General features: G+C 33.7%; 1 protein-coding gene across 2 annotated transcripts; it reads left to right on the top strand.

Annotated features, from left to right (window-relative positions):
- Positions 1 to 36,394: 36,394 nt before the first annotated feature.
- Positions 36,395 to 39,031, top strand: LOC105801094 (protein PLASTID MOVEMENT IMPAIRED 2). Of its 2 annotated transcripts, none has more exons than XM_012632430.2 (3): positions 36,395 to 36,554; positions 36,760 to 36,893; positions 37,024 to 39,031. In XM_012632430.2, exons 2-3 carry the CDS (start codon positions 36,768 to 36,770, stop codon positions 38,725 to 38,727), a joined length of 1,830 nt encoding a protein of 609 aa, XP_012487884.1. In that variant the 5' UTR covers positions 36,395 to 36,554; positions 36,760 to 36,767; the 3' UTR covers positions 38,728 to 39,031. The 2 variants fall into 2 exon arrangements, with proteins under 2 accessions (XP_012487884.1, XP_012487880.1); XM_012632426.2 differs by having other exon boundaries at positions 37,021 to 39,031.
- The last annotated feature ends 33,058 nt before the right edge of the window (positions 39,032 to 72,089 follow it).

The following is a 72,089-nucleotide window of genomic DNA, read 5'->3' as shown; positions in this document are numbered from 1 at the left end:
TTTCTCACTCAAGATCCCATCTTTTTCACTTAAAATCGTCTTTCCTCCACTAAAGATGGCAAGAACAAAAGGTTTGACCAAGAAAGCCAACAGACCTACTGAAGAACATGCGTCCTTCACCACCGCAGTTTGCGAGTCAGAATCCCGTAGGCCAGTGCAGAAAAAGGAACCAGTTTTCTTTTTGAATAAAGCGGCAAGGGAACGATTTCAAGACAATATATTGCGCCAAAATTTTCACCCCAAACAAGGAATTTCCCTTTCACAATAACAGGAGTTGGGCAAACAAATTCATCGAACCATTTCTATACTGAAATGGAGAAATTTCTGCGCACACCTTAGAAGCTATTCCTCTTCCCTGGTACGTGAATTCTATGCCAACCTCTATGACCAAGATTTAGAGTTTATTTTTGTTCGTCAAGATCTACTCCTATGGGATGCCAACACAATTAATAAGTTGTATCACCTTACTATCGATGTCGACAAACACTCTAATTTCGTTGCGGAAGTGACGGACGAAAAAAAGGACCTGATCGTGCAAGATTTTTGTATTGAACGAGCATGGTGGACAGGGTCACATCCAAAGAATTTTACAATGCATCACCGTTTCTTAACATTGCACAACAAAATGTGGTTTCACTTTTTTAACTATAGACTACTATCGTTTACCCACAGCACCACTGTCAACCTTGGCAGAATGTGTCTGATACATTCCATTATCAAGGGTAGAAAAATTGATATAGGCGTAATTCTCCACCGAGAAATTGTTGAATGTGCCGCCCGGTAGATCGAAATTTTGGTTTTACCATCATTGGTAATGTCACAATGTTCGTAGAAAGGCATTGTGCCTCGGGATGATGAAGAAATAACGGAGAATAAGGGTCCAATTAATGAAGCCTCTGTCGAGAGGATGACTCGTGGCACAAAAACACCAATACTGAAAGAGGCAGGAACTAGCAAGACAAAGAAGGGAAAAGCTAAAGCCGAAAGTAAAGGAACAACCCTACATACAAAGACATCCTTATGGCACAAGATGAAAGATGTTGAGAAAATGGTTACTTCCATCAACAACAGGCAAATAAAACTTTTCGCTACAATTGAGGACATAGAGAACTCTCAGAATCTGTTTTATTCTTATACTAAAGATTGGAACAGTTCCATTGTAGCCACATTAAGCCAATTGAGCCCATCTCCAATACCGGACTTCCCAGTGTTTCCACCAATCATTAGGAACTATGAGCATTCATCTATGACTGATGACTTCGAAGACCGAGACCGATTGGTGGCATCTCCTCCCATCGTGCAAGTCTCTAATAATGATAATGATAAAGAATCCAGGGACATTGAGGATGTCTGTACAAGATTGATAGCTTGTTCGAGGATGGTATTTTTGCTGATCAAGAGGACAGTGTTGTTGAGAAGGAAATTGACGTTGTTAAAGACGAAGTTTTTGTTGAAGCGGAGGTTGTTGCTGAAGAAGAAAAAGTTGTTGAAAATGAGAAAGAAAAAGTAGAGGAAGATTTTGTTGAGAAAGTTGTCACCACACCTTGATTTGTGGGTGCAAATATTGATAATTTAGAGCAAACTGTGTAACACCCCTTACCCGAGACCGTTGCCGGAGCGAGCACGAGGCGTTACCTAACTTAACTTACTAGTTCGTAGCATAAAAATTTTCTTTTGAAATTGATTCACTCATGTTCAATCAATATGTCCCTAAATAGGACCCTCGTGACCCTAAAACATGCAACAGGAATGGTTCGGGTCCAAACTGGGAACATTAAAAATTTTTCCGAATACTTAAATAGATCAAAGTAATTTATTTCACTATTCACAATAAAACTATCCACCTGCGTAATAGTCACTAATTTAATTATAACTCGAGTTAAGAAACTCAAAATTTATATCCATAAATTTTCCCTGAAACTAGACTCATATATCTTATTATCATAAAATTTTTGTAATTTTTGGCTCAGCCAATAAGTACATTTTATTCTTTAAAGCTTCCCCTGTTTCACTGCTTGACAGTTCTGGCCTCTCTTCACTAAAAATTAATTATATCATTGTACAAAATTCAAATAATTTTCTCATTTATTTATTTTGAAAATATACTCACTAAGAAATCTAGACATATAAGTTATGACTCATAATTATTTTTTCACAATTTTTAATGATTTCCTAAATTCAGAATAGGGGAATTCAAAAACCATTCTGACCCTATCTCATTAAAATTCAAATATCTCATGATATAAAATTTCTTTGCCTACATGGTTTCTTTCATATGAAAATAGACTCGATAATATTTAATTCTATATCTCATTCACTCTCTAGTTCCATTTATACTGTTTTTGGCGATTTTTCAAAATTACGTCGATGCTGTTGTCCAAAAACTGTTTCATTGTAAATTTTTACTCTTTTATAAGTTCTTTGTATTAACTATCATTTAGGCATACATAACACCAAAACATGTTCTTAAATTGCCATTTCAATAGCTAGTCACTATCGAATATTTACATGCTATTCATTAGCCATATCATAAGGACACACACAGAGAATGATTAAGTCCCTATACATGCAATAACTTAAAATGTTTCAAATTACAAAATACCAAGATGTCTGTTGATAGTGTGAAACGATCTCCGACACCCTTTACGATCCCTGAATTGACTTGGCGATACCATAAAAAAGAAGGAAAATAAAGGGAGTAAGTGTAAAGCTTAGTAAGTTTACAAGCAAATAAATAACAACATTTATCATAAATAATTATACTCATAAATCATCATCAAGTATCATGGTCTTTGCTTTCTTCTTTACTTACTCTCTTACTTGTTTACTTGCTTGCTTACTTAAATAACTCATGATTATAACTTCTCCTCCCTTGCTGAAATTTCTTAATCCTTATAACTCACCTGAATCTATTTATTCTGCTTTTACCTGAACTTTCATGTACCATAGTCTATTTACTAGCCCGTTGAACCACTTGGAATACTAATGATACTCGGGTCTCCTGTCTGATAATAACATGCCAAAGCCATGTCCCAGACATGGTATTACATGAGATGTTTCATGTACTGCCAATGCCATATCCTAGATATGATCTTACATGGGAGTTCTTATATCAGTGCCCATGCCATGTCCTAGATATGGTCTTACGGGGGACCTCTCATCTTGATGCCAACGCCATGTCCCAGACATGGTCTTACATGGGACCTCTCATAACCTCAATAATGCCAATGCCATGTCCCAGACATGGTCTTACATGGGATCTCATTCCTTTAATGTCATGACATTTGTATCCGATACATTCTTAATGTTTCAACGAGACTTTTTAACATTGATTCTCTATCATCTCATACTTGAGTCAACATTACATTTATTTACTGTAAATATCGCATTTATTTACATGTAAACTTATCTCGGTACAAATGTAACACCCCATAACCCGAATCCATCGCTAGATTAGAGTACCGAGGCATTACCGATCAAAACCCAACTCAGATTTTTTTTACCTAATCAACTCAAGTTAGACAGCATATAGAAAATACTTATACATATTTTATACATAAACAAAGCACCACTAAGCATATAAATTACAGACCTAATATGTACAAACTTCATAAATTTTATTACATCTAAAATCATATATCATACCAATCAGAATGAATCAAGTACAAAGCAGTATAAGTATAATTACAAACATCATATTATTCAAATTGTTAACAAAACCATAAAGATTATGTATAACTAGTATAGATGTGCCATTATTAACAATTAGAACAAAATCATGAAAATGGATTATTTTCGTATGGTTACTTAGGTTCATAACTTTTAAACTAATCAAAATTACAAGTAACCTAAAACACATTTAATTTAATAACATTAAATCCATGTACCATACACATTCGAATATAAATATAACATTTTATTTTTATAGCCTTGACATTAAACCAAATCCAGTTGTATCACATTGTATTATCTATCACAAATTCTACTATATCCGAATACACATGGCCTACAATACCAATTTAAAATCAAACATGCATTAATCAAATTTCATATACTAACTATATTTCAAAAATCCAACTATATCTTTATCATTTACCTAATCAAATCTTAATATCATAACTCAAGCATATATCCAAACATTTATTTCATTTCAATTTACTAACTATACTACATATTACAACATAGGTAATCTACCCTATTTGAATAGCTTTTATTCATCAATTAGGGCAGCATATATATACAACAATTTGGGTAGCATTTAAGCATCAAAATTGGACAGCATATATGTAACAAATTGGGCAGCATTTAGGCATCAAAATTGAACAGCATATATATAACAAATTGGGCAGCATTTAAGCATCAAAATTGGACAGCATTATGTAACAAATTGGGCAGCATTTAGACATCAAAATTGGGTAGCATTATGTAACAAATTGGGTAGCATTATGTAACAAATTGGGCAGCATTTAGGCATCAAAATTGGACAACATTATGTAACAATTTGGGCAGCATTTAAGCATCAAAATTCGACAGCATTATGTAACATATTGGGCGGCATTTAGGCATCAAAATTGGACAGCATTATGTAACAAATTGGGCAGCATTTAAGCATCAAAATTGGACAGCATTATGTAACAAATTGGGCAACATTTAGGCATCAAAATTGGACAGCATTATGCAACAAATTGGGCAGCATTTATGCATCAAATCAATCCATCATCCAATGCATAACTATTGTACATATACTAATCACTTAATCAAATTTAACATGTCCAAACTATATATATATATCACATTTATTATCATATCACAAACTTATACCATAATTCAATATGCAAAATTATAAACCTCATTTCCATGACCATTAAAACCATATGCATAAACGCCAAACTCGATCAAAATAAGATGAGCCATTTTCACATGGCCATTTATATACATGTTCAAAAACTAACCAAAAACATAAAAAAGCCTATACATGCCATAATATCGAGTTCAAAAATTTATCAAAGTACCCAAAAGATGTCGATAGTGTGATAGACTTTGCTGATGGTCCCCGAGCTCGTAACCAACTTCCAAAATCTAAAAATGAAAAGTAATATACACACAGTAAGCTATTTAAGCTTAGTAAGTCATAAGCAAACCTTATTCATTTTCATTTTACATTAATATCAACCTACTTTCTTGAGCCAACCAAATCAAATATAAGTAAACATTGAACTCTATAAAACTTAATGCACAAATACTCAATTTCTTGTATACTTAGCATTTTATAATTTAAAACTATGATAATAGGTCGATTTCCCTATACCACCAAATCACTTATAAATATGAATATGCTTACACATTATTTATATATCAATCAACTTTGAATCATCAATTCAATATACAACTTACCTTAAATTTCATAGCATGATATAAATACATACCTGAACATTACTAATTCGACTTCACATTCGGTCATCACTTAACATTGCCCGTTGAACCACTCGGAATTAAAAAGGATACACGGATACTCGGAAACTCGTACAATGCCAACGTCCCAGACGTGGTCTTACATGTAATCACATACCGATGCCACTGTCCCAGACAGGGTCTTACACGTAAACACAAGTCGATGCCAATGTCCCAGATGTGGTCTTACACGATAACACATATCGAAAATCCTATGTCATGACATAAGTATCCTATCTATTCCTAATGTTCGTACGAGACTTTAAAAATAATGTATCTCGATCGAACCGAACTCGAATATAGCTCATTTGCTCAATATACATTCGGCTATACACTAATATATTCACAAAAATTTCATCCAACATGTAACATATATATATATATATTATCAAATTTAATGACATTTATATGCTTATAGAGTTACCTCGGATATCGACGGACACAGTCGACTACTCGACTACTCGACTACTTTTGACTTCCCCCGATCCAATTCCGTTTTCTTCGTTTCTCGATCTAAACATATTAAAAATTAACTCTTTTATTCAATAAATCATTTAGTTTAGTCCAAAAACACACAAATGGGAAAATTACCAATTTACCCCTAACATTTCACACTTTTTACAATTTAGTCTCTATTTCACAAAAATACAAAAATTAACAAACTTTCATTGTACAATAGCTTAGCCGAATATTCACTAAGCTCATGTAAGTCCATGCACGTCATATATTTCACATTTTAGTCCTTCAATTTACACTTTTCTTAATTTAGTCCTTAATACACATTTTATTAAAATTATTAATTAAAACATGAAAATCTAACAACATATATTTATTTTCCATCATCTAACAACAAAAACAACAAGCTCTCTTCAATGGCATATCACAAAATACACAACCAATTCAAAAATTCAAGCATGGGCTTTAAAGATAACTTAGCAACGATATCAAAAACGTTAAAAATTATCAAAAATTAAAACAAAACTAACCTTGAAGCAAGCTTGTAAATTGGCCGAACCTAGCTTATGTTTTTCTCTTTTTGTTTTCTTTAGTTTAGGTCATAAGAGGATGAAGAATAATGAATTATATTTTGATATAATTTAACATATATTAACATATTACTAGTTTACTTATTTAACCTTTGTTCATAAATTTATATACCTTTTAATACAAGGTCATTCTTGACCAAAACCACCCACTCACTTAATAGTGGGCTAATAACCTATTAAGGACTCCATATTAAAAAGACTTTAGCAATTTAACACTTTACACATTAACTAGCCTTTTTTTATTTTTACACGATCAAGCCCTTTTTCTTTAATTAAGCACTCAAATAATAAAATTAATTCACGAAACTTTCACACATGTAAATTCACACATAATAAACACAGAATAAAATATTGAAATATTTTTTAGACTCGGATGTGTGGTCCCGAAACCACTGTTCCGATTTGGGCCAAAATTGGGCTGTTACAACTCTCCCCCCTTAGGAATTTTCGTCCCCGAAAATCTTACCGGTGAATAGGTTTGGATAATGCTCTTTCATTGTATCTTCTGACTCCCAAGTTGCTTCTTCAACTCCGTGTTTATGCCACAATACTTTGACTAACGAAATTTTCTCATTTCGTAATTCTTTGATCTCATGAGCCAGAATGCTAATCGGTTTTTCTTTATATGACATATCAGAGTTAATTTAAATCTTCGTCGGACTAATCACATACGAAGGGTAGAATCTGTACCTACGAAGCATCGAAACATGGAATACATTGTGAATCTTTTCTAACTCAGATGACAATAATAATTTATAAGCAACCGGCCCGATACGCTCTATAATCTCATTCGGTCCAATGAATCTCGGACTTAATTTGCCTTTGCGACCAAATCTGAGTATTTTCTTCCACGGTGAGACTTTCAAAAACACTTTATCCCCGATTTGAAATTCTACATCCTTTATTTTCAAGTCCGCATAAGATTTCTGACGATCCGATGCTGATTTCAGACTATCCCGAATCACTTTCACTTTTTGTTCAGTCTCTTTAATCAAATCGACCCCGTGTATCTTATTTTCATTGAGCTCAGTCCAATACAATGGTGTACGACATTTACGACCGTACAAAGCCTCATAAGGTGCCATTTTGATACTAGATTGAAAGCTATTATTATATGCAAATTCAATCAAAGGTAAGTATCGTTCCCACGTACCTTCAAACTCGAGAATGCAACATCTCAACATATCTTCAAGTATCTGAATGATTCGCTCGGATTGACCATCTGTTTGTGGATGAAAAGCTGTGCTAAAATGTAGTTTCGTACCTAAAGCATCTTGTAGTTTCTTTCAAAATCGTGATATGAATCTCGAGTCCCTGTCTGAAACAATAGAAATAGGTACCCCGTGCAATCTCACAATCTGAGAAATATATAATTCAGCAAGTTTATCAAGTGAATAATCAGTACGAACTGGAACAAAGTGAGCCGATTTTGTCAATCTATCAACAATAACCCAGATTGCATCTTTCTTGCTCGGTGTCAACGGTAAACCGGATACAAAATCCATCGTGACTCGGTCCCATTTCCATTCAGGTATCATGACTAGATGAAGCAATCCAGAAGGTACCTGATGCTCGGCTTTTACTTGCTGACAGATTAAACATTTCGAAACAAAGTCAGAAATGTCTCGTTTCATACCATGCCACCAATAGTGCTGTTTCAGATCGTTATACATTTTCGTGCTACCCGGATGAACAGAAAATCGACTATTATGAGCTTCATTCTAAATCATCAGAATTAACTCTAAATTCTTCGGAACACATAATCGATTTCTGAATCTCAAACAATCCTCAGCATCAACTAGAAACTCTGAATCAACATTTAAGTCACACTGAGCTCGTTTTGCAATTAAATCATCACCGAATTTCTGAGCTTCACAAATCTGTTGAACAAATAACAGTTTTGCTTTCAACTCAGCTACTATCGTACCATCATCAGACATAGCCATATGCGCGTTCATTGCACGTAAAGCAAACAGTGATTTTCGACTTAGGGCATCAGCAACAACATTTGCTTTTCCCGGATGATAGTCAATCACAAGCTCGTAATCTTTTAGCAATTCTAACCATCGGCACTGTCTCAAATTCAGATCTTTCTAAGTCATCAAATACTTCAAGCTTTTGTAATCGGAATAAACATGACATTTTTCGCCAAACAGATAGTGGCGCCATATTTTCAACGCAAATACAATAGCAGCCAATTCCAGATCGTGCGTCGGATAGTTCTTTTCGTGCGGCTTTAACTGTCTCGAGGCATAGGCTACAACTTTGCCTTCCTTTATCAAAACACAGCCCAAACCATTTAAAGATGCATCACTATAGATAACAAACTTTTTACCCGATTCTGGTTGAACTAAGATTGGAGCTTCGGTCAAAAGAACTTTCAACTGATCGAAACTTTTCTGGCACTTTTCTAACCACTCAAACTTAACGTCTTTTTGTAGTAGCTTTGTCGTCGGGGTCGCAATCATAGAGAACCCTTTCACGAACCGTCTATAAAACCAGCGAGCCCTAGAAAGCTTCGAACTTCAGAGACATTTCTCGGAGGTTTCCAATCAAGTATAGCGAAAATTTACTCGAATCAACCCGAATACCCGATGTTGATACAACATGACCCAAAAAACTGACTTAACGTAACCATAACTCACATTTACTGAACTTTGCATACAACTGTTTATCTCGCAAAGTTTGTAACACAAGACTCAGATGTTCGGCATGCTCGATTTCGTCACGAGAGTAGATCAATATGTCATCTATAAATACTACCACAAACCGATCCAGATACTGTCTAAAGATCCGATTCATCAAATCCATGAAAATAGCAGGTGCATTAGTAAGTCCGAAAGGCATAACCAGAAACTCATAATGTCCATACGTCGTTCGAAAAGCAGTCTTCGGCACATTAGAGTCTTTAACTCGCAACTGATAGTAGCCTGATCTCAGATCTATCTTCGAAAACATAGTAGCCCCTTTCAACTGGTCAAACAAATCATCAATCTGTGGTAACAGAAACTTATTCTTTATAGTCACCTTATTGAGCTGCCGGTAATCAATGCACATCCTCATCTTTCCGTCTTTCTTTCCCACAAATAGAACTGGTGCACCCCAAGGAGAGAAACTCGGTTGTGCTAAACCTTTATCTGTCAACTCTAGCAACTGTGCTTTCAACTCTTTTAATTCAGTCGGTGCCATACGGTACGGAGCTATCAAAATTGGAGTCGTCCTTGGTACTAACTCAATACCAAACTCTACCTCTCATATAGGTGGCAAACCCAGTAATTCTTCGGGAAACACATCTGAATACTCACACACAACTGGCGCGGATTCAATCTTCTTTTCGATCACTTTACTATCAAGAATATATGCAAGGTAAGCTTTACAACCTTTTCTCACATACTTCTGAGCCAACATCGATGATATTATTGCTGTTAAACCATTCAGATCATTAGATTTAATCTGAATAATCTCGTCGTTCTGGCACCTTAAATCGATAGTCTTTCTTTTACATTTAACCACAACATCATGTAAAGTCAACCAGTCCATACCCATAATTATATCAAATTCATCAAATGACAACAACATCAAATCAGCCGTAAAACACAAATCTCGAATCATCAATGGACAATTCTTACACACTTTGTCAACCAAAACACACCGGCCTAGGGGGTTTGATACTCTAATACAAACTTAGTAGACTCAAAAGACAAAGTCTTACTGGATACTAAAGTCTCAAACACATATGAATGAGTCGAACCAGGATCAATCAGTGCAATAACATTATTATCATAAAGAGTGAAAATACCAGTAATAACGTCTGGGGATGAAGCCTCCTCACGTGCGCGAATGGCATAGGCTCTAGCAGGTGCACGTGCCTCAGATCTAACAGCTGTATCTTTGGTCCCCCTCTGACTGCCACTCATATTACCCGTGTTTCTGGGTGGTCTACCTCTAGCTGCAGTGTTACCCGATCTCGTATTCTGTACCAGATTTTGATCTGCTAAATCTGGGCACTCACGAATGAAATGATCCCTCGATCCACATTTAAAACGGGCTCGATCATGCAATCTGCAACTGACAGAATGTCGTTTACCGTAATGTTCACACTCAGGTTGATTTGATCTGGCATTACCCACACTCGCTACTGAAGTAGCTCTCTAGCTCACAGGCGGTCTATTTCGATCCCTGCGTGAATACCCCGCAACAGTCCTTGAACGACTAGTATCATCTTGAAACTTCTTTGAGGTCGACTGAAATGACTTACTAAATGATCTTTTATGAGAATCTCTAGCTTCAAAGTCAGCTTTTCTCTTCTCTTTCCCGAGCTCCTCGGCTTTACAAGCTCGTTCAACAAGTACCACGAACTCTTTTATTTCAATTATGCCAACTAACAGTTTAATATCTTCATTCAGCCCATCTTCAAATCTTTTACACATGATAGCTTCAGTCAAAACACACTCTCAAGCATACCTACTGAGTCTCACAAATTTTCGCTTATATTCTATCATTGTCATCTGACCCTGTTTCAATTCAAGAAATTCCTTGCGTTTCTGATCAATGAATCTCTAGCTGATGTATTTCTTACGGAACTCAGTCTGAAAGAATTCCTAAGTCACTCGCTCTTTCGGAACCACCGATACTAGTGTATTCCACCAGTGATATGCAGCGTCCTGTAGCAAAGATATGGCACATTTCAAGCACTCATCAGGGGTGCAAGAGAACTCATCAAACACTCGAATAGTATTATCGAGCCAGAATTCAGCTCACTCAGCATCATCATCATCAATAGCTCTGAACTCTTCAGCCCCGTGTTTTTGAATTTTATCAATAGGAGGCTTAAGTAATCTTAACGGATCACTCACTTGAGGTATAACAGGAATTGAAGATGGATTAATCGGGGGTGGAGGTTTTTGTGCAGCCGGATTAGTTCAGAGATATTGAGTAAACCAGTCATTCATCATTTGGTAAAAGGCTTGTTTAGCCTCTCCCTCCTGGTTACTCGAGGTCGGTCTAGAATCTACCAGCTCTGTCCCTTGCGTGGGAGCAGGCGCTATACTCTCAACATCATCGGCTACAGCTCGATTGAGATCCATTTCTATACGAAAAAACATTTTCAGATGTCAGAAGTCATCACACTATCGCAGTATAAATTATGGCATGTATAGCTAGACTCACACGCGCTACATTAGTCCTAGAATCGACTAAACCGTAACTCTGATACCAATCAAATGTAACACCCTATAACCCGAATCCGTCGCTAGATTAGAGTTACGAGGCATTACCGATCAAAACCCAACTCAGATTTTTTTTACCTAATCAACTCAAGTTAGACAGCATATATAAAATACTTATACATATTTTATACATAAACAAAACACCACTTAGCATATAAATTACAGCCTAATATGTACAAACTTCATAAATTTATTACATCTAAAATCATATATCATACCAATCAGAATGAATCAAGTACAAAGTCAGTATAAGTATAATTACAAACATCATATTATTCAAATTGTTAACAAAACCATAAAGATTATGTATAACTAGTATAGATGTGCCATTATTAACAATTAGAACAAAATCATGAAAATGGATTATTTTCGTATGGTTACTTAGGTTCATAACTTTTAAACTAATCAAAATTACAAGTAACCTAAAACACATTTAATTTAATAACATTAAATCCATGTACCATACACATTCGAATATAAATATAACATTTTCTTTTTATAGCCTTGACATTAAACCAAATCCATTTGTATCACATTGCATTATCTATCACAAATTCTACTATATCCGAATACACATGGCCTACAATACCAATTTAAAATCAAACATGCATTAATCAAATTTCATATACTAACTATATTTCAAAAATCCAACTATATCTTTATCATTTACCTAATCAAATCTTAATATCATAACTCAAGCATATATCCAAACATTTATTTCATTTCAATTTACTAACTATATTACATATTACAACATAGGTAATCTACCCTATTTGAACAGCTTTTATTCATCAATTAGGGCAGCATATATATACAACAATTTGGGTAGCATTTAAGCATCAAAATTGGACAGCATATATGTAACAAATTGGGCAGCATTTAGGCATCAAAATTGAACAGCATATATATAACAAATTGGGCAGCATTTAAGCATCAAAATTGGACAGCATTATGTAACAAATTGGGCAGCATTTAGACATCAAAATTGGACAGCATTATGTAACAAATTGGGTAGCATTATGTAACATATTGGGCAGCATTTAGGCATCAAAATTGGACAGCATTATGTAACAATTTGGGCAGCATTTAAGCATCAAAATTCGACAACATTATGTAACATATTGGGCGGCATTTAGGCATCAAAATTGGACAGCATTATGTAACAAATTGGGCAGCATTTAAGCATCAAAATTGGATAGCATTATGTAACAAATTGGGCAGCGTTTAGGCATCAAAATTGGACAGCATTATGCAACAAATTGGGCAGCATTTATGCATCAAATCAATCCATCATCCAATGCATAACTATTGTACATATACTAATCACTTAATCAAATTTAACATGTCCAAACTATATATATATATATATCACATTTATTATCATATCACAAACTTATACCATAATTCAATATGCAAAATTATAAACCTCATTTCCATGACCATTAAAACCATATGCATAAACGCCAAACTCGATCAAAATAAGATGAGCCATTTTCACATGGCCATTTATATACATGTTCCAAAACTAACCAAAAACATAAAAAAGCCTATACATGCCATAATATCGAGTTCAAAAATTTATCAAAGTACCCAAAAGATGTCGATAGTGTGATAGACTTTGCTGATGGTCCCCGAGCTCGTAACCAACTTCCAAAATCTAAAAATGAAAAGTAATATACACACAGTAAGCTATTTAAGCTTAGTAAGTCATAAGCAAACCTTATTCATTTTCATTTTTACATTAATATCAACCTACTTTACCGAGCCAACCAAATCAAATATAAGTAAACATTGAACTCTATAAAACTTAATGCACAAATACTCAATTTCTTGTATACTTAGCATTTTATAATTTAAAACTATGATAATAGGCCGATTTCCTTATACCACCAAATCACTTATAAATATGAACATGCTTACACATTATTCATATATCAATCAACTTTGAATCATTAATTCAATATACAACTTACCTTAAATTTCATAGCATGATATAAATACATACCTGAACATTACTAATTCGACTTCACATTCGGTCATCACATAACATTGCCCGTTGAACCACTCGGAATTAAAAAGGATACACGGATAGTCGGAAACCCGTACAATGCCAACATCCCAGATGTGGTCTTACATGTAATCACATACCGATGCCACTGTCCCAGATAGGGTCTTACACGTAAACACAAGTCGATGCCAACGTCCCAGACGTGGTCTTACACGATAACACATATCAGAAATCCTATGTCATGACATAAGTATCCTATCTATTCCTAAGGTTCGTACGGGACTTTCGAACAATGTATCTCGATCGAATCGAACTCGAATATAGCTCATTTGTTCAATATACATTCGGCCATACACTAATATATTCACAAAAATTTCATCCAACATGTAACACATATAGTAGCAAATTTAATGACATTTATATGCTTATAGAGTTACCTCGGATATCAACGGACACAGTCGACTACTCGACTACTTTTGACTTCCCCCGATCCAATTCCGTTTTCTTTGTTTCTCGATCTAAACATATTAAAAATTAACTCTTTTATTCAATAAATCATTTAGTTTGACATTTCACACTTTTTGCAATTTAGTCTCTATTTCACAAAAATACAAAGATTAACAAACTTTCATTGTACAATAGCTTAGCCGAATATTCACTAAGCTCATGTAAGTCCATGCACGTCATATATTTCACATTTTAGTCCTTCAATTTACACTTTTCTTAATTTAGTCCTTAATACACATTTTTATTAAAAATTATTAATTAAAACATGAAAATCTAACAACATATATTTATTTTCCATCATCTAACAACAAAAACAACAAGCTCTCTTCAATGGCATATCACAAAATACACAACCAATTCAAAAGTTCAAGCATGGGCTTTAAAGATAACTTAGCAACGATATTAAAAACGTTAAAAATTATCAAAAATTAAAACAAAACTAACCTTGAATCAAGCTTGTAAATTGGTCGAACCTAGCTTATGTTTTTCTCTTTTTGTTTTCTTTAGTTTCGGTCATAAGAGGATGAAGAATAATGAATTATATTTTGATATAATTTAACATATATTAACATATTATTAGTTTACTTATTTAACCTTTGTTCATAAATTTATATACCTTTTAATACAAGGTCATTCTTGACCAATACCACCCACTCACTTAATAGTGGGCTAATAACCTATGAAGGACTCCATATTAAAAAATACATTAGCAATTTAACACTTTACACATTAACTAGCCTTTTTTTTATTTTTACACGATCAAGCCCTTTTTCTTTAATTAAGCACTCAAATAATAAAATTAATTCACGAAACTTTCACACATGTAAATTCACACATAATAAACACAGAATAAAATATTGAAATATTTTTTAGACTCGGATGTGTGGTCCCGAGACCACTGTTCCGATTTGGGCCAAAATTGGGCTGTTACAACAAAATACGATCAAATCTAGCAACTTAGTCCTCAACCTTTTTCTTTCCTTAGTTTAACCCCAGATTTTGTTCCTCTTGATCTATAATAGCAAATTTAGCTTATTTAATACTCACATTCATCAAAACAATCCTTGACTCAAACTTTGGCAAAATTATGATTTTACCCCTAAACTTTTGCATATTTACACTTTTTTCCCAAAGCTCGAAAATTAAAATTCATCCCTTATTCTTATGTTTTATGACATTTTTAACATCTTTCCCTTCTATGGAAACATCAAATTCCCACTCTAACATTTACTTATGAACATTAGGTATTTTTACCGATTATGTTGTTTTACTCGTTTTCACTTAAAATCACCTAGCAAAAGTTGTTTAACATAATTTCAAGCTTCATATTCTACCACAAAACATCAAAATAAATACATTTCACCTATGAGTATTTTTCCAAATATGAACCCTAACATGAATTAATGGTAGAATAAGCTAAATCGAGCTACGAGGACTCTAAAAACGTAAAAAAAACATTAAAAATAGGGCTTGGATGCACTTACTATGAGCTTGAGAAAGTGAAGAAACCCTAGCTAGGGTGTCCCTTGAAATTTTGGCCCTTATGGAGGAGATGAGCACATTTTTCCATCTTTTTCCCTTTTAATTTTTTATTACCAAATGACTAAAATGCCCTTCCTTAAAACTTTAGTTATTTTTATCTATGCATGTCCATTTTTGTCCATGAAAATCTAATGGTCTAATTACCATTTAAGGACCTCTACTTCAATTATGCACTTCAATTAAATCCTTTATCATCTAAATCACATATTTACCCACTTTTGCAATTAAACCCTAATATGCAATTCTGACATGCAATCGCTAAAATTCATGGGAAATAGTGGTCTACACTGGACCACTCCAAGTGGCTTCTCCTACACAAACAGTAATCGGTGATGCAGGGGCTAAGCCAAAAACTGAGGAGAAATTCGAAGGCCGTGCAAAGCCCTACGAAAAGAAAAGGAAGTGCTCCAAGGATAAAAAAATTAAAGAAGGAAGAGAAAAAAAGGAGGAGAAAGAAGCATCTTGTAGCCACATCAACTGCTGCGGATAATTGAGTTAGTTTGTTTGAGGAAGAGAAAAAAATTTGAAACATGCAAGGTTTATGCACAATTGTTTGAAATTTTTTTGTTACATTCAATGATTAATTCTTGGATCATGTGAATTGTCAATGAATGAATTTGATAAATTTGACTGAATGTTGTATCTTCAATACTTTGTCAAATGATTTAGGTTGCATCAGTAATAAATGATTAGTATCATTCCTTGAATCTTCAATGAAACTGCGTTCTACAACTGCTTATATATAGATAGTTATAAATAAGTGACACTCCAAAATGGGTGTATTGTGGAATGTTAAAAAGGGAACACTCCAATACAAGCGTTACAAAAATGAATCTGGCTAAAGGACGTTACTGCATGAGTGTGTGTCGGCGCAATTACGTACTCTGTAGTGGTTTGTTGCACCCCATCATTACTTCTTAGGAACAAAGGTACAATAATGCAATGATATCCCTTATTTTGTAAAACGAAAAGAAAAGAAAAAACTCATTCATAATTATAAATACTTAGTATTGTACAATAAATGTTATATTGGTAGATAGAATTTAGGATTTGAAGCGTGATGATGGCTTTGATGAAAGTGCAATCTTACTCATTTATGCTTATGTATTGCCAATGCAATATTCTTTCATCTAAATGCAACTCATTCAGTGGGATTTTAGGTGATTCAAGTCGCTAGAATTTTCATTTTCCTTTCCTAATAATGTTTTGTTGCCTTGCTGGCTTCTATTTTACTTAAGGAATAGTAAATATTCAAGTTTGGGGGTGTGATTGTAGTAGAAAGAAAATATGTTCAGTTTAGTAAATTGCATTTTATAACTCAATGAATCCTAACCTATTTTATCTTTAATTTTGCTATCTTTCTGCACTAATGTCGCTACATGAGTTAATTCCAGATTGCGTCTGAAATTGTCGCCACAGTTGACAGTTGTCTGGTAAAAGCCAACCATGAGTGAGTTGTCCAGTCCGGTGTAACTACCCTGTACAAACAAGGACAATAGAATCCTGAGAGAAGGAGACTTGTACTGTTGAGGAAAACATAAAAGGATAACGTGAGAAGAATAAAGGGGAGGAGGAATTTTTGGTGGACCACGATTTTCTTACCCTATTTTTGAAACTTGCGGCTATGGTAGCTTGAGCCTCCCTTAGGTGACCCAACGTGAAGACTGATGCAAATCCAATCTTGACGAGGAGATCTAAGTGTAGAACAAGGGGAAATGGATAGATTCAATTGAGTAGCCTAGGAATAGTATTCTTCAATCGATTCTTTCTCATTTCTTGAAAACACTGGTAATTACTCTATGTTTTCTATGTATGGAAGTACAATGAATGCTTTATTATATGTTATCTTATTAAATCTTATTTTTGTTGTTTAATCTTGGGGGTTTGAACGTTCTAAACACGTAAGTGTTATTGCAGTCACTAACACTAGGAGGTGCAGTGACATTTTGAGCTAATAAGCTTTTCAGCGGAAGTTGAGTAAGGATAAAGGAATTTAGTCCACTTGTTCTAATAGTGCCCTATTGCCATCATCGGAAGGTGAGGTTAATGTGCATGGTTAAGTCTCAGATTAAACCAAAGAGTGACATTTGGTAAGATATACATTAATTTTATTGCGTCGACAATCACCTATCTTTTATACTGTGTGAGTACTTAGTATACTGCTAAAGATTCATAGTGGGGATCCCAGTTTATCCATAGCATACTTTATCTTATTGTTTTTGAGTTATTGCTTCGACAACTATACTCACAATTTACCTTGTTTCTATCTAATTATTGCATCGACATTAATAGAAAAAAGACAACCATGCCTGTGGGATCGATATTCAACAGACTCACATCTTTCTATTATACTTGCATCAACAGTGTATGCTTGCACATTATTGTTGTGACGTTTACAGCCGATCAAATGCCCTTAGGCACCTAAAATGGAAACATGTAAATATGTTCAATCATGCATTTTGTTTTTTCCAAATTACTCAACTAACTTAGAGGCACATTAATATCAATACATGACATTTGGTTACCTTACCAAAGCATACCAAATGGTATCAAATAACCACTCAATTACTAGCCTTAACATACATATATGTCTTCTATATCAAAATATCAATTCACAACAAGTTATAAGACATATAAAATATGCACATTTAACTATTATTAAGGTTAATGTTTACATGCCAAAACTAAGCTCATAACATCATCAAGTGCCGAATCACAAGCCAAACCAAATGGCCATATTCACAACCAAACATATAGGTCAACATTAGCCAAAATACCTATACATGCCATTATAACCAAAACTAAACATCCAAAAGTACCAAACGAGCCGATGGATAGTGTGATATAGCTCCGATAAGCTTCCAACCCGAACGAGCTTCTGACTCACTATAAAACACAGAGAATAACACAGAGTAAGCATTTAAGCTTAGTAAATTCATATAATATATATTATAACTTACCATTTAATCATATAATAGGTATGTAAACAAGCATATCCCAACATGATTTGGCCAAATGCCTAAGCATATATACATCAACCATGTTAGCCATGTAAATACACATATAAGCCAATAACCATAAATGAACATAACCATTGATCAATTTCCATATACCGTATAACCATATTCTCATGTAATTCACATGTATACCTGTAAGAGTTCGTATCAAACTCTTATCATTTTGTCTCAGAACATTGCCTGTTGAACCGTTTAGAATACCGTTGGATACCCAGGATAGCTCACACATCGTGTACTAGCTCATATAATTGTAATCCATCAATTTATGTACATGTATGCTCATACGAGCTATGAATCGGTATGCTCACTCGAGCCATAGATTAGTATGCTCTTAGGAGCTATAATTCAGTATGCTTTCACGAGCTATAAATTGGCATGCTCTCATGAGCTATAAATTGGTATACTCTCACGAGCTGTGGATTATCCGCAACACATGTAGGACCTCAGCCAAATCGTGTAACCCTAATGCATGTCATTTGTATCCTATGGATTCCTAAAGTTCAAACGGGGCCCTGTAATCATCGTACGTCGTTTGATATACACTCGGCAATTATATATGAAAAATCATAACATTCATATATTTCAGTTAAAAACATATAAACACAATTTAATTATACAAACTTATCTCGATAAGTATACGTAGATACAGAGGCGATTAATTTGAGACTTTTCTTTGCCTTGATCTACCTTCGTACGAGGTCTAATTGGATCTATATGGATGAATTTAACTCAATTTAACATATAATTCATTCAATTAAATCCAAAACATATTTTTGGAAAAATTACCATTTTACCCCTGTACTTTTAATTTCTTTTCAATTTAGTCCCTAGACTCGTAAAGTGAAATTCATGCAATTTTACCCTTACCCAATCCTATCTGATTATTTTACAAACTTATAGCATCCCACATATTTCATAAATTCACAATTTATACTATGAATTTATCACATTTTTCAATTTAACCCCTAATTAACAATTTCAACAAAAATCTCTTTACAAAAGTTGTTTATCTAACAACAACCATTCATTTTCTACCATAAAACATCAAAAATCATGTATATTTATCAATGTTAAAACCCTAATAGTTTAACAGTTTCACAATTTAGTCCCCGGGCTAGCTAGATTAAGTACAACGAACCCAAAAACATAGAAATCATTAAAAACAGGACAAAAATTTCTCACATGCACAAGGGATTAAGTTGGCCAAGCCTAGAAAAATTTAATGGCTTCCTCTTCTTATAATTTTCGGTTGGAGAAGAAAGAAAAAGATGATACTTTGATTTGTTTTATTTATTTTATCATTTAATTACCTATTTACTTATTAAACCTTTTAAATTAATCAAATTTACCCAAATGCCAAGCCATCATATTCCACTATCATATTTATGGTCTAATTACCATATAAGGACTCTTACTTTAAGTTTCTATAGCTATTTAATACTTTTAGCTACTAGAACTCAACTTTTGCACTTTACGCGATTTAGTCCTTATTATCAAATTAAGCATGTAAACAATAAAATTTATTAATGAAATTGTTATACGACATTACTATAATGTTGTAGACAATAAAATAGTAAAACAATAATAAACTAAATTTTTCAACCTCAAATTTGTTGTCCCGAAACCACTATTCCGATTTAACTGAAAACAGGCTATTACAACCTGCATTGAATGTTTCTAACGTAAAATACTTTTAGAGATATCTTGTTATACGATATTTTATAGAAAAATAGATATGCATCAGAAAGTGGATCTATCAAAACATGAAGTGTTGTGTCAGTGGTCAGAAGGTTGGGATTTTCTTTCCCCATCTAGTGACGACACTTTGTAAAAGAGCTAAGGTACCTATTGAGGAGAATAGAAATTTATGTGTCCATCAAAGAGTTTGATTAGTGATTCTATATACACTCAGTACGTGAAACTCAACCAAAAACAAATCATGGATTGGAATCAAATGAGAAAGGAAAAGATGGATATGCCTCCCTCACCCAAAAGAAAAGAAGCAACGAGAGCAAGAAAAATGGGTGAGAGTAATTGTAAACTGAAAAATATATTGGCTTTTCCTATATAATTCATCATCTTTTTACTTAAATTTGTTGTTAAAACCAAGTAATTGTTTAATAAATTAATGAAATATGCAAAATATGAAATTAGGACATGAAAATTATTAAAATGTGATTTTATGCTTTATTATATAGTTTTCACGCATAAAATGGCTTATTTTATTAGTTTGAGCATATTATATTTTTAAGCTATAAAGTGGGTCATGCATGATTAAATTAAATAATAAAATATAAATTTATATTTAATAATTCATTTTAAATATTTCATTAATAATTGGGTTTTAATTAATTAAGTAAATTAATTAATTGAAGTGGTTAAAATTATATTATTTGGTCCTCTAAACTATCTACTATTTTTGGACAGGTTTGAGAGTTTCTTGTAATTGCAAAACAGTCCAAATTGGGGACTAAGTTAACCCAATTTTCGGCTGCACATGGCTGATCATAAATCAATTTTTGGTTTAATTACACAATGTCCTTGAAGAGTTAAAGAAATCAGAGATTTTTTCGAAGCTTTTCTGGTGATCGAGTCTGAGTCCTGAGTTGTGGTGGCACTCAAATTGACCAAGAATCAAGCAGAATCAGCCACATTTCCTCAATTCATGGCTGGCCATCCTTGGAAGAAGTTTCAAAACATGGACACACCTATTTTTAGTAAACTAGCTCCTTTGCCTCACCTATAAATAAGAGCTCATTTCTCACTTTTTCAATCATCCCTCACTCATTCATCATTCTCTCCTCTCTCAACTCTCTTAGCTATCTTTCCCACTCATGCCTATCATCATCCTTGCATAAGAATTTTTAGCAAAATTAGCCTCTTAAAGAACCCTTGGTCGGCCACCTTGGAGAACCATCAGCAAAGGAGCAAAGCAAATAAGCGAATGAGCCTCGTCAGTCAGAGTCTTGGGTGACAACCACTCTGAATTGGGTTTGATCTTCCTTTTCTTTAATTTAATCTAAAGATGTTTGCTATGTGTTCTTTGTTCTTCTTTACAACAATGTTAGCTTAATTTTATTTAAGTTAGGATGATTGCTTTGATTAAATAATATTTATTTGATTCATGCTTATAATGCTTGTGCCTCAATCGATCATGTTTTCAATTAAAATCAAGTTTGTATTTCATTCATACGTGATTGGAATGCACCTGAATTAGCTGAGTGATCCTGACCAGACGACGGCTAATGGACACATAATTGAAATGTGCATGCTCAATTTAGATCCTGACCCGATTAAATTGTAGGTTGCATAACAACTCTACCCAAGCACTGTTATCTGCATAGTTTTTAGATTTGTGTGATTAAATTGTTTCAAACCTAACACGTCCCTGTTACTTCACATGAATACTAAGAAACCCTTAGTAAATAAGGATCAGTAAAATGCGTATTTACTAAGTAAAGGATTTCGAAAGGACCTAATGTGGTTTCCAAACTCATGAAAGATCGAGTTGCCATGCAATGTTTTTCCGAATGTTATTAAGAATGTTGATAAATAATTGAGTTTCATTAAAGTAATTGTCCTAGTTTATTTATGTTATAATTGTTGCAAAATTGTGTTTAATTTTCTGAAATCTATTTCCTTCATATAGTTTGCATACTTAGGATAATTTGCATTAGGGATCATTGCATTTAGTTTAATATATTCTAATCACCACTTCTCAACTATATTGTGTTTTTATTTACAAAATTGTTAATATAATTTTACAAATTAAGTGACTTAGCACAAAAACAATCCTTGTGGAGACGATAACTCGATACTTACTTATTACTTAATAATGACTATGTACACTTACACAAACCTACGCGTTATAGTAATGAAGCTAAAATAGATGGAATGATACGATGGATGCAAGAAACGGGTCTAGTTCTTCAAGAATTTGAATGGAAAAACAACATGAGTATTCCAAATTATTAGCTGAATATGATTGGCCCACCACAAACCCATCAGGAAGGGGAAGAGCAGGAAAGTGAAGAAGAAGGGCGTGATGAAGTAGGAGATGAGGAGATAGATTTTGAGGAGGATGACTGAACTTTTTATGTTTTTTTAAGATTGTATTAATTCTTGGATGATTTTTATTTGATTTTTTTAGGAGTAGGATTAATTGTAGATTATTAGTTGTTTTATGTCCTGCTCTAATTTTTCTACGTAAGAACCCCACATGGAGGAGGCACAACACTTAGATCTTTCAAAAAGCAATAGAAGAAGCACACACCAATAGCCTACGGAACTATCACGATCAATCGAGTAACTTTTTTCCTTATTTTTTTAGAGGCTACACATTGAGGACAATGTGTTATCTAAAGTGTAGGGGCGATAGAGAAAAAATACTTTAAATTTTTATGCTTTTCTTTGATTTTTCTTGTCATTTGTGTGCTTGATATTGTAGAAATACAAGTGATTGGTTAAGAGCTTGTACATGGGTTGATTGTACATACAATAAATTTGGCATGAAGATAGGTGATTTTAAATTTTTTTACTATTTGACTATTAAGTTCTATATATTACACTGTAAATAGGCATTAAAGTAATTTCTTCTATATAGGTGATTTTAAATGATATATAGAATACAAGGAAAGAAGCATGCTAGTATGAATGATACATTGTTGAATTTGTGGTTGTTTGGATGATTAGAGTTGTGAATATTGAGATACCTAGGGATGACCTAAGGCATTGTTTGGAATAGACCCAGAGCCAAAAAGCTAACCCTATTAATTATCTTTAGTACCTATTTTTGAGCCAGAAAACACTTCTTGATGAATCTTTATACAAAACTCAAGCCAAAATATAAATTCGTACTTATCCTTTTCCGTTGGTCCTGAACTGCACGACTATAGATGTCTGGCCATATGTATTGATGGTTAAATAGATACGTTATGGAAAATATTGTAAAAATAGAGTGAAATAGGAGGGATTAGTGTAATATAGTAATTATAGGTTAGCCAATATGTGCAACAACAAAAATTCAAGAAGAAAAAAAAAACGAGTAGAAAAAGTACTTGAAAAGTAAAAGCATTTGTGAGTGAGATGTATTGAAAAAGAAAAAAAAGTGAAAAAGTGACAAAAGTAGAAAAGCTCATTCATTAGTGCACAAAAATTCGTGAGCTAACCATAATTGTTATATTAGGCTGTGACTTCCTATGCGGAGAAATAATGAAGGTGAGAGGAGACATAAGGCGGTGAGCAGGAAAGGGTTACTAGAGGGGAGAATAGGCGACAATATGATATGTCAAAATATTTTCATGCTTGAAACTATTTAAAGCTTACTATTCTTGAAATCCATACATGTCCTAAGCCTCAGTACGTTACAAGTCAAAAAGCCCTATATGATCTAGGTAGACTATTCATAATTCGAAATCATACTGAATAAGTACGTTTACGACTATTTGTATTCTACTGGGATAATCAAATTAATTGTATAATTAATTGATAGATTCTTATAGTTGAGACCTTTAATGCTTGTATGTTTTATAATATACTGAACTTAGGTGTCTAGTACCAAAAGTGGTAAGTCAGTTATATCTTATGCCAATATTATATATGAGTATGAAATGCCTATTCGTGTGCTCCAAAGCTAACACTTGTACTATACTTGTTCAATAAGTGTCTTTTCATTTATTATTTTTATTTGTGTTGCTTGAGGACAAGTAATGATTTAAGTGTGGGGGAGTTTGATCTACCGTAATTCAGTGTAGCAGATTAAACTAGTTTTCATGCTTTAGGAGCTTGAACATGAGCATTTCAGTTAAGTTTTAATTACATTTCTGTAAGTATTAGTTAAGTTAATAAAATGTGTAATTTGAGTCCTTTATTGACCTTAGGGGCCAAATGAGGCCTAAGGTTGAGCTAATATACTTTATGAGTGTGCAGGAGACATTAGAAGGCGTATTAACTCGATAATGGTTGCTAGGTTGCAATACAGAGTATGGGATGTCGCAACATAGGGAGAAGAATTAGAAAAATCCAATACTACCCTCAATGTCGCAACACAGCCTAAGGATGTCGTGAAATACCCCTGAAGACATCAAGAAACTTAGCATATTGCCCTTAATGTCACGACACAGGACCTGGTGTGTCGTGACATCCCCTCTGTACAAGAAATAATTACAAGCCAAGGGCATTTTAGTCTACACAATCAAACATTAAATACGAGGATAGCAGTTGACCTAGGGTTGAGGATGACGACCACCTTAAAGTCTATAAATAGGCTTATTTTGCACTCATGAAAGACACCATTTAGATTGTATAATTTTCTCTTTAGATTTAGTTTTATTTTTCTCTTTACTTAGGTTTTATATTTCTATTCTTATCATTTACTTTTGTGAATAAATCAGATTTTGGAATTACTGTCAAATTCTGTGAGGATTCTGCTCTTAATACAAAATTAGTCTTCATCTAAAATATGTTCTTTATGTTTATTCTTTCATTCAAGTTTATATTGTTCACTAGATCCATGAGGAACTAATCCTCATGTGGGAGATTAGTGAGTGGTGATATAAATAATTAACTATTTTGTAGGGATTTCTTAACGATCAGCTGTTCAGGAAAGGAATAATCTAAACCCTAGGCCTAACAACCCTAGGAAGTCATCAAGGTGGGAATTAACCCAAATTTAGTATTGCCTATCCGTGAACACCTTAACATTGAACCGGTCCGAACTGTGAGGTTAGAAGATAAGTAGTTCTTTTCAGCTCGATATTTCAGTGGATGTATTAGAAGATCCTACTGGGGTATTGACTAGTTGATTGAACAATAAAACTCGAGATGACAGTTGATTATGACTATCAAAGCGAGCTAATCACCCATGCCCAAATTTGATACATATTTGCTTATTTGATTTCTTACTTTTCATTTATTTACTTCATTATTATTTTTAGTATAGTTTATCAAAAGCCTTTCTTTTAATCCTTCGTACTATAATTCGAATAGAGTATTAGTTAGATCTATTTATGCTTAGATTAGAATTAATTTAGTGAGTGTCTCCCTTGGTTACAATCCTTAGAGTACTTACCTACTCTGTTGTAATTATATTACAACTTGACCCGTATACTAGCGGATACTGCTTTTTCACATCTTTTGTGCAGGATTTTTACTCTGGACGTTGGCATGACCGGAGGCGATCATGAACTATGGACTCGAAAAACCAATATCCTTAAAAAAATATTCTTCCATTCGACCTTCCTCCCTCAAAATACCTTTACTCTTCTCATATGCAAATAAAATTTCATCAAAATCCCCACTTACAAGCCATGGTAAATTCTGGGATCTTTCAAGGTTTTTAAATAAATTCTAAGACCCCACTTAGTTTCTACTATCAGGAGCACCATAAAATCTTGTCCATCTCCAAACTGGACTCCCCTAACTCTTCTTGTAACGACCCGAAAGTCAATGGTGTCGAAAAGTACAGTTGTGGAACACGATTCCGTAAATCAAACTCGTAAATATTTTCATTAAATATTTACAAAGTTATAATTGAAGTGAATTGAATTTTGGTCAAGTAATTTTATTAAATTAAGGCTTATTTAACGTGCAAGGACTAAATCACGTAAGTGGTAAAAGTGTGATTTCTTAAGGAATTTTTAATTGGAACTCTGGTAAGGGACTTAATAGGCAATTAAACCTTTGTTCTTCTTAAAGTGGACGGTAACATGAGTTATTTGTTGAAAATACTATAAATTATAAAAATCTAACTAATATAATGAAACATATATTATAATAAAACAAATATAGTAGAAATATTAAAAATTTCTTCATGCAAAATCGAACCAAACGATACTTGGTTATGAGTTAGTATGTTTTTTATTGATGATTTCAGGTCTTTAATTGTGTCTAAAGGATACAATTTGAGTTTTAGGTGTTTTGGGCATGAAATAGAATTTTTAAAGATAGATTTTTACCATTACTGAACTTAGGTATCGATATTTTGGCATTTGGTATCGATACTTCTATGAGTACCGATATTTCTATGAGTATCAATACTATTCAATAAATATCGATACCAGTATAAGAAATATCAATACCCTTGTTTTTGTAAACAAACTGAATCATGATTTGGTATACCAAATAAAGTACTGATATGGTATCGATACCAAGCCGTTAAATTTCGATACCAACTTTAAAATTTTGAAATTTTACAATTCAACCCTATTTCATGCCTAGATTTAATAATTAAGTTCATATGGATTGCAAATTATATGTGAATTGGTGATATTTAATTGAGATATTGATAAATAAATTACATTTAAATTGTTTGGTATTGTCCATAGCACCCTGTTACTCAGGTTTGGCAATCAAACTGGGTTGGGGTGTTACACTCCTCAACCTCAACGTCAATATGGTTTTTTGAGAAACCACGAAGAGTAACTAAACAACCAACTTTCTATCCCAAACTTAACCCCCCGGTGTTCCTTCTACCGACATATCAATTCCACACCGATACTCGTATCTAATCCTTACCTTTTCCATCCTGTCGACACTAAGCTATGTCTCCATAAAGAAGTCAAGTTGGGATGATAAATCTTTAGCATGTGTTGAAGTCGATGAACTATCCGCAAGTTCCCCAAACCATGAATCTTCCAACTAATCATTTTCATGGTGTTCGATTAGCTTGCCTATGAGCAGCCGGCAATATCTATAAAGTTTGAACATCTTCACCTCTAACAATATTTTCCATGCAATTTAGTAAACTTGAAACTTTGGAAATCATGTTTTTGGACCTAGGCCTCTTCTTTGCTTCTACTATCTCTAATGGGTTTTCTTCATAGTCATGCTTCATTGACACTATGCCAAATCCACTAGCCACTCCTTCCCTACCCAACTCTTGCTGCTAGATAGACCCTTCCTACTCTAATTTTGCCTTCCTATATTTGCCCCACAAAATCTGCCATCTCCTTCCACCCGGAGCTAAATACTATTGCCGATAGATGCCCAGCTCGATGACGCACACAAAGAGAGATCCCATGTAACACCCCTAACCCTTCTCTGTCGTCGAATTAGGGTCACGGGAATTATTAATACTTCAAACAATTAATCAATCATAATTACACATATATACTAGCCATTAACAATATAATATACAGGGGCAGGTCACAAACAATCAAATCCTATCATACTAGAATATTATACAATCGAATAATGATTCATGCTATGGAAGGCTAAACTTGGTCTTCCACTGTCTACACTCTTATCACTATTTATCTCTTCTTGAATGCTAGAAGTCGGATACATACAAGACTATTCCAACTATTAGCATCTGAGTCTTAGTCTGTACTCCGACAATGATTATCTTTTTAATTTATCTTCGATAATGTTAGTAAAAAGTACCTAATATAGGTTTGCTAATCTATTCCAATTCAAAGTAAAAATTACTCTTACAGCCCCTATTTCGAGTCTACAGGACCCTAAAAATAGTTTAAAAATAGGCAGGGACTAATTCAGAACAATTCTGGAAGTTTATGGTCATTTTTTAATTTCTTAAAAATAGGGGACATACGGTCATGTGGCTAGGCCGTGTGGAATGCCCCAAGTCGTGTGACTCTCAAAGTTGGGACACACGGTCGTGTCCCAGCCTGTGTCCTTGCCCGTGTAACTCACTGACTTGAGACACACACCCTTGTGTGACACACGGTCGTGTGCTAGGTTGTGTGCACCTAAAAGTACCTTAAAACTCAAGTTTATCATTTCCTACTTGCTTGGACACTAAGCAACTCATTTATCAATCATTTAACATACTCAAAACACGATTAAACATGCCCAAAATATACCAAATTCATCACGTAATATGCCTAACTAATGTACCCTCAAATACATCAAAACACATCAAACATTCAAGACTTTCATTCATATCACATTTACCATAATTGGACTATCACTTAGCTATTTAAGCTACCAAACTTTAAACTATCACATACCAAAATATAAACTAGGCTAACATACCAACATAGCCTTAACGACAACCATATACAAATTTAACCATCATTTCACTAGCAACTAAGATAACAACACCTTATAGACAATATAAACAAAAGACTCCCTAGGTACATGCCATTAAAAAATAAGACATCACCACACTTGAGCTCGAGATTTGTTGTTTGATGTCGAGTCGTCGCTATGTTGAAAAGTACCTAGCCTGCGCACAGAAAACATAACCGCGCATTGAGTAAAACTCAGTGGTATTTCTATAATCCGAGCAATATAACTTAATATGAGAAATCAAAATGTGAGAATATAACAAGAAATGTTAGGCACTTATATTTTAAATCAATAATACAAATATTCTCATTCTTTATTACATCCACTAAAATTCCACATATTCAAGTATATACATACATATAAATGGCATTTCATATAAAATTTGAATATTTCAACTCATGCGATGACATGATTCATATCTTTGATCAATACTTGAATTCATTTCAAGTTTCACATCTCATTTCATCTTTAATTTCTCATCTCATATTCATCTCTCAACTTTGCCATTTCAATATTTTCTCATCTCATATTCATTTCTCATTTTTGTCGTTCAATATCAATAACATAAATTTTTATTTTATTTTCCCCTATTAACATAACTCAAACTCGGACGGATACACAAATCCAACCAACACACCAATTTGGCACCCAGTGCCTCATCGGATAAATCCGAAGTAATAACTACGCCTAGTGCTTCATCGACTCAAGGTCGAAGTAATCCAAGAACTCTTCTTATCTTACGGTATCCATCTATATCCAACTCTGCCCGATAAAGTTAATAGGGTTTCATTTCACTTTTCAATACAACCAATATCTCAATTTCACATATATACACATTATCACATATAGTCAATTCAATATTCATATAATCATCATATTTCATAATACACAAAATCAATCCTTTTCATATCCAAAATGAATTCAATTCAATCCTAAAGTACCAAAGTACTCACCTGAAATGCTTATCATATACAAACAATTAAATATGCAACAATCTACAATTTAATTCGGATTATAGAAACACAAACCGTGAATTCCAAGCTATTCGACGTCGATTTTATCCTTCCCCTTTTTACTCGAGGATTCTGGTACAACATTAGCTATGGTATAAAACAATTAAATCACATTAATATTACACATTTCAATTTTACATTAAATTTCAATTTTCACATTATATTTTGCTTATCTTTTAATTTAGTCCCTAAACCGAGACTAATTTTAACCTTCACATTTAACTTTATATTTTTATACTAATTTCACTCTAACTATATTTAGCTTCCTCTTTCCAATCCAACCCATTAATTTCAAATTTTTCACAATTTAGTCCCTATTGCTCAAAATCAACAATTTATTCCACAATTTAGTCATTTTTAATTTCTAACTTAAAAATCTATCAATTTAATCCCTAATACTTAAACTATTCAACAATGTCAGCATCTGAAATCTTGAACAATACTAAAAATTACAACATGGGTCAGGTAGCTCTAGGCACCAGGATTCCAAAAACGTAAAAATTATAAGTATAGGGACTAAATTGCACTAACCAATTTGGATTTGAACTTCAAACCCCCTTAGGCCATGAGCTTCTTCTCCTTTTCCTTCTTTCTTTTCTTTCTTTAATGTTTGCATGTAATAGTTTTGGTCTTTATTATTATTTATTATCATTATAATTATTATTACTTTATAATATAACATATATAATATGTATACATGCATTTACACTTAACCATATTCGGCCACCTATACACAACCATTTGTTAAATGGTTTAATTGCTACTTTAGCCCCTTTAGTTTATTTCAATTTATAACTTAACTTTTAACCCTTACACGATTTAATCCCAGTACCTTAACAACTCCTAATTTCATGAAATTTACTAATCCAAAAATTAATTCATTACTAAACTAGCCTCATAAATATTTTTATCGGGAATGGTTTATGGGGACGGAGTCCCAAAAATACACTTTTCGACATCCCTGACTATCGGGTCGTTACATCCCACCCTAACTGCATCTCTTTTCCATGTGGTTGAGCCGAACAGGACAAAAGCTATTACCATGGCCTAACATGCCACATATGAAACAAAATAAAGTTAATTTCTCATATATAAAGTAGCATACGTATGCCTTGACGATAATTAATTTCTTCTTCCTCTTCTGTGGACTTTGGACATCCAATCGCACCCAAATCCTCAAGAAATTCTTTATTCCCTCGCCCCCTGCTTTATATCATATTCAATAAATTTGCTAACAAATTTTACAAATTGCCTTGCCATCACTTCTGAAAAGAAACCTGACGACAAATCATGCACTTGGACCCAAAATTTCGCAAAAACTAAAGGGATCTACATTGGGTCCTCATCTTCCTTCAACTGATGAATGATTAAAAAATGATTATTAAAAGTCCACGGGGCTCCATTTTTCATTTGCACAATATCCACATCGTGGAAAAACTTGAAAATATTGCATTTTCCCCCCAGATTTGAAATTTGTACCCCTCTAAGAGGATGCCAAAGGTTGGCCATAGTATTCTCATGGCTGGAAAATGTACCACACTGGCAATCAAACAACAACCCACAAGACATAGTTCATAGGCCGATTTCTGAGTTTCTTCCTTACCAGCAACACTCTACCCATTTTCTTCTCCATCATCAATACTCAAGTTCTGTCACATCCCAAAATTGGGCCTAGAAGTTTCGAGGGTAAAATAGGGATTTTAGCTCTAGTGAGCTTGAGAATTTCGTTAGCATGGTATTCGAAAATGTTTTTGTCTATAACATTTTGGAAATTAAAACATTTTTTGAAAATAATGTTAAAAAAACTTTCAATTTTGAAATAAGGGCTAATTTGTAAAAGGGTCTAAATTATAAGTTTTTTAAAAGGCAATTAAACCAAAATTTTAATTTTCACCCTATTTTCCCCTTTCATCTTTATAAAACTGAAGTTTGTCTCTCTTTATGTTTTTGTTTTGTCGTCCATTGCATTCCAAAGCTCCTCTCATTTAATTTTGGTTCCCAAACTTAATTTCTTAGACTTCTATCATTCCCCAAGCCATAAATCTCCATAGTATTTCAAGAAAAACATCCAAGAACACCATAGATTTCTTCATTGTTGAATTTTTGGGTTCTTTAGGTTTTTGATCAAACGTTCAATTTTTCATCAACTAAGGTAACAATTTGATTTCTTATTAGTTTTTAATGTTATTTGATCCTTTAAATTGAGTTTTTAGCCATTAAATCACATGTTTTAAATAAAAGCCGAAAATTGGGTCGTTAATGGTGAATTTAAGGATTTTGGGTAAAATTATGGTTTCAAAGTATTTTTTTTAATTAGTTTTGACATGATTAGAAGGTTTCTAAACTTACTTTAATGTTTCATTGAAGATTTGCAATGTTTTAATGAATTTTCGTGAAAATTACCATAAACATGTCAAAAATTTTGATACCATGAGTTGGGTAGTTTTGAGTAGTTTAAAGGTTGAGAATCAGTCGTAGGTGAATAATTAGATGAACAAAATTATTTTTAGGCAAAAAGATTAAGTATAAACCGAGATAATTGAAATTCAAGTTTGTTATGTCGAAAGTTTCGATTACAAGAGAATTTAGCTTAGGATTGTATTTTTATTGTTTGAAGTGAGTCTTTGGCTGATTGTTGATTGTGTATATTGTTTGGTTATTATGTGTAAACCATCAGAAACATTGGAGCCTTCTACGAGTAAGACAAAAGGCAAAGAAAAACTAGTTTAAGCTTTCAGCAATTAAGCGAAAGTGTGATCGGTGAGTGTTTGAAACCGCTACTTGTAGACATGATTCATAGTGTTAATTGGGAGCTTAGGAATAGCCTAAACCCCTATCCTAAGTTTCGAGTGTAAACTTTCTATTTCCCTTGCCTTATTTTGGCAAATTATGTGGTTATGTGAATAATTATGGATTAATTATTATGATGCGATATTGTGATATGAGACATGTGTGATGACTATTTTAAATTGTGTTGTATTGTGGGCATGATATACATGCCAAATGAAATTGATAATGATATGCTAATAATGCAAATATGTAGCGAAAGTGAGCAAAATTTCAGTAAGTATATATGTTTTGAATTGTGGAATGTGATATATGATGTACTGATTTTAATGCACACATATGTGGTCGGATATGTGATGGCTCAATGAGCATTATTGTGGCACTTAAAGTGAAATTAAATGTGAATCTGATAAGCATGCATTGTGTACAAGCTGTGATGTAAATTGATGAATATGAATAGAGATGATGTGCATTAAATTAGTAATTAAAAATGTGTAATTGTGGATATTTTGGCATTGTGATCTCTTGAAATCATTGGTTATAGTTGGCATGCCATAGGATTGTGAGTACTCACATATATGTATTGTGTTTTTGGGCATTGAGACCCTGGGACAGGTTGGAGAGATAAGGGAATGTGACCTAAGCTCCATTCAACGAGACATGTTTGGTATGTTGGAAAGTGTTAGCTTTATTCTTCACTTTTTGGGATATGTTTGACTCTATGAGTCAATTGGTGTGTTGGAGATCCGTGTATCCGATGTGCGGTGGTAGAGCCCACTTTTATGTTTCATAGCCTCAAGTGTCAAATTATTTTTTAAATGTGATCTTATGTATTATGATAATATGATGCGAGATGGATGCATAAACATGTGAATAATATGCTAAATGGGTTTATTTAAGTTTCGCGAAAATGTTAGTATGCTCTCATAGTAATTGTATATGTAATTGTGGTTTGGGTCATTTTCATTTAACTTGTGAATGCATGTGACTATATGAGCTAGACTTGTAAGTTATTAAAGCATGTATACGTTGTTTAGTCTTGATGAATTATTGCCAAATGAATATTATATATAAGCGAGTTGAGTGTAATTGCATGTAAAAGTATGTTCTAGTTTTATGATTTAATGAAACGTGAATATGTTATTTTGACTTGGCTAGAATATGGTTGTGAATGTGTTGTAGTATGCTTTTATTTAACCTTTGATATTGTGTATATTTTGTTGTTACTCCGACATTCACTGAGCTTGTTTAACCTCACCCACTCTCTCTAACTATTGCAAATATTTAGCGTTTGCGGTGTGAGCGGTGCGAGGATACCAGGGAAGTGATCCAAGTTAGGCTTTAGTATTTGCATAGGTGGTATTAATATTATTTTTTGAACTATGGGGATAAGGCAATGTGGTTAGACTTTGATTGATTATTATTGTGGTCTGCATGATATTTTATGAGTTTAGTTTTCTAGCACTTTTGATGGAAGTCATAATTATTTCATTGTTTTGGTTTGAAGATTTACTATGTTGAAGTGCCATGAACTATATGTATAGTCAATGAACGTTGAATAATGTGACAATTTACTATGAGTGTGATCTATGACGGTGGTGTGACATCCTAATATTCGGGCTTGACAACTGAGCCTAGTATAGGGTGTTACAAGTTATCCATAGCCCTCTCCATTTGATATGATCGCTATCCTACCAATATATTCGACTCAAAGAAAATCAGAGAAACCCTCACAACAAAACACTAAAAAATATAATAAAAAAAAATCAACATAATAAACCAAAATATCAAGAACGTGCCAAGAGGCAAACGAGAGCGTACCAAGAGACAGGCTTCACATTTTTCGATAATTGGTATTAAACTTTCAAATGTTTACAATCGAATAGAGTTTCTTTTAATTATTTTTTTTTCTTTCTCTATTTTTCTTGCATGCAATATATATAATCACGCATATTGAGAGAGCAAATATATATAAGATATGTTAAAAAAAAAATAACACGTGAATTTATAAGTTTTAAACAGTCACAACATAACAATAAAATAAAACAAATTTATGGGAAATTAGAAAAAAGAAAAAAAAGTAATATCCTTATCAAATTAATATACTAAATCAAAATTAAACAACAATAATTTTATCTCAATAATTTATTTTGGCTTAATAGTATTAAAAGTCCTCGAATTTATAAAAATTAAATTCCTTCGAATGTTTTGCACTCAATCAAGCCCCTAAACTAATAAAATTGACCAAATAGGATATTTGACTAATGTTGATCGTTAGTACTTAAAGGTAACGCTAAGGTGATCGTTAACAAACACCATGCCAGCACTGATTGCTGACGGGCCATGTCGTGCCAGCAAAAAGTAAAAAATAAATTAAAATTATTTTTAAAAATAAGTACACAATAAATCAAAATAAATTAGTTGTCTAGGTTCATTTGAATTTGGACAATTATTTATCCAAATACATTCTGGAATTATAAAAAAGACATTAAAATGATCAAATTTTATGGTTTTAATTAATTTTTAAATTTTTTATAAATTTTAATTTTATGTTTTTTATATATTTTTAAAATAAATCTAGACAAGTGTAATTATTTTAAAAATATTTTTACTTTTCCTGACGTGGCACTTGCACATTAGATATTGGCAGTGACATGATACTGTCATATCAACAATCGGCGGTGATATGACACTGCCACATTTGAGATGGCGTTTGTTATGGCTACGTCAGCATTGTTGTTAGACATTAGCGATCATCGTAAGTTAAAGGGTCTATGGCCTATTTGACCAATTTTATTAGTTTAGGGATTAATTAGGTGCAAAAAATTTAAAATAATTTAATTGATTGTTTTGAAAAGTTCAAGAACTTATTTTACCAATAAACCATTTACTTTTACACTTCAACTAATTAAATTTTCTAAAACGTGAATAATTTTTATCATACCAAAGTCGTCTTAACAAATAATGCATTCGGTGTATAAAAAAAGCATTCAATGTTTTAGTTTTGTGATATTTTATATTTAACACTTTAATTTTATCACATATTTTTCTTCACAAATAAGATTTGGTGAAAATATGCTATTTCATGACTAGATAGTTTTATATTCAAATTAAAATTAATGATAAAATTATAAAATAAAAATTTAAAATTTACATTTAATAAAAATATATATATTTATATTCATCACCTAATTTTTAATAATATATAAATAAATTTTATAATTTAAACTCAATACTTATTAATTTTAATATGAAAAGTTCGAAATATATAATTTTTCGAACACTTAATTGAGAAATATTTAATAATAGTATTTTTATGGTTTTACCAACTTTTTAGACGAAATTACAATCAAATACTACAAATCAAAATAACTTTTTTAAAAAACTCACAATAAAACTTTAACATAAAACATCAAAATACTCGACCTCCTCCAGTTCAACCAACAACTTATCAGCTCTATTTTTCTTTCCCTAAATTTTATTCTTGTTTCTTCTTCAAGTATAACCACTTGTGAATTTTGATTTAATTATTAAAATGTACAATCATATATATATATATAATATTTAGTATATAGTAATCTATTAATATATCATATTTCCAATAACAAATTAAATTTATATAATTTTAGCTTAACAAAATTCGATAACAATAATAATAGCACCACAAACAAAAATGAGCTAGGTAGCGACTAGCGTTGCATCCAAAATGCAATAATAATAATATTATTAGCCGATCATCAAGATTCAGATTCACTGTCTTTTCTTTTCCTGCCGTTTTATCTTTTATTCCATTTCCTTTGTATTTACCTTTTAGTACTTAACGACCTTCCTATTAATTTAACTCTTCCCAATATATTTTTTCTTGTTCCATTTATGCTTTTATTTTCACTCACCATTTCTCCCTTCTCCAACTTTACAATCTCCTGGTATGTTCTTTCTTAGTTTTTAACTTCCTGTTCCTACTCCAATTTTCCATTTCTTTTAAACATGTTTATACTTTATGGGAATTTGCCAATGTGTAGTTTTGTTTTGGTTTATGGGAATTCCAGGCTTTTGTATAATAATATATATAAATGTATGTATATTATATATTCAAACTTTTTTTTTTTTTTTGGTTTGTCAATGTAACAGGTTGAAGAATGGATAGGAAAAGGTATGAAGATAGACGAAGAATTGGGTCAGTTAAAACTGCTGTTAACATTTATGGAGAGATGATTTTGGATGGAAATTCTTCATTGAAGAAACCCCAGGAGGATTCTCCAGAGGTATAATTTTGTGACCACTGAAATTGTGAGAACCCTTTTTGTTTATATATATATGCAATTATAGGAATTTATAGTTTCTCAATTTCACTGACAAAGTTATCATTTGTGGGATATAACTCTGGCTAAGAAGCCTTCTTCAAGAGTAAAGCAGCTTCATAGGGCAAGAAGGGACAAGAATAGATACAAAGAGAGTAGAAAAACTGCAGAATCAGAGCTCTTCAGTTCAAGGGGAACAGATAAGGATCTGGCTTTTATGGTTGAGGAATCAAAATTTAAGGCTAAATCAAGGATGAGTGATATTGAGTCTTTAAGGAAAAATGGGTACCTTGAAAACAAGGCGTTGGATGTGGAGAACAGGAGTCTTGCAAGTTATCGGTATGAAGAAGTGATGAGAGAACTGCAAGTGGTGAAAAAAGAATTGAGTCAGCTTAAGCTTGATATGGCATCTGTTATGGCAGAGAAAGCAAGAGCAAAGAAGGAATTTGAAGACTCAAGCTTTACAATGTTGTCAAATGCTGCCTCTGCTGAAGCACTTAGCAAACAAATTGAGGCAGCTAATGAGGAACATGTGCTGGTTGAATTGGCTCAGATTGAGGCTCTGAAAGAAGTTGGAGAAACTGAAGCTCAAAGAGAGAAAGAAGCCGGTGAATTCTCGTTTAGGATGGAGGAAACAAAGAAGAAAATGAAGGACATAACTGAAGACATTGATCAGTCCAAAGAGTTGGAAACCAAATTGGGTGTCACTTTGTCTAATATTAATCACTTGCAAGATGAACTAAAGCAAGTTAAGGGACAAGAGGAAGTGGTTCAGAAAGGTGATGATGGCTTGAAGCAACAAGATGATAGTTTCCAAAGTGCTGAAGAAGTGGAATCTTCCGTTTCCTTGGAGTTGATCACAAAAGAATTGGAGGCAGCTAAGAAAGAATTGGCTTTAATTAAAGATGAAAGTTTTCAGTATATGTCCTCCATGGATATCATAAGAAATGAGCTGAAACATGTTACAGAAGAAACGGCAAGGTTGAAGAAAACGGAAGAAAAGGCAGATTTGAAAGTTCAAAGCCTCAATTCAAAGCTGGTGAGAGCCAAATCCAAGTTGGAAGCAGTGGCTGCAACTGAAGAGAAGGCTAAATCAACTGTGGCTAGCCTTTCCCTTACACTTGAACAGCTAAGGGCAGAAGCAGAGGCATCAAAGAAAGAGAAGATGCTTGTTACAGAAGACACTGCAACTATTAAGGCAGAAATTCAGAAAACTGAGTCTGAAATAGATTTAACGGAGGAAAAATTGCAGGCAGCTATGCAAGAACTTGAGGCAGTTAAGTCATCAGAAGCTTTAGCTCTAGAAAAGTTAAGATCTCTGATAGAGGCTACAATGAAATCTAGAGCTTCAGCATCTAACCATAGTTCCACAATCACAATCTCAAGATTTGAGTACGAGTATTTAACTGGACATGCAGTTGGAGCTGAAGAGATCGCAGATAAAAAGGTTGCGGCAGCTCAGGCATGGATTGAAGCTTTGAAGGCTAGTGAGAGAGAGATATTGATGAAAACTGATATAGCTCATAGAGAGCTTAGAGAGTTGAGAGTGGAGGAGGAGCATGGGGTATCACTTCCAGCAAACAAAAATGTGGATTCACAAAATAGGCAATCACTTTTGCTTAGGTCCATGAAAAGCAATGGCAGTTCAACCCAATCACGAAGAGCAAAGCACCATAAATCCACATCGCCTGCAATATCGGAGGGTGGATCAACTGAATTCATGATTAAGAAGAAAAGAAAGGCGGCACCAAATTTATCCAAGTTCTTTAATGGCAAGAAAGTTGAGAAAGATGAGTAAGCTGGTCGTGAATCTTGTGTGCTTTTTACAAGCATTTGATTGCAACACAGTTGGAGTGTTGGAGTGGTGTTTTCTTAAAAACTAGTTGCTTTAAAATTTTATTATGGCGTTTCTTCTTTTAACAAAAACTTGAATCTGATACGAGTGTTTAAAGCATTAAGAAATGTAATTGTGGGTGAGGTTATGTGGAAGAGTTGTGTAAATGAATGCAGAGGGAATAAGAGTTCAATCCCAAGTATCGGGTTTACATGTTCATGTTCTGTTCATACTGTTCTTTGATTTGCATATGGTAATCACTTTTTAATGTGGCATGGCTCCTTTTAATTCCTGCTTAGATCAGATGAGTAACGATTTGAGCTTTTCTATGGCTTTAGCAGACTACATTAATTTCAAAAAGATTGTTTAATTCTCATTCATCCTACTTTTACATTTTGCCTGGCATTAACTCTGCTTCTAAATCAAGAACACATCGAGGAAAGAGTTTACTTAGAAACTACAATAATCTCAACCATGTATGCTCCATGTCTTTTTAGGCTTTATTTATGACTTAATTCTCGATTTAGCTCTTGAAGTATACTCTTTTTTTTTTTTTTTGATCGAGAAGGGAACTAGATTTCATTAAACACACACCTAAAATATTGTTTGATACATAGTACACCCCTACCTATCAGCTACTAGGGGGGTTCAACAAAACTAGGTGGAGAACTGCAAATACAAAGCAAATTATGGAAATGTTAAACATCAGAGGGAGAAGAGGGCTGGAAGTTCCTCCCTAACCAAGCTAACGCATATTTGTTCCCTTTTTTCAAAAGATATGCCTAAAGTAACTAATAGTCATAAATCGGAAGAGCAGTTTTATTCATGAACCAAAGGTGACAGTCAAATATTACAAGACAACTCATGTCATAAAATGGATAACAGTGGTAGCATCTATTTCAATCTCAACTCTTTCTAAATTTAAGTTTTTTGCTAGTTGGAGCCCATCTCTAAGAGCCCACAATTCTGCTTCCACCCTAGTTGATCTTGGTATGTGTCTATAAGAACCAACAATCCATTTTCCATCATGGTCTCGAATTAAGGCCCTCGCTCCCGTTTTTCTCGGATAACCTAAAGAAGAGCCATCCATATTAAGTTTGTACCAACCCTAAGGGGTGCTTTTTAGGACACTAGAGTAAATGTCAGGATGGAAATTCTCCAAAATTTTGGAGAGATGGCAATGAATTCACCTGTTGCTGCAAGGACTTTACTTACAAAATTTCCAAGAGGACGAGACTTACCAAACACATGCATTTCTAATAGCCAAATTTCCCATAAGGCAAAGACAGAAATGGTAGCCCAGGGTAACTTTAGCCTGTTAATCCAATTCTTTAGCTAAAGGTTACTGGAGAATCAATCCTCCCATTTAGGAGAATCTGGGGGATTAAATTGGGTAGCTGTGTAGAGACTCTCCCAAAAACACTTAGAAACATTGCATTCTTTAAAAAAGTGATTTATCTCGTCTTGGGAACTAGAGCAGAGAGTGCAAAGGATCTCCACATTTACTTGCCTCAAATGAAGAAATACCTTCGTGGGTATAACCTTACGATCACATTTCCACAAAAATATTCAGTTTAAGAGGGATTTTAGATTTCCAAATCAACCTACATAAGTCAGTTTCAACATGATAACCATGGGAATTCTTGTTTGTAATAAGATAATAGGCATTTGCAAGATTAAAACACTCTTATTCGAGGGACCTCAACATAAGTTATCATAGTAGTTGGGGTAACTAGAGACTAGAGTACTTAAAAAAGTGTCACACCCAAATATCTTTAAGAACTCGAATTTAGAGGAATTTTGGGACATAATTGAACAAAATAGAGACTTGGTGAACTCTATCAAGAATTTTGGGAAAAATTTGTAACTGACGAGTAAATAGTTAAGCTTCAATTCTGATTTGGTTAGGATGGAACCGGTTGGTTCCATAGTGGGGAACATAATGATTTTTGACAATTGGCTAAGAGGGTTTGGGAGACTGTGTATGGGAGATATATATATATAGGTAAAAGCGGACATTCTAGAAAAAAACAAAAATCATCTTTAATTTAGTCTGTAAATTTATTTTTACCTATTTTGTCTTCTATGATTGCTCTGAAGAAGAAGAGAACTTATGAAAGCTCTACATGGAGCAAAAGTTGTGAGATTTGGAGTCTAGAAGTAGAGAGATTTTGATACTAGTAAGCTTTCTAACTCTCTGTGCTCGAGAATTTAATAAAGGAGGGCAATGCTCCTAATAAGTGTCTGTTAAGTGAATTATAGGTTAAAGTTTGTGTAACTTCAATTTAACCGATTTATTCGGCTGTCATGCTTAGCTGCTAGGACGAAGGAGGCTTTCACATAGAGACAAACTAAGCTGACAAGGAGAAAAGATTTAAGGTGAGTTTCTGTACTCCACTTTTGGGTGATTGATGATGTTATGTCATTTTCCTAAACTATATTCACGCCTGTTCTGAGTCATGACAAGAATCATGGTTGTGTATGGTTATGGAAAATGAGTAATTGGTGTATGAATAATATTGAGAGTGTGTACTCTTGCAATTTTAGTTGCTGAATTATACTGGTTGTTACTTGACAAATAGATGAATGGCGTACTGGTTATGATAATATTTAGCGAAACAAAATGTATGAAAATACTAATTAATATTCTGTGTGGAGTATGGAGGAATTTTACCTTGACAGGTAGATGAAGTTAGAAATAAGTGGCGGAATGGAGGAATGGGTGGATTGTTAAAGGAGTTTGGATGCGTCGTGGAATGTTATCGACTAACTCACTAGAGTGATACCGTAACAATGATGTATCGACTCTATGGAGCGACACCGCGACGATGGTAAGGTCTTTTGAGGAGACACCTCAAAAGAGGTTACATGTGTAAGACTTTATCTTGGCTATGACACATGGGGAGTTTGCCGAGACAGTAAACACGAGGTAGTCTACCATGACGTTAAACATGGGGTTACATGTGTAAGACCTTATCTCAACTATGGCAATATAAGGAGTCCATCAAGACAGCAAACACGGGGTAGTCTGTCAGGATATTAAACATGGGGATACATGTGTAAGACCTTAGCTTGGCTATGGGAACATGGGGAGCCCACCGGGATAGTAAACATGGGGTAGTCCACCAGGACATTAAACATGGGGTTACATGTGTAAGACCATAGTTTGGTTGTGACAACATGTGAAGTCCATAGATCAGTAAACTAGGACACTTGCCAAGGGATACGAAAGAAGTCGCGGTGTGACTTGCATGACAAGTCACAAGTCAGAATGGACTTGGCGCGTTTGGGAACATGACTAAAGAGATAACACGGAAATTCTCCAAAGATAATGATGAGTAGAGCCAAGGAAGCGTCTCAACCAAGATATGGGTGAAAAGAGGGAGAGATTCCTTAGACAAGATGGTAAACGTGATGTCTACTAATAAGAGTCTGCTAGAGAAGTCGCAGATCTCACATCATTAAGCAGATATAGAATAGGCTATAATAGGATACAATATTAATTTGGAAATCGAAAAAGAGGTAGTTGAAAGAATGAGTAGATGAAAAGGGTATTCATTGGAGAAATTGTCAGCTCAAGGCTGAATGACCAATAAATTCTGCCATGAAAAAAGTAAGAAGCGAAAGTCCATCAGGGCCATGAAGAACTGGAAAGATCTTGTAGGTCTATAAGGGGTGGAAACTGTCAAGGGACACTTGAGTAAAAGATAGTACATTAGGAACTACTTGTCTATTAGAGTATCTTAAAGGAATGGACTAAAAGAATAAGTATTATGGGGTTATAGTGGGAGCATGAGTCCACAAAGGAAAAGAGGGTGTTATTCAGTGAAGCACTATGACGATTAAGTTAAAGACCTGCAGTCAAGGCAATTAATTGAACAACCACCAATAGTTGTCGTCTGCCACAATGAAAAATATGGGGCAATATTGAAGCATATCAGGAAGGGTACAATAAAAGAGGAAACAAGGCATAGTAGGGGTAAGACCCTTATGAGAATTTATCTAGATAGAACATGGTTATGACCAAACCGAGGTTTATACCGCCAACATTCCGCTCAAAGTAATGGAAGCATTGTGATACGAGTCACAAAGGCCCAACCCAAGTTCAAGAACGTGATAGGCTCAAATTACCACAAGGCCCAATAACAAGATCAAAGGCCCGACAAAAGCGTTCCAAACTAAATGGGACCATTCAAGAGTTCGTTAGCAAGGCCTTAGATGCGTACACAAAAGAACGAGAAAATCAAGATTCACTTTTTTGTTTTCAAGAAAATCAAGAAACCGAATCTTGGCCCAATTTTGCTGTTTGGAGTGATTTCAAGAATCAAGAAAATCAAGATTTCAAATCTTGGAAATCTTGGTCCAAGAAACCGAATCTTTCAGCAAAAGCGCATTGGATCTCCGTCACGAGCATCAACGACTCAATTTCGGTAAAAGATGGATCACAAGCCCAAGTTCTTGAAGGCAAGGCCCAATAAGAATATTCCAAGCCCAATCAAGAAATACACCCATATTTAGTTGAAAATCAGGCCAAATTGTCAAAGGGCCCAATTTGTAAACATTTTAATTGTTAATTTAAATTTTAGGCTTTAGGAATGTTACATGTTAAAATTCGGCCCAAAACAGTCCATTTAAGTGCATGGCCGAATTTGCCTATTATTTTTATTAATTAGGTTTAATTTTTAAGTTTTCTAATAAGATTAGGATTAGTCTAAGGCCTATTTAAAGGCATGGCCGGCCACCCTTGTATTTACTACTTAGAATTATATTAAAAATTTCAGATTTGTTTAAGTGCAGAATTCTCCTTGAGTTTTTCTCCAAGAATTCTCTCTTGAGTTTTCTTTAGAAGTTGTTTTAACAATCTTTTGATTGTGGGAGCCATCTTCAGCCTTCTTCTTGCCATTGATATTCTTTGGAGGGGAGATTAGAGCCGTTTGAAGGGAGTTATGAAATCTTTCGAGATTTCAAGGCTTCTTAGGACTTATCTTTTAATTTCTTGCTGTCAATTTTTTCTTTTAAATTCTGCTTGTGTCAATTTTATTTAATCACTTTGTTTGCTGTTCTTGTTGCGTTTCAGGCGTTCCAAAGCATTCCAAATCTGATTCACCCTCTTCTTTACTAAAGATCGGATCGCCCCTTTTGTTCTTAGCAGCAAAATTCGTTCAAAATCCCTAAATTCCTTGTTCTTGCCGATTTCTTCTTTTCAGATTTGGTTTGTTTTGATTGCTGGAATTTTGGGGAAATTTAACTTGCTGTTTGTGTCTTTCTTTTCAGATTCGGTAGATTGGAGTATTCTTTGGGTTCAATTACATGTTCTTAATTCCCCAAGAACCTTTATTAACACTTATTCCTATTCTCAATTTGATTCTTTGCTGATTTGGGGATTTTTATTCCAGATCTGGAAATTCAAAGTTCTAATCTTTATAATTTCTGTTTCGTTTCAGATCTGTTCGTTTAGAGCCTTGTAGGAGTTTTCTCGTGACTTGGCAACTCGATCTTGGTCTGCACGTAACCCCCTATCATTTGGTATCAGATTTTGGGCGTTTTGAGTGTTCTTGGTTGATTTCTAAACTGATCTCTATTTTTTAAACTACAAACAGCAGTTTTACCTAGAAATTTTTTTCGAAAAAAATTCATTTGAGTGAGTAAAAATTGTCCAATTGATCTAAAATTTTAGATACATATTTGTGGCACTGTGGTTGAATATAAAAAAATATTTCCTGCAAAAAATTCAGTCGAAAAAGTAAAAAAAATTGAAAAAGATGAAATCCAATAAAAATTAAAAAAAAGATTCAGCGGGTTGAGTTTGGTGCCCAAAATTTCCATATCAAAAATTAAATATTTAAGGACATTTCATATTTAATTTCGTGATTTTTGGAGATCAGGAACACCTTGAACGAAGTTGTCAAGTTACTCCGCAGTTTTTCGGGTTTTTCGATTTCAGCAATTTTTATTGATTCTTAGCTGTAGGTTTTCATTTGTTTGCTTTTATTCTCCCTTTACAATATCTAACACCTTATTGTTTCTTGTGTTAGTAGGAGTTAAACGTGTGCACAATTCTTCATCGGTGCAACACGAATCAATTGTTGTCTCGTTAGTTTTTGGCATCCTAGTGCAAATTAGGATTCTTTGGTAGTTCGGCTCATACACTCTCTAATTGGTTGATATAAACTCTACTAAAGAACTCACAAGACTGAATTCTACCTCATTGAGAATTTAATTTTTCTTTTTGAGTGATTAACAGTGAGGTTTGCTAACTTTTATTTTTGAGTGTTGAGTGTTTATTTTTTGCAGGTTTTTGGAAAATGTCTAAAGGTGATAATAATGATGAAACATTTAAAAAATTCCAACAACAGTTGGACGAACAGGCTGCTACACTTTGAGCTTTGACTGCTACCATCAATGAGGTGCGATTGAATCAAGAGTCTCAATATCGAAATCCAATTAAAGAAGATATGGATAACCAGCTTCCTGCTCATAGGCGCGGTCCTCGATGTGTCACTAGAACTGATTTTGATTTTCATGATCGTGGACAACCTTCTTTGGCAAAACCGAAGTTCACAATTCCCCAATTTCATGGTAAGAATGATCCAGAAGCTTATTGTGAATGGGAATCTAAGATTGAACTTATGTTTCGGTACTATAAATGTCCGGATGATGAAAAGGTAGCATTAGCAACGCTGGAATTTTCAGATTATGCATTAAGTTGGTGGACTCAACTTGGGGTAAATCGTCATCGGAATTATGAAGGTGAGATTTCAACATGGGATGAGTTGAAACAGATTATGCGTAAAAGGTTTATTCCACCTCACTACTATATAGAAATTAAAACAAAGCTGAGAAGACTTGTTCAAGGTAGTAGGATGGTGGATGAATATTTTAAGGAGATGGAGATGCTCGTTCAGAGAGCTAATGTGGAGGAGGATGAGGAAACAACTGTGGTTCGATTTATTGATGGTTTGAACAGGCCAATAGCTAATACATTGAGGCTCCAAACTTACATTGATTTGGAAGAAGCAGTTCATAAAGCTGTTGAGATCGAGCAACAACTAAAGGAACAAAGGTTTGGTTCCTTCTCTACTTCACAATATTACCGAGGTAACAATTCCAATTCTGATTTTAAGAGTTCAAAATCACCTTTTGTTACTAATAAGTCTTCTTTGAGTAATGGGAGTAAGCAATCAGATTGGAAAAAAGAGGCTCCTGTTAAAACGCAAACACCTTCTAAGCAGCCCAATTTCGGTGATTCGAGTGTGAAGAGGACTCGTGAGATTGAATGCTTTAAGTGCAAAGGGCATGGTCATTACAGTAGGGAATGCCCTAACACGAGATTACTTCTTATGAAAGATAATGGTGAGTACACTTCTGACTCTGATAAAACAGATCCAGACATGCCAGAACTTGTGGATGACAGTGATAATGATGAAGAGTTGGTCGAACCACCAAAAGAAGGGGACTTTGCTGATTTTCAATGCCTTGTAGTTCTCCGAACCTTTAACATTCAGACGAAAGATGATGATAACCAAAGGACCAATATTTTTCATTCTCGGTGTTTTATTAAAGGTAACTTATGTTCACTCATTATTGATAGTGGGAGTTGCTCGAATGTAGTGAGTAGCTATTTGGTGGATTCTTTAAAGTTGCCTTGTACCAAACACCCTAAGCCATATCACCTTCAGTGGCTTAATGAATGTTCCAAAGTTAAAGTTACGAAACAGTCCTTGGTCACTTTTAAGCTCGGGAATTATGAGGATGAAGTATGGTGTGATGTAGTCCCAATGCATGCGGCACACTTGCTCCTTAGACGGCCTTGGCAATTTGATCGTGATGTTACACACCAAGGTAAACTTAATCGATACTCCCTTGTGTTTAAAGGTAGAAAATTCACTTTTTCTCCTTTAAATCCTACTGATGTATATAAATATCAATTGAAAATGATGAAAATTTGTGAGGGGGTAAGGGAGAAAGCGCAAGTACAAAAGACAGAGAGAAAAGAGGCTAATAGTGGAAAAAGTCAAAATTTAAAAAGCCCAAAGGTGAGTGAATCCACAAGTGGTAAAATGAGCGGTAAATTTTTTTGGCAACAAAAAAAGATGTGAGGAGAGCCCTACTCAATAAACAGCCTTGTATCCTTGTGAGGTTTAGGCAAAATTATTTATCTTTATCTAACATTAACGAAAATTTGCCTAGTGTGTTTCAGTTTCTTTTGCAGGATTATGAGGATGTTTTTAGTGAGACCCCTAAAGGTTTACCACATTTACGAGGGATAGAACATCAAATTAACTTAGTACCCGGAGCTTCAATCCCAAATCGACCAGCCTATAGATGCAATCCCGAGGAGACAAAGGAATTGCAAAGGCAAGTTGAGGGGTTACTAGAAAAAGGGTACATTCGTGAGAGCCTAAGTCCTTGTGCCGTTCCTGTCTTATTGGTACCAAAGAAAGATGGTACGTGTCGAATGTGTGTTGATTGCCATCCAATCAACAAATAACGGTAAAGTATCGACACCCAATTCCTAGACTTGATGATATGCTTGATGAATTACATGGTTCAGTTATATTTACTAAAATTGATTTAAAAAGCGGTTATCATCAAATTCGAATGAGGGGAGGGGATGAATGGAAAACAGCCTTTAAAACAAAATTTGGATTGTATGAATGGTTAGTTATGCCTTTCGGCCTTACTAATGCACCTAGTACATTTATGAGATTAATGAATCATGTTTTAAGGCTTCACTTGGGTAAATTTGTAGTAGTTTACTTTGATGATATTTTAATTTACTCCAAGTCATTAGATGATCATGTTTTCCATGTTAGAATCGTTTTGGATATTCTGTGAGCTGAAAATTTATTTGCCAACCTTGATAAATGCACATTCTGTTATGATAAACTAATATTCTTAGGTTTCATAGTTAGTGCGCAAGGTATTCATGTCGATGAGGACAAAGTCAAGGAAATCAAGGAGTGGCCGACTCCTAAATCGATAACTGAGGGGAGATCTTTCCATGGTTTAGCTAGTTTTTATAGACAATTTGTGAAAGATTTATCTACTATTGCTGCCCCATTGATAGAGGTTATAAAGAAATCAGTGGGTTTCAAATGGGGTGAAACCCAAGAAAAAGCTTTTCAGACCTTAAAAGCTAAGTTATGTTTTGCTCCTCTTCTTAAATTACCTGATTTTTCTAAAACTTTTGAACTTGAGTGTGATGCTTCAGGAATTGGAATTGGCACCGTTTTAATGCAAGATAAGCAACCTATTGCTTATTTTAGTGAGAAATTGAATGGTGCACAATTAAACTACTCGACTTATGACAAAGACCTATTGGCATTGGTTCGTGCACTTCAAGTATGGCAACATTATTTGCTACCTAATGAGTTTGTCATACATACAGATCATGAATCCCTTAAATGGTTAAAGGGACAAGGTAAGTTGAGTAAATGGCATGCCCGATGGGTAGAATTCATTGAAACATTCCCTTATGTGGTACAATATAAAACAGGTAAAGATAATGTAGTTGCGGATGCTTTGTCTCGACGATATGCTTTAATAACTACATTGAATGCTAAAGTCTTAGGTTTGAACATATTAAGGAGCTATATGATGATGATGTTGATTTCGGCCATATCTATAAGAATTGTGGACATACTACTTTTGAAAAGTTTTATCTTGTAGATGGCTTTCTTTTTCGTATAAACAGGTTATGCATACCAAAGTGTTCCATGAGAGACTTATTGATTCATGAGGCCCATGGTGGGGGTTTAATGGGACATTTTGGAGTGGCCAAAACACTAGACATACTGCAAGAACACTTCCATTGGCCACATATGAAGAAGGATGTCGAAAAGGTATGTTCCTAGTGCATTACATGCAAACAAGCAAAATCTAAGGTAATGCCTCATGGCCTTTACACTCCTTTACCGATTCCTACTTCACATTGGGTAGATTTATCCATGGATTTTATTTTAGGCTTGCCTCGAACTAAGAAAGGAAGAGATAGTATATTTGTTGTTGTTGACAGGTTTTCAAACATGGCACATTTTATTCTTTGTCACAAAACAGATGATGCTACACATGTGGCAGACTTATTCTTTAAAGAGGTGGTAAGACTTCATGGCATCCCTAAAACAATTGTTTCTGACAGAGATGTCAAACTCCTTAGCCACTTTTGGAAGGTATTGTGGGGTAAGCTTGGTACTAAATTACTTTATTCTACTACATGTCACCCCAAACTGATGGCCAAACTGAAGTAGTTAATCGGATCTTAGGGACTTTATTACGATCTGTTGTGGGAAATAACATTAGAAATTGGGAAGAATGCCTATCGTTTGTTGAATTTGCATATAATAGATCTATTTATTCTACAACTGGTTATTCTCCATTTGAACTTGTTTATGGTTTTAACCCATTAACAGTACTTGATCTTGTGCCATTACCACTTGAACACATTGTTAATTTAGATGGCGAACAGAAAGCTGAGTTAGTGAAATCCTTACATGAGAAGGCTAAGCAACAAATAGCCAAAACAAATGATTCCAACACCAACAAAGCAAACAAGGGGCGTAAATGGGTTGTCCTAGAACCCGAAGATTGGATTTCGGTCCATATGAGGAAAGAACGATTTCCTACAAAACGAAAGACCGAGTTGGACCCAAGGGGCGATGGGCCTTTCCAAGTACTCGAACGGATCAACGATAATGCCTATAAAATTGATCTACCTGGTGAGTGCAATTTAAGTTCTACTTTTAATGTGGCTGACTTGTCCCCATTTGATTTTACAGATTCGATGACGAATCTTTTTGAGGAAGAGGGGAAGGATACGAGTCACAAAGGCCCAACCCAAGTTCAAGAACGTGATGGGCTCAAATTACCACAAGGCCCAATAATGAGATCAAAGGCCCGACAAATGCGTTCCAAAATAAATGAGACCATTCAGGAGTTCGTTAGCAAGGCCTTAGATGCGTACACAAAAGAACGATAAAATCAAGATTCACTTTCTTGTTTTCAAGAAAATCAAGAAATCGAATCTTGGCCCAATTTTGCTGTTTGGAGTGATTTCAAGAATCGAGATTTCAAATCTTGGAAATCTTGGTCCAAGAAACCGAATCTTGCAGCCAAAGCGCATTGGATCTCCGTCACGAGCATCAACGACTCAATTTCGGTAAAAGATGGATCACAAGCCCAAGTTCTTGAAGGCAAGGCCCAATAAGAATATTCCAAGCCCAATCAAGAAATACACCCATATTTAGTTGAAAATCAGGCCAAATTGTCAAAGGGCCTAATTTGTAAACATTTTAATTGTTAATTTAAATTTTAGGCTTTAGGAATGTCACATGTTAACATTCGGCCCAAACAGTCCATTTAAGTGCATGGCCGAATTTGCCTATTATTTTTATTAATTAGGTTTAACTTTTAAGTTTTCTAATAAGATTAGGAGTAGTCTAAGGCCTATTTAAAGGCATGGCTGGCCACCCTTGTATTTACTACTTTGAATTATATTAAAAATTTTAGATTTGTTTAAGTGCAGAATTCTCCTTGAGTTTTTCTCCAAGTATTCTCTCTTGAGTTTTCTTTAGAAGTTGTTTTAACAATCTTTTGATTGTGGGAGCCATCTTCAGCCTTCTTCTTACCATTGATATTCTTTGGAGGGGAGATTAGAGCCTTTTGAAGGGAGTTGTGAAATCTTTTAGGATTTCAAGGCTTCTTAGGACTTATCTTTTAATTTCTTGCTGTTAATTTTTTCTTTTAAATTCTGCTTGTGTCGATTTTATTTAATCACTTTGTTTGCTGTTCTTGTTGCATTTCAGGCGTTCCAAAGCATTCCAAATCTGATTCACCCTCTTCATTACTAAAGATCAGATCGCCCCTTTTGTTCTTGGCAGCAAAATTTGTTCAAAATCCCTAAATTCCTTGTTCTTGCCGATTTCTTCTTTTCAGATTTGGGTTGTTTTGATTGCTGGAATTTTGGGGAAATTTAACTTGCTGTTTGTGTCTTTCTTTTCAGATTCGGTAGATTGGAGTATTCTTTGGGTTCAATTACATGTTCTTGATTCCCCAAGAACCTTTATTAACACTTATTCCTATTCTCAATTTGATTCTTTGCTGATTTGGGGATTTTTATTCCAGATTTGGAAATTCAAGGTTCTAATCTTTTTAATTTCTGTTTCATTTCAGATCTGTTCGTTTAAAGCCTCGTAGGAGTTTTCTCATGACTTGGCAACTCAATCTTGGTCCACGCGCAACCCCCTATCACATTGGCTACGCCAACTAAGTTCGCAGATTCCCCTACAAAATCCAATGAGTTTAACTTTATGCACAGAACCTTTTGTGCTTAGAAATTAAATAGTCTTTTATAAATTTGTATGAATAAACCCCACTAGGTTCCTTTGAACTTATAAAAATTTTTTCTTGGATACAAGGTAAATAAAGATTTGGAAATCAAGTGGAGGGATCAAGTCAGTCTCCACCAGAGTTAAGAGTTGGGCTTGATAGCTGACTTATGTATATAGAGGGGCACTCTTAGAGGCCACACCTCAGTGTCTACATTCATTGCTTCTGTAATTTGATCATTAATTTAAATCTAGTAAATAACAGTCATGTTTACTTAAGGTACCAAAGTTGTTATAATTTATTTTAAATGAAATGAGTCTTAGCTGTAGTTAGTTGTTGTAAAAGTTGGGTTGTCTGAGTGCGTAGTAAAATTAGAAAAATATTTGTTAATATATTCGGATTGTGACTGACATTCGATACCAAGATCTGTCAATCAGGTTAGGTATAGGGTGTTACAAAAAGCCTCAAGAAAATCTGGAGGTAGCTGGGTTGAAATGCATTGAAGCCCTAATACTTCCCACCTCTCTCTAACTTGATTGAAAGTCCACTGGCTTTCATCTCTCAGAAGTGGACCCTGCAAGATGTCCTTAATTGCTCCCAGTCGAGACCAGTTATTAGTCTAGAAATTCATCATTCTCCCATGTAACGACCCAAAAGTTAGTGGTGTTGAAAAATGTTGTTTTAGAACCCCGATTCCATAAATCGTACTCGTAAATATTTTTATTAAGTAATTACAGAGATATATTAGAACTGAAATGAATTTCAGTTAGGTAATTTCGTTGAATTAGTACTTATTTAGAGTACAGGGACTAAATTGTAAATGTTTCAAAAGTTCAATTATTAAGGAAATTTACAATTAGAATTTAATGTGAGGGTCTTAAATATCAAATATACCCTAGTGTTTTTATGGTCGGTATAATGTTATAAAATTTTAACAATATAATGAAAATTTATAACAAAATAACATAAATAGAACATTTGAGTGGAATGAAAGAGAAATCAAAATCTCTTTACTCTCCCATACTCACGAAAGCTAGAGCAAGAAGAATGAAAGTTCGGCCATCAAGGGTTTTCATCTTTGGCTTTTAATTTGGTAACATCAACCCAGATCCCTCGAAAAAGAAAGGAAAAGATAAAATTGTTGATAATTAGCTGTAACGCGGTTTGTGCAAGTGTACACAGTCATTCAAGTAATAAGTAAGTAAAATGAGTTATCGTCTCCACAGGGACTGTATAAGCTTAACCAAATATTTGTACAATTATAACTTCACAATTTTATGTAAAAATTCAATAATTTGGATGGTGATGATTAAACTAAGTAAAATTAACTAGATGCAAAGATTGATCCCTATGCAATTCTAATCTAGATGCAATTTACCTAAATGTATGAATGAATGGCTTTAGCAACAAAAACTATTAACATTAAATGGGCTAGGATAATTATATTAATCAATTTAATTTACTTTATCACGCTTAACAATGTTCAGGAATACTTCCACTACAACTCGATCTTTCATGAGTTTGGAAACCAAATTAAGTCCTTTTGGAGTCTTTTACTTAGTTAAATATGCATTTTACTGATCATATTAACTAAGGGTTTCTTAGCATTTATGTAAGGTCACAGGGACATTTACGTTTGTAATAGTTTAATTATGTAAACCGAAAAATTGTGCAAGATAATAGAGCTAAGTAAAGATATTACGAACCTCAACCTAGTCGGGTTTAAGGATCTAAATTGAGCATTGTAGTTTTCAATTATGTGTCTACTATTCGTCTTCCAGTTAGGATTGCTCAGCTAACCTGAGTGCACCCAATCACATATGAATGAAATGCATCATGATATTAATTGAAAACATGATTGACTGAGGCTTAAACATATTAAACATATATAAAATAGATATTATTGAATTAACATAATCATCCTAGCAAATAGGATTTAAAATATCATTTTTGATGTCAAAAACAATAAACTCAAAGCAAACATAATTAAAATAAATAACAAGAGGAAAGAGTAAACTCTATTCAGCTCAACAGCCTTTCGGATCTATTCTGACTGATTTGCTCCTCCGTTCTACTCAATGCTTCTTTTGCTAAGGAGTTCCTACGGTGGTTGGCCAAAGAATGCTTTTGGCAAAGCCTTTGTTGGCTAAAAGGATGAGAGGGAAATGGGGGACTATGCAAGGGAAGGAAAAGGGAAATGGAACATAGAGAAAATGCTAATGAGAGAAGAGAAGGCAAATTTCTTTACATAAAGCAGATGCATGTACGGCCTCGCCCTTATATTCCAAGAGACAACTTCGATCTTTTCCTTTATTCGTATGTTTAAGATAAATCCCGCAAATTTCCAATAGATTCCACTGCTAACTCCCTTTTCTTGATCTTGGTCACGATCCATCGTTTTCCTATCCTCGTACTGCTTATCATCTTCTTTAAAGGAATTGAAACGTCGAAGGCTCTTGGACAATCATCTTGAATCCTCGGGCCACGAAGTAAAGTCACGAACTCTTCCATCACCCTTCTTGTGTTTCTCAAAATATATTCAGGCAGCCGTATTATTTTCCACTTTATCAATAAATTTGTATTCCACGACAAGCTTTCCAAGTTAGTAATCGAACTTGAATCAACATCTCTTTTCTAAGATGCAAATGCAATGCAATCATAATCAAAACAAAACAAAACGGGTTAGTACAAAACAAAAGCAAACAAAAAGAATCCTAGCCGGGTAAGCACTAAGGGTTCGGAGTGGCTCTACCTAGGATGGGTTCCTAAGGTCTTCTATATACGGTTTGGCTCTAAAGTCAAGGTACCTGAACCAGCAGATTCCTCGATCCTCACCCATTATAGGTTCATACAAACCGAGTTCGGTTTAGGGGAATACATTTCCCTATGGCTGCACGGAGATGAAAATCTCACGAAGACATAGGTACGGATGTATCCCGAAAGTGATCCACTATCCTGCACGGAGGTGAAAACCTCACGAAGGAGTAGCTTCTCACTCCCACTTAAAAGGGTAAGACTAAATAGTCTTTATGCAATATGATGCCAAGATATAAAACTCGATTTACAGTAATCATACAAACAAGTGCAAAGAGAGGATCGTAATTTTTCAAATCAAATTTTCAATTTTCGACAACAAGATAGAAAACAATCAATTTTACGGCTTGGCTCTCTAAATGTCCCCAGTGGAGTCGCCAAGCTGTCGAAACCATTTTTTTTGTATTTGAAAAATGAGGATCGACTTTGAAAATGAAAATGGGAATCGCCACCAATCCTTTTTCGAGGTGTGATCGGGTCACCTTGAGATTTTAATAAAACATATTGATTTATTAAAATAACAATTTCGGTCTTCGAATTTTGAGAAAACAGGTTCGGGAGTCAGTTACCCACAAGAAAGTGTTAGCACCCTCGCTACGCCCAAAAAATTGGTACCGAATTGATTGTTTAATGTCTTAGTGCTGAAAATTTGAAAAGATTTTAAAATACGATCCTTTAAAAATAAATTTTGAATAAAACGAATTAGGTGATAAGATTCACTTATTTCAAAGAAATAAATTGTCACATTCAATGAGCTAGAGTGCAACATTTTAAATCCTTAAAATTAAGTTTATCTTTTAACTTTTGAAACTTGTGCATTTTGAGAAGGATATCTGGTTATTCGGGTCAAACGAAAATTTAAACCCAGTACGTTAGGATTCAATCTCCCGAAATTCCTAAACACCGAATATTGCCTTTATTTTAAAAATCCTTAATTCGAGGTAATAAAATGTCATATCCAGTGAGTTAGGATTCAACATTTTGAAATCCCAAAAAAAAAATTATTTTGAATTTGTATGGTTTTATTACAAATAAATACTTGGCTATCTAAATTCATTGAAAAGAATCGAAGCCCAGTAAGTTAGGGCACGATCCTCTCGAGAATCGCGAATACCGACTATTTTGAAAATCTACAGAATAAAATGATTTTAATGCTTTAATGAAACATAAATTTTTTAAAACAAATGTAATATGATTGAATGGTGATGTATAATGTAAAAAAAAGAAGAAGAAAGTTGGTAATCCAAATACACACTTAAAAGAATAATAAATGAGCAATAGATAAATATAAATAAGAATAGCAACAATAGTTTTATTCATATTATACAAATATCAATATCAATATTCAAAACTCAAAAGAATTAATAATCAATTTTAAACGATATACTAAAATAAAAAGAAAACATGAGGATAAATTATGATCAATAAATTATATGTACAAAAGTGTTAAAATAAACCATATATATGAGTTTGTGATAGATTCAAAATAAATTTAATAAGACAAACACTACATAAATAATATTATTTAGATGAATTTTGAAGCAAATATTATTCAAAAGGAAATTAAGATATATAAAATAATATACATATATTAATTTAAAATAAATAATACATAGGAGTGAAAAACTTCATAATAATATAAAATAGTATGTAAAAGGTTGGAATGAGTAAAATAAAATTAAGACTTTAAAAGAAATGAAATATATATAGAAAATAGGTAAATAATAATAATAATAATAATTTGAAATTAATAGCATATTATGTATGTACATGTGTATAATAAAAATAATTTAATATAAATTGTATATATACATGAAATGGAATTATGAAAATATTATTGTATAAATAAAGTTAGAAATATATAAAATGGAATTTACGAATATATTGTAAAATAAAATTATAAAAATGTGTACAAATTAGTTATAAAGAATATTTAACATAATGCATTATGTACTTAGATAATAATAATACATGATAAAAGAATAAGAAAATACATAATAAAATAAAATAATGTAAAAAATTAAATAAATATACAAACTAATACGATAATAACACCTATACTAATAGTAGTAATAGTAATAATAATAATAGTAGTATAATTAAAATAAAAAAAGTAAAAAACAAGGACAATTCCAAAAATAAAACAAAATATCAGGGTCAACTTTGAAATAAATACGAAGACGACCAAATTGAGAACCATTGCACACCAGAGGGACTATTGCTGCAATTAGACGTACAAATTCAGGCTTTCAAACTCAATCAATGAGAACGACGCCGTTCAAACATGGATCTAATTGGAATTAGAACCAAATATGAGGTAATAATAAAAAATCGAGGAAAAAATGATTTGAAACGAAAAATAATGCGGAGGGGCTCATTGCGCAAATTTCCCTTCGATCCAAAAACGCGCGGATCTGGCCTCGTCTGGGTCGGGTTCAAGCGCGAGTCATGGCCACCAAAACGATACGTTTGGTAGCTACTGATGCAAACTTCAACGGCGCCGTTTCAAAAGTTAGCATAAATAATAAAAAAAACCCTAAACTAAACCCCATTTGCCATTTGAAACAAAAAACCTAATCAATTTCCTCTCATTCCTGCACCGTTTCATGCCTTTAACCTCCATCCAGCTCCGATTGCGACGGAGTAGAAGGCAAGTCGACCACCAAGTAAATGCATTCTTCTTTTATTCATCTTTTCTTTCGTTTTCGCACATGAAAAATGAAAAAAAGAAAAGAAAATAAATAAATAAATAAAACTGAAATCACCTTCGAATTGCTGCTTTTTGTTTTTTTCTCTCTCAATATTCTCTTTGATTTTTTGTATTCAATTTCTCTGAATGCGTAAGTAGTTTACACTATTCGAATGGCCTTTTTATAGCCAGAATTATAGAAAAATAAAAATAAATAAAAAGAAATCCTCCCAAATCCCCTCTGTTACCCCTTTTCTGTTATTTCTTTTGCTGCTGTGTCTTTGTTGCGGGTTGTTGCAGGTGCGAGGCCAGGAGAAGACGCGCGTGGAGTTGTCAGAGATTGTTGGCACACGCACGAACGAACCTAGCGGTTGGAGTTGAATGCTTTTGAAGGCTAGGGTTTCATTTTGAATCGGGCCATGTTAACTGGGTTAGAGTATTTTGGGCTCAGGTTTGGGCTTGGTGTTGGGTAACGCGATTTAGGCTAGTGGGTTTTGTATTGTATTGGGCTTGGGCTAAAGTAATTTTGATTTATTTAGGTCTGTAATATTGGACTTCGAAAGTTGACTTTTATTTAATTTATTTATTTATTTAGTTTTTATATTCGGGTTCGGGCCGGGTAAAATTTGGGTATTACAGTATGTATGTGCTCTTTTGGTTGGTTTTTAAATTGTTGATTAAGGTACCAATTGTGGCGTATTGGTTAGGTACTTAGGATGGTTGTTAAAGTGATATTTTTGGTATGGTACATAATATTTAAATGGTTTAACATGTAAGTTAGTTTATAATTTTGGATAGATATGAAATGGTAAGTATGTGATTTTGTTGGATATGATTAGGTATGTCCTTAGTTGATGATTTTAATGTCTATAATTGTATTTGAGGAGTACCATTTGAGTCTAGGTGATTTTGGCATGAAATAGACATTCTAAAGATAGAATTTTACCATTTCTGAGCTCAAGTATCGATATTTTGGCATTTGTTATCGATACTTGGCCATATGAATAGTTTTAAAATAAATAGAATGTCAAAAATGGTATCGATATTTATATGAGTATCAATACTTTTCATTAAATATCGATACTAGAAAATAAATATTGACACCCTTGTTTTGCATAACAAACAGATTCGTGATTTGGTATCATACAATATCAATATGTTGGATTTGGTGCCCTAAGTGTAGTTTATTCGTCAACAAACACTTATAACACCCCAATCCCCGAACGTCAATTGAAGTGTTACTTAGGTAGAAAACAAACATATGCATAATTAAATATTCAGTTCAATTGCTATACATATAAACTTATCTAGGCAAAGGCTCAAAAAACTTCTTCAAAACACAAGTTTATTTAATAGTATACGCCATAGAATAAAAGTAAATATATTTAAATCTTTTAAGTGAAAACTCTTCATGAAATACAATACTAGAAGTAATGATTACTTATATAACAGTTTCTTGATTACTTATAAAACAATTTGGCGTATACGAGTAGAAATCATTTCGTAAATTAGAACTTAACAAACTTTGACAAATCCCTCAAGGATTAACATTCTTATAAAAACTGTAGCTGAATAAGAAGGCTATTTATTATAGATTCATTTTCAAAACAGAGTTACATGCTACCCCCAAAACATATGCATGTTACAAAACAAAAATAGACAAAGCTCACTACACAGATTGCTTCTTCTGGCTTAGTTCCCTTCTACAAGCTTACAACTCAAGATCACCTGAAAGAAGGGAAAGAAAAGGGGGTAAGTTCAAAAGAACTTAATGAGTTCTAGCAAGGAAAACTCAACACTTAAATAAGAACAGATACATTGAAAGTTCATAACACATACTAATACATTAGACTTTATACGCCGAGACATATGGGTGAACACTTAACCTTGGCTTATACCCCCTTTCAGACGTACTCAAATATATGGAGCATACCTTCTTTCATAAGATTGGTCATACACTTTTATCCTTTCCTCCACTTATCACTATAGCCTTAACAGATTAAATGCTTCTCCGTCATTATAGTATTTTCTCACAAGTACCTTTGTATCACAACCTCTCCTTTGGCGGACTCAAAGTTGCTTTCAAAACTTACTAGGGTAGATTCAATATATCAATCATCAATTCTTTACGAATACATTACGATCTCAATGTATCAATAGGAATCATAACATACCCTCTTAGTCATTAATCTTTCTTTTCATTTCAACCAATATATGTATCACAAAAACATACACAGTATCATATTAGCTTATTCTTTTCAATACATATCATATAACAAATACAAAGAGATATTAACTTACTCTTTCATAACCTTCATTGGGTTGAACCTTAGATTTCACTTATCAAAACAGATCTTTTATATTATGTCATTTTAAACACCTATGTGTTCCTGTGAGTTTAGGGTTCTTTACCAAGGTTAACAACTAACATGTCCTACCTTAGGCAACTCCCATAATGTTAGGTTGGTTAGCAACTAGCATGCTCTACTAAAACCTAACACTCACACCAACTAGTTAGTAACTAACATAGCCTACCAGTGGCCACCAAACTAGTTAACAACTAACATGTCCTACCAGTTGCCTATCATATATCCCCATCTAGTTAGCAACTATCATACCCTACCAGTGGTCACACATATCTGCCATTCTAGTTTGCAATTAGTGTGCCCAGTCAGTGACCCATCTTAACTGGGTACCAAGTTCATATCCCCAAGGAAGTCATTTTTGTTTCATGCCATAATCATGCACATACACACAAACAATTACATATAACATATTTCTAGGATTTAAGTTCATGTTCTTACTTAGACCTTAACTATGACATCCACACTTTAATGTTGTACACAAGACAAAATACAACACAGAAGAATCACACAATCTGGATACTCACAAATGATTTCAAGGAAGTTAGCTATTCTATCTCTAACGTTGCATTCACAAGTCCTTCTTTCTAATCAATTACTTACTGCATCTTTTCTAATGAACTCCACTTAACAGGATTTTAAAGTGTTATAGAGCAAACAAAAATAGAAGGAAAAACCCCACTACAAAGATTTTCACTGATATTTATATCACACAACTTCCTCACTTAGGGTTAACATGTGGCTAACATGCAAAGCTAACTTCATTCTATCATGACCAACATAATCATTGCAGGTCATTATACATAAAAAGTAATTATAAAAATTTGGTACATTTCTAACTGGTTCCCAATTAAAACTCAACTAGAACTAGACAGAGATCATATATGCACAAACAGACAATATTCAGATCCACAAATCCATAATCCTTTACTAGCGTACATAAACGAAGGTCTTAACACACAAACGTTCCAAGAGAAACACTGATTGGCAGGTTTCTCACCACGACCACGCCAAATCATAAAAATTACAATTTAGACTTTTCCCAAAAGCAAATCATAATAGACTTATAAATCATACATTCTGCCACTTATGGTGCACGAATACAACATAAATCAATGTTACCTTAACATAAATCTTAACTTTAACTTTTAGCCCATACAAACCACCAACAAGACTACGCCGAGCGGGGTACTACAACACTTGTAATTTTTTCTAACAAATTGCTTAATAAAATATTTTTTTCTCACATGGTTTTTGCGCAAAGCAAAATAGAAGCAAATGTTTCTAATTGGTTGTCTAAATTTTTAACTAATATTAAGCGGTATTACGTGGTCAGATTGTAGTATAGAAAGACACATTGTATTAGTAGATGAACCTAAACATATCCTTAGTCTAATCAGAAATGAGCAAACCGATTAAAAAACTAATATGTCATTTATCAAGTCCAATTTGGGAGATGCCTTGTCATGGGCATCGGAGGGGATAACTCCCAAAAGATAGACATAGATGTAACTGACTGGGCTGACAGTACATTAGACAGGACCCAAGCAGAATAGATCTTGAATTCGCTTATGAGTTTATTCACTTGTAACGTTCATAGTGCGACATACCTAAATCTTGAGTGGATGGCGGACTATGTATGCGTGACTCGTACATTTTGATATAAGTAAACGCCTAAGTTCAAATAGATAAGGAACAAAAAGCTGGTGTGTTTCGTGTACGACTTCTTTAGTATGTAGCGTCATCCACAACAATGGAATTCATAACCTAAAACATAGGTAGATGATATACTCTGATCGGTATTACATGGTTTATGAAAAGTAAACATGGCCACGGGTTGTCCGTCTTTGTGATGGATGACTTGATCACTATTTGATAGTGATTGGCTTTTCATGAAAATTACCATGAGGTAAAATAGGATCATATTGGGAGAACGTATGTTATCCCAAAGAGATCAATGATATCTTATGAGGGTAACACAGTAATGACAAGGTCATTGGATGAGCACTGATTAGTTGCTTTTGTAATGGTATGTCGTTGAGGAGAGCTCAGTCACGATACATAGTGGAATAACTTTGTGACCAAATGAGTTTATAATTAATAGGAAAAAATTCAGAACTTAATTGTAAATCATTTGAGCCTCAACTACATATGTCCAATCGATCCCTCCGCTAGCTTGTTGAAACCAAAAATGAATTGCATGTTTGAATAGAAATGAATAGAAAAACAGAAATGGGAAACATTCAGGAATGATTATGGTTTTCTACAAAATAGAGAAATGGAATCATTTCGAAACGAATATAGGTTTCCAAAAATGGAAATTAAAATAAAATTGAAAATGAAAACTTGTAATCCTATATAGGATTACTTAAAAAATGATGGAATAATGATTTTATGTTTTTGGACTATTTTGAAACCCAAAAAAGAAAATAAATCATTCGGTCATAGTGAACATGTTGAGTTGAGACATATTGAACGAATTTTGTCGAAATTTTACTAGGGGTAAAATCGTTAAAATTTTACTAGGGTAAAATTGGAGTGAGAAAATTATTTAATATGTAGATATTAAAGCTTATTTTGGGAAATAGAAAAACTAAATTGAGTTGGATCATATAATAGAGTACTTGGTCAAAAAGGCCCAAGAAGTACTCGTAATTGGACCCAATGTGAGAGAGGTCTAAAACCCCTCAATTAACATAAAGGGGGTGGCAACGCTAGTAGAAATACAAGGGTGAGTTGTTCACCCCACTCCTACTCTAAGTAGGATGCTTTTTTTTTCTATTTAAAATAAACCTCTACAACTCTGTAAGGTTCTAACTTCTCTGTCTATAAATAAATGGCACCGGTAAAGCTATTTACACAACTTTGAGAGATTGTTATTCTACCAAAAAAATAGTGAATTTATTCTAAACTTATAAACATGTTTTTTAGAAAAAGAATTTTACTGATTTCTATTAAAGAAGAGAGAATTTTTATTTTCACCCCAAGAAGAAAACTCTTTCTAGTTCTGTGTTTTGATTTAATTGGTTTGAGCCCACACTCGAAGCAACTCGTGGTATGATAATAGCGGAGAAAATCGTTTGGTTGAAAGCTGGAAAACATCAAGGATTTGCTTATCCAAAAACACATGTACAAATTTATTTAAGGTTTATTCATATAAATATCACAAACCGGGTCGGTTCTCAAAATTTTTATTTTTCGCTGTGCAAGAAAACCATTTCAAATCGGGTTTTTTTCCCAATAATTGGTATCAGAACCAGTCTAACACCCTATACCCGGTCCGGTTGCCCGGTCTGAGTTATAAGATATTACAACTACAAAACTTTAACATCGTTCACAATTTCATTAAAAATAACCAAATAATTCATTTATAATCATTTCCATGCTATTCAATTAAAACGGGACATAATTCGAGCTTACAGAATATTTACAACAAACTGGGAACAATTATGGATTAAAACGAAACTTTTACAAAATTTTGAGTAAAAAGTAAAAACAGGGGTCACACGGTCGTGTGGTCAAGCCATGTGACAGAGCTTAGCCCCTGTGGCTCGAAAACATGACTGTGTGGCCAAACCATGTAACTCATTATGCCCGTGTTACTCAAGGTCACACGGTCGTGTCGCTTGGCCATGTAACTTACTGTGGCCATGTGGACGAGCCTGCACCAAAAATCAAAGAGGCCACATGGTCGTGCCATGCAACTGTGTGGGACACACAGCCATGTGGCAAACTGTGTGTGCCCAAAATACCTTCAAACACAAGCCATGCATTTAACACCGCACTAACCTATTAAAAAATGTACCAAAATATACTAATTCATATTCAACCTATGTGCCTAACCAATATTCCCTAGTTGGCACCACATTATCTCCCAAAATAAAATCAATATAATGTTCCAAATTAGTTTCACACATTCATCACAAGTTATTCATGAAATATGAAATTTAACATTATATACCAACTTTAAGCACATTACAAATCCAACTAAAACTTTAAATTCATCAACTTCAAAACCATATATACATGCGACAAAACTGAAATAACAAATAAAAAAACTACCAAACAGAAGCATGATAGTGTGATTCTTGAAGTTGATCCGTCCAACCAATTTCGCAAAACGTTAACTACAGAAAAAAGAGCAAACAAAGTAAGCTTAGGTAACTTAGTAAGTTCATATCTAATATTCAATTCAACTTGCCTCAACTAAACACTTGAAAACTAAAAACACTTAGATTACTTAATCCTAACAATCATTTACAATAACATATACAATTAGTGTTGAATTAGTTCATCATGTACTTCATGCTCTTCAATGATTCAATCAAATTCATTCATATAAATATATCTAAATTTCCTTACATCAATATTAAAATGAAACATTCTCTCATGATCATACCGTAATATAAACCTTCTAATAGATAAATATTGGAACTATCAAATCATTTTACCATTAGCCACAAATTTTCGTAGCCCGATGAACTATAGTAACATGACTCAAATACTTGGGTAACCCAATCGCACCAGAGAGCATCGAAATGCTAACAAAGGCACCGAAGTGCATACAAAGGTACCGAAGTGCAAACAGAGGCACTAAAGTGCATACAGAGGTACTAAAGTGCACACAGAGGCACCAAAGTGCAAAAAGAGGCATCGAAGTGTAAATCCCGTACAAGCACGCATTCTAACCCTGTTGGCATGCCAATCTATCCTAATTGTATACTACATTCAAACGAGCATTTTAATTGAATTCATCACATTAACAAATCAAAGGCACTTCCACCTAAGCAATTCCATATACTGCAATAATTTACATTCATTCATAAATCATATTATTAATATTTCTCAATATCCAACAGTTTACACTTAGTCCGTACTCACCTTAGCTTTCGTTTATAATAAATTAATCACAATGCATAACATTTACAATCTCATAATTTCAAGATTTTACAACAAGTAATAAGTACAAAAATATATTTATTAATACACTATAAACTTACCAAAATACGATAGCTATCAAAACGCAACGAAGACTACCTGACGATTTTTTCTTTCCCTCGTTTATCAACCGACTAGTTTGTCTCTTTATCTAAATATAATAATTTTATTCAATTAACCAATTCAATATCATAAAACATTTAAATTTACATTTTGACCCATTAACAACATTTTACATTTTTACCCTAAACTTAAAACTTTCAAATCTATCACCATTTCACCTACTTCATGCCACCAAACTTCACAAGAATTTCATGTCAAATTTAATATTTTTCAATTCAGTTCTTTAACTAAAATCTAACTAAAATCACTTTACAAAATAGTCTTATTTAACTATAAAGCTTAATAATCTATCATCAAACTTAAAAACATCACAAGTTCATCCATGGAATAATTCTAAACATTTAATAGTTTTATGAATTAGTCCCCAAGTTAGGTAGATTAAGCTATAACGATCTCAAAAACATAAAATTTACGAGAAACAGATAAAAATCACTTACATGCAATAATCTAAGCTTGATCGAATTCAAAGCTCCAACAATGGAGGTTTTAAGTTTGGTTTTCAGTGGAAGAAAGAATTTTTTTTTAATGTTTTTATGTTTTAACTAATGTTTATAATTTTAATTAATTAACAAATACATTACTTTAATTTGTTTTATGTTTTTATGTTTTAACTCATGTTTATAATTTTAGTTAACTAACAAATACATTATTTTAATTAAAACAACCTCAAATAACGCCCACCAAACTTAATAATGGTTTAATTGTCCTTTAAGTCCACTCACATTTACTCACTAAATCATTTAATTCATAAAATTCAATAGCGATTAAGTTTTACATCTTTTACGATTTAGTCTTTTTTTCTTTAATTAACGAGTTAAGCGTTAAAATTTTCAAACCAAAGCTCAACTTTCAATATAAACTATATTTGACTTTAAGGACAAACCGCTTATACTTAACTATTTGTTTAATTATCAAAAAATTTATCAAATCAAAATTCAATATAAACTATATTTGACTCATATGAATTAAATAATAATAATTATGAACTCATTGTAAGATTTGTGGTCCCGAAACCATTATTTTCAACACCACTAAAAACAAGTTGTTACAGCTACGTTGTGCTATGTTAATGGTGCAAACCGAGACTGAATCTCTCTCTTCATCTTGTTTGATTAATATTTGATAAGATGTGGCATTCTTTTAATTATTCACATGTTTAGGGGAATGTATGTGAATGAATGCAATATTATATATATGTGTTATATAATTATTATTTTTTCCAAGGTTGTAGTTCTTAAGAAATACACTGTGGACTATCATTTCCATGTAAGATTATTTTTTATTTATAAAATTTTTGTGAGCCAGAAACAAACATAGGACATAAATGTAACTTTTCCAAAAAGGAGTCCATGACGAGGAGAAGATGGAGCGATGGCGATCGAAGAGACAAGGAATGCCTTGTGGCAAAAAACTATGTAAGTTTTTGGTTTTTCATTTATTTTCCAAAAATAGAACTATAGAAACCTTGACTGAAAATTTTATTTTATTACACATCTTTTTATATAATTATTTATCATATAATTTTGATATATATGTATGAGATGATTCATAGTTGATCTATCAAAGATAAGAAGTGTAGTAATGAGAAAATACATGTGTTGTACAGACACAGAGACGCAAGGAAAGAGGGTAGTAGGTAAGGAACAGAGCAGAAGCACAAGGAAGAAGGAGAAGCATTCAACCCTGGGCTTCGCGAGATATTACAGCATTAGAGTTGAGGGTTGGATTGGTGAAACCTTTCGAAAGTTCTTCCTTCATTATCTTAATTGGTTTCTATGAATTTTAACTGTGGAAATATGTTGTTGATTGATACTTTCATTTTGGATTTTAATTTCCAACTCATAAGCTAATCTCATCGAGTTGGGATTACTGGATGAATCTTTAGTTCATTTAATGACCAAGGCATTATACTAATTAGATTTACTATTTCATTCAATTTGCACTATTTTAAAATGTATACATTCAGCCTCTAGACATAGATGAATGTATGGTATGTCCATAAACTTGATTTAATTTTGAAAAGGTTAGATGAGTTGAATTGTGATCAAATGATACAAGCGAGTATTCGATAAAATAATCATAAGATTCTAGACATAGAGCTGCTCTCTATATAAGGAAAGGAAGAAACAGTGCCGGGTATCCTTCTTAAGGCTTGCAGACATGCAAAGCCTTAGGTAGGGTAGCTTGAACTCTAGCTCTCGAAATAAGAAGACTACCTTAGATTTAATCTAAATAATAGATTGGTTAAGATTTTTCCATGACATTATTGTGTTATGAGGAAAGAATCTTAGTAATCTCAACCTTCCCATTCAACAGCGTAGACCCTCTCAACTTTGTCTCTATATCTTTGCCACAACATTTTTAGTTAGTTATTTGATTTTAATATTGCATACAAGATTATTTCTCTACAAATTGTTATTCTATTTTGCCACAATCTAATTCATATAGTTTATAGTAATAGCTTAACTGAATTAATCCTATCCGATCCCTGAGGAGACGATCTTACTTACTACGTTATTACTTGATTTGACGTGTACACTTGCACATCCGCATATTATTTTCACAGGCGACTAGTTTTTGGCGCCGTTGTTGGGGATCGAAAATTTTGTGAAATTTGCTTCTATTATTTTCTTATATAATTCCATTAGTTTTATTTAACTTTTTTTTGTTTTTAATTTCTACATGTTTATTGTTAGTGCATGATTAGAGGCATTCTTGCTAACAAAGAGTATCCTTTTGACCCAGAGATCGAGAGAACCTTAAGAAAAAGGAGATGAGAATTGCAATATATGGTTAAGATTGGAAATGATCCAGGTAGTGAAGATCCATTACATCTGAATGGTTGAGATGTTGATTTTCCTATCCCTCGTGTGATGGATGATAGAGAAAGACCCATTCAGGAACATGTCATGCCAATTTTGGATGATTTGAATCCAGGAATAGTAAGGCCACACATTCAAGCTCAGCATTTCAAGTTGAAACCGGTAATGTTTCAGACGCTGCAAACGGTAAGATAGTTCAGTGGTTTGCCCACTGGAGATCCATGACTGTACTTAAGACTTTTCTTGAAAGTCTGTGACTCATTCAAGCAACAGGGTGTTCCTGAAGCCACCCTATGACTTAAATTATTTCTATATTCATTACAAGATCGTGACAGAGCATGGTTGAATGCTTTGCCGTCAGGGACGGTGGCATCTTGGAATGATCTTTGTCAAAGGTTTTTGCTATAGTATAATCCACTAAATATGAATGCCAAGTTAAGGAATTTTATCACATCTTTTTGGTAATGAAAGGATGAGACGTTGTATGAAGCTTGGGAGTGATTCAAGGAATTACTTAGGAAATGTTCGATACATGGTTTCGAACACTGGACATAGATGGAAATGTTTTACAATGGATTAAACACGCATAAGAGGATGGTAGTTGATGTGTCTGCCAATGGTACTTTGCTAGATAAATCATATAATGAAGCGTATGAGATTTTGGAACAGATTGCCAAAACTGATTATCAATACCTTACTACAAGAGTGGGACTGGTAGAAGAGTTGTTGGCACAATGGAGCTTGATGCAATCACTTTATTAACGGCTCATGTATCATCTTCAGCTAATATGATCAAAACACTAAAGAGACCAACTGCTGTTCAGGAGATGAAAATAGCTGAGCTATCATGTGTTTATTTTGGGGAAGTTCATATTTTTTTTAAGAAGGCCTTCAAACCCAGCCTTTGTGTATTACATGGGTAATTTCAACCGGAACAATAACTCATATTCCAACACCTAAAATCTAGGGTGGAGGCAACATCCAAACATCAGTTGGAATAATCAAGGAATGGTGAACTCCAACAATGTTGTTTGACAGAATGCCACAAATACACCACTTAGTTATAATCAACCCATGCCACTAAAAAATGTTCAACAAAGTTTAGCATCATCTTCTTCATCTATGGAAGCTCGATTGAATGAATATATGGCCAAAAATGATATCGTGATCCAGAGTCAAGTTGTATCTGTTAGAGCTCTTGAGAATCAAGTGGGGCAGATAGCAAATGCTCTAAACTTGAGGCCATAAAGAGCTTTGTTAAGTGATACTGAGAATTTGAGATCATAAGGGAAAAAGCATTGCAAAGTGATCACTCTTAGAAGTGGAACTCAATTGAATGATGTTGCTCAATATGCCATGGCAGGAAAGGATAACTCGAATAACAACCATGTGAAAATCCTAAAGCCATCTGAAAAGTACACTACGGTTGAAAAGGCTAAGCAAAATATTGTTGCAGCAGAATCAGATCATGTTGCTAACAAAAATGTCATAGCAAAACAATATCAGTATCCTGAAGGACGACCACCTTCACCTTTTCCTCAATGATTCCATAATTCTAAATAGGATGTTCTGTTCAAAATATTTTTGGAGGTCTTGAAGCAACTCCACATCAACATACTACTAGTAGAAGCTTTGGAGCAGATGCCCAATTATGTGAAATTTATGAAAGATATACTATCAAAAAAGAGAAGATTGGGAGAATTTGAGACTGTTGCTCTCATTGAAGGGTGCACAGCAATGTTGATGAATAAGTTACCTCCAAAGTTTAAGGACCTAGGGTGTTTCACTATCCCATGTTCAAGTGGAAATCGTTATGTTGGTAAGGCATTATGTGATTTAGGATCGAGTATAAATCTAATGTCTCTGTCTATTTCCAAGAAGTTGGGAATTGGGAAGGCAAGATCTACTACGGCTACGTTGCAACTGATTGATCGATCCTACGTACATCCGAAGGTAAAACTGAAGACGTACTGGTAAGAGTAGATAAGTTTATTTTCCTAACATATTTCTTTATTTTAGATTGTGAAGCTGACAAAGATGTGCCAATTATTCCTGAAAGACCTTTTCTTGCTACAGGCAGGACTTTAATTTATGTGTAGAAAGGTGAATTGACCATGAGGATGAATGATCAGTAGGTCACATTCAATGTATTTAATGCACTGAAATGTGCTGATGGGAATGAAGAATGCCGTGCCATTGACTTGATAGGAGCAGCAGTCAAGGAAGAGTTCACGAGATTTTGTCACAACAGTTTTGATAGTGATGAAGATTCATTTGAGCAGAAACCCTTGTGCACTTTGCTGGAGCAAAACAGACCTTTCAATTTTGATGAACAATGCTTATTAGCTCATGTATATGCATGGAGCTATTGGTATCAAGGACATGAAAACGAGGGACACATTTAAAGTTAATAGACAACGCTTGAAGCACAACTGGGTTGCTCATGTAGAGCGAGACAAACATTCCATTGATCTTCAAGATGTTTAACTTCAACATCTTGAAAATTATTTTTATTTCTATTTCATTTTTTCGATTCCAATTTCTCTTAGTTATTTCATTTCCTTTGTTTAATAAACTGCAAAAGGGGAAGGGGTCGATAAAGTAGAGGTTGATGAGACCAAACCTACCCCCACACACCCTGTCACTGAAGAGAAGGCCACAAAAGAACCAGAGGGAGATGAGGAGAAGACTAAATCAGTGAGTATTGAGATTGACCATGACGGAGAAGAAGCAAACTCATCTTCTCCACCACCTACGGATGCTACTATACCTGTCCCACCTCAATCGACTGTGCCAATGATATAGCATGATCGTGAGATCAATAAGCTTATTGATGATCTCAAAAAATCAGATGATGAGCAAGGTGAGGTGCCAATTAACATGTTGAAAAGGAAGCAGTGCTACAATCATGTTGCACAAAAATCCACTCACCCAAACTAAAGTAACAACAATTTCACTCTAAGCTTCATTCATTTTTTTATATGTTATTTGTTTTTCATTTCATTCTAGCACGCATTCATCATTTTTGTCCTATCATTTTCTGTCTATATATATGTTTGTGCATTCATAATTTTTTCTATTCATGCATTGAGGACAATGCATCCCTTAGGTTTGAGGGTCTGTTGTGCATATAGGTTGCATTCAAATAGTTGTTCATTTTGTCTTTGACATTCATTTTGCCATGACACATAAATGCAAAAGAATTGTTAGACTATGATGAGTATATTTTTTCCTATGATGTTCAATGAGGAATTTAATTCTTCGACATTCCTAGAAAATTGTGGTAGTGAATTAGGTGAGTTTAGCTTAGGATAGTTGCTTGAAAGTTGACCCTTAAAAGTAGAATGCACTAATTTCAATTACAATTAGTCTATAGTAGGTTTATTTTAATAGACTTAGAAATTCTTAAGGCTAAGTTTAGTGTAATGGCAATACTTAATGATTAAAATATATATAACATTTTAAAATAATGATATCATCAAATACTTCAATGCTTAGAATTGCCTAGTAAGTCAGCATCACTTTGTTTGCTCCATCATGTTGTTGATTAGGAAATAAAGTTTAAGTAAGAGTGATTCAATAAAAGAAGCAGTTTAGGGACACTCTACTGTAGTTCTAGGCTGAGTAGCTAAGGGGGTAGTTACTTACTCCATCAATCTTCTAAGTTAAAATCCTTAACTTCATGAGTGAGTATTCAAATTGTGACATGATGGAATACTTGGAAATTTAGTGTATGCTCCACTGAGATTGCCAAGTAAAGAAAATCATGTGATAAGATGGATCCCCTAGTAAAAATACTTGTAATTGAGTTATGCAAGACCAGATTGTTAAAAGGAAACTGAGGTTAGATAACAGATACACTAAGTACATTAGAGGGTGCTTGCTATAGTTGAAATTGCATGAGTAATTAGAAAAAAAAAATTTAGGGCAACATTTTCTACGCTTTTTTTTTTTTTTTTGCTAAACAAGCTTATGAAACTTGAGCAAAATTTGGAAACAGAAGATTGTTGAGAACTAAAGTATAAAATAAGCGCTACATAATCTAACTTTACAAAAGGTAATTATATTGTTGTGGCAATTCATTCATTCATGCAATCATGCATATTTTCCATGAGGACAATCAATAACTCAGGTTTAAGGGTGTGATAACTCTTGAAATGAGTTATACTTCAGGCTTCTAAACTTGGTTAATTGTTCGTACTTGAGTAAATTTAGTTTCATTTTAGGAAATTATATTAGTATTTTTGTAACATTGCATCATAAAGCTTGGATTATGTTTTCAATGTCACTATATGTTACTTTTACTTGTGGGATAAAGGAATTGCATGTTGTTTATATCAGGTGCAGAAAAGAGGAAAAGAAGTGAATGAGTGAAGTTTTCTCATAACAAAAGGTTGGATAGATTGCTAACACAAATGCCATGGCAATTCCATGAAGATGTTGACTCAACTGTCAATCCCTGCCACTCTCAGCCAGCTGTACTTGTACCAAAAATATCCACAAAAAAAGAGGGAGAAAAAGTGTGTGTTGAAAGATGGACCTACCCTATAAAAAGAAGAAAGAGAAAGAGAGGAAAGAGGTAGTTTTTCCTATGAAAAAATTTATCATGGGAGATCCAGAGATGTAAGGAAAGAGGGTAGCAGATAAGGAACAAAGCAAAAACACAAGGAACAAGGAGAAGCATTAAACCCTGGGCTTCGCAAGATATTGCAACACTGGAGTTGAGAGTTGGATTGGCGAAAGCTTTCTGAAGTTCTTCCTTCATTATCTTAGTTGATTTCTGTGAATTTTAACTATGGAAATATGTTGTTGAATAATACTTTCATTTTGGATCTTAATCTCCAACTCATGAGCTAAACTCATCGGTTTGGGATTGCTAGATGAATATTTCATTCCTTTAATGATCAAGGCATTATCCTGGTTAGATTTATTGTTTCATTCGATTTACACTATTTTAAAATGTATGCATGCAGTCTCTAGACATAGATAAATGTATGGTATGTCCATAAACTTGATTTAATTCTGAAAAGGTTAGATAAGTTGGATTGTGATCGAATGATACAAGAGAGTATTCGATAAATACTCGTATCACTCTATACAGAGAAAGGAAGAAATAATGTTGGGTATCCTTCTTAAGGCTTGTAGACATGCAAAGCCTTAGGTAGGGTAGCTTGAAGTTTGACTCTCTAAAGAATCAGACTACCTTAGATCATTTGAATAGTAGATTGTTTAAGATTTTTCCATGGCATT

Source organism: Gossypium raimondii, chromosome 7, assembly GCF_025698545.1.
Source record: "Gossypium raimondii isolate GPD5lz chromosome 7, ASM2569854v1, whole genome shotgun sequence".
NCBI classification, from domain to species: domain Eukaryota; kingdom Viridiplantae; phylum Streptophyta; class Magnoliopsida; order Malvales; family Malvaceae; genus Gossypium; species Gossypium raimondii.
Note: the sequence above shows the minus strand (reverse complement) of the source record. Positions and strands in the feature narration are given on the sequence as shown.

Coding starts and splice junctions, on each gene's coding strand:
- LOC105801094 (XM_012632426.2), top strand. CDS start 36,768: ATGGATAGGAAAAGGTATGAAGATAGACGAAGAATTGGGTCAGTTAAA. Junction 36,894..37,020: donor CCCAGGAGGATTCTCCAGAG/GTATAATTTTGT, acceptor ACTCTGGCTAAG/AAGCCTTCTTCAAGAGTAAA.